Source organism: Nelumbo nucifera, chromosome 3 (assembly GCF_055504915.1).
Source record: "Nelumbo nucifera cultivar China Antique chromosome 3, China Antique-T2T, whole genome shotgun sequence".
NCBI classification, from domain to species: Eukaryota; Viridiplantae; Streptophyta; class Magnoliopsida; order Proteales; family Nelumbonaceae; genus Nelumbo; species Nelumbo nucifera.
In genome coordinates, this window is record NC_142651.1 from 91,331,724 (window position 1) to 91,403,812 (window position 72,089).

General features: G+C 36.8%; 1 protein-coding gene across 2 annotated transcripts; it reads left to right on the forward strand.

Annotated features, from left to right (window-relative positions):
• Positions 1–10,439: 10,439 nt before the first annotated feature.
• LOC104608980 (putative galacturonosyltransferase 15) lies at positions 10,440–14,938 on the forward strand. Of its 2 annotated transcripts, XM_010275111.3 has the most exons (7): positions 10,440–10,579; positions 10,665–11,143; positions 11,324–11,382; positions 11,860–12,051; positions 13,184–13,774; positions 13,866–14,186; positions 14,445–14,938. In XM_010275111.3, exons 2-7 carry the CDS (start codon positions 10,918–10,920, stop codon positions 14,727–14,729), a joined length of 1,674 nt encoding a protein of 557 aa, XP_010273413.1. In that variant the 5' UTR covers positions 10,440–10,579; positions 10,665–10,917; the 3' UTR covers positions 14,730–14,938. The 2 variants fall into 2 exon arrangements, with proteins under 2 accessions (XP_010273413.1, XP_010273414.1); XM_010275112.3 differs by lacking the exon at positions 10,440–10,579 and having other exon boundaries at positions 11,327–11,382.
• Positions 14,939–72,089: the final 57,151 nt, after the last annotated feature.

A 72,089-nucleotide genomic window follows, 5' to 3' on the forward strand; every position in this document is an offset into this window, starting at 1 on the left:
CCGACCTCGGCATTTGCCTAATGAAGTGTGACTGGAAGTTGAGTAGAGCCTCTCTTACTTTGGCTAAGTAGCCAATCATGGTTGGTTCGCGAGCTTCATAATCTCCTATGACTTGGTTGACTACGAGCTGGGAATCGCTGTAGATGACGATGTGCTTGGCTTTTACTTCTCTGGCTAAAGCTAGTCCAGCTATCAACGCTTTGTATTCCGCTTCATTGTTGGATGCCACGAACTGGAAGCGTAGTGCGTACTCCAATTTCATGCCACTCGGGTCATGCAAAACTATTCCGGCTCCGCTGCCCTGCTGGTTCGAAGAGCCATGTACATGAAGGATCCAGGGCTCCTCATCCCAGTTCGCGCTTGGCCTAACTGGGAGAGAAGCTACACTGGCCGCTACCTCATGGGGCTCGGACTCAACTGACCTGGGATCTCCGGGCTCGCCCGAACTAAGGGCCTTGTGCTCAACTGGCTTGGGGACTTCGGACCTGAAAGTGCACTCCGCAATGAAATCTGCTAAGGCTTGGGCCTTAATAGCAGTTCACGGCTTATATTGGAGGTCGTACTCGTTGAGCTCAATGGCCCACTTAGTTAGTCGACCAGAGACCTCGGGCTTAAGTAAGACTTGCCTCAGAGGTTTGTCGATGAGGACGATAACAGTATGAGCCTGGAAGTACGGACGGAGCTTCCAAGCTATGATGACCAGTGCGTAGGCTAGCTTCTCTATCTCTGGATATCTCGTCTCTGCTCCCTGCAATACTTTACTAACATAATAGATGGGTCGTTGCACCCGATCTACTTCCTTTATCAGTACTGAACTGACCACTTTGTCACTTGCAGAGAGGTACAACTCTAAAACATCGCCCTCTTCGGGTCGGGTTAAGATGGGTACACTAGCGAGATATTTCTTGAGCTCGTCAAAAGCGAGCTGGCATACTTGGGTCCACTCGAACCCTTAGCTTTTAATTGCCTTAAAAAAAGGCAGGCAGCGATCTGCCAACCTAGACATGAAGCGGCTCAGAGCGGCTATGCAGTCGTTCAACCTCTGAACCTCCTTCAATTTCCGGGGTGGTCTCATATCTAGGATGGCCTTAACTTTATCCGGATTGGCCTCAATGCCGCGCCGATTAATGATGTACCCCAGGAATTTACCCGAGGTAACACCGAAGACACATTTGTTTGGATTCAACTTCATGTTAAATTGTCACAGAATTTGAAAGACAGAATGCAAGTCTTGTATTAATTCGTGTGAAAATTGAGTTTTGACGATCATGTTGTCTACATAACATTCTATTTTCTTGCCAATTAATGGCTCAAATAATTTATTTACAAGCCTTTGAAAGGTCACCCCAGCATTTTTCAACCCGAAGGGCATAACCTTGTAACAATATAGACTGAACTCTGTGATGAAGGTAGTTTTTTCTTCGTCCACCGGGTCCATCCTGATTTGGTTATAGCCCAAATAGGCGTCTAAGAAACTCAGCAACTTGTGCTCTGAGGTCGCATCTACCAAGTGGTCGATTCTAGGGAGTGGGAAGCAGTCTTTTGGGCAGGCTCGGTTTAGGTTGGTGTAGTCGATGCACATGCGCCACTTGCTGTTAGCCTTCATTACCAGAACGGGGTTGGCTACCCAGCTCAGGTAATGGACTTCTCTTATGAAGTCGGCTGCGAGGAGCTTCGGGAACTCCTCGGCGACTGCTTTCCATCACTCCGGGGCTAGGTTGCGTTTCTTCTGTCTAACGGGCCTAACTACAGGATCAGTATTGAGCTTGTGAGTTATAAGACTAGGGTCTATGCCGGGCATCTCTGCCGCGGACCATGCAAAAACATCTAAGTTTTGAAGTAGGAAACTTACTAGTTCGGATAACAGGGGTTCCTGGACTAAAGCACCAATCTGAAGTGTTCGAGCTGGGTCTTCTGTTGAAGTCGGAATGGCAACTGTTTCTTCTGTGGGTGCAGCTCGTTCTTCGCCTTGCTCCGTAGGTCGCTCTAGTTCGAGGTTGTCAGCCACCTTGGTCTTTCCCTTGAGGGCGGCGACATAGCACTTGCGAGACTCAAGCTGGTCGCCCTGCGCTACTCCTACTCCGAAGTTTGTAGGGAACTTCATTGCCAAATGATAAGTGGAGACCACCGCCCGTAGGTCATGGGTGATCGGTTGACCTATTATGGCGTTGTACGAGGAGGGGGTCACGACCACCAAGAAGTCATGGTTGAGTCTGACTACGCTGGGCCATGTGCCTACTTCCACAGGTACTGTTATTTTCTTGAGGGGCCTGACTTCTTCTCCACTGAAGCCCACCAAGGGAGTATTAGCGGGCCTCAAGTCACTTCCATGCAACTGAAGCTGATCAAACGTGGCTTTGAAGAGGATATCCGCTGAGCTACCCGAGTCAACGAGGACGCACCTGACCTCGAAATCATTGATCCTTACTTTTATGACGAGTGCATCATCGTGGGGGTAGTGAACCCTGCGCGCATTGTCCTCCATAAAGAAGATCGGTTCCTCTGTCTTCGGCCGCTTAGGAGGATTCTTCTCTTCTCTGGCAGCCTCGCGAACTAATGTCCGAGCTGCCGCCAAGGTACAGCCCGCAACGATCGAGCCTCCAACTATCATGTGGATGGTGCCCCAAACTGGCCTCTCTTCCCGGGGCTTCCTCTGTGACTGCTCTGCCGACTTGTTGTTGGACTCGGGAACATCCTTACCGTGCTCCACTTACTGACCTGCTTTATTATTATTATTATTATTATTATTATTATTATTATTATTATTATTTTGTACAAAATTCCTTAGATATCCGCGACGAATGAGTTCCTCTATCTCATTGCAGAGATTCTTACAGTTCTCAATACTAGGACTGTGGTCTCTGTGAAAGCTACAATATAAATTTTTATTCCTTTCATTAGGATTCCCCCTCAGGCGGGGTGGCCACTTCACATACGGGGCATCCTTGATTGCCATTAGGATTTTGGCTCGCTTAGCATTCAGTGGGGTGTAGTCAGTTCGGTCCGCTATAGGGGTTCGGAATGGCTGGCTCAGCTTTGCCCCCCGAGCTAAGTCTTTCTTCTTTCGGCTGTCTCCTTGGCTGGAAGGTTCCCCTTCCCTCTTTCTCTTTTCGGGTGCACTTTCGCCCTTCTGGTTGATATCCTCTTCCATGGCTACGAACCTATCTGCAAGCTTAAGGAATTCAGTTATGGTCGCCGGTTGGTTTACAACCATGTGCCACTTGAATTCCTTGTGTGTCACACCCTTCTTGGCTGCTGCAAGGCGCACTGCGGGGTCTAGGCACGGTATCTGCATGCATGCATCATTGAATTGCTTGATGTAGCCCCGGATGGACTCTCCTTCTCTCTAGACTATGTTGAGAAGGCTTTCCTCAGTTCGCGGGCACCGCTTACTGGTGACGAAGTGGGACGTGAAGGCTTGCGCAAACTGCGCCCAACTTCTTATCGATCCGGGTGCGAGGTTTCGATACCATGTGCGGGCCACTCCTCTGAAAGTGGTGGAGAAAGCCATTTACATGCAAGACTCACAGGCCCTCGCCAGGTGCATCTGTGACTGAAAAGTGTCTACATGATCATTCGGGTCAAACGACCCGTCATATTTATCAAGAGGGGGGAGCTTGAAGTCCTTGGGCATTGGAACAGCCAGGAGCTTGGGAGATAGGGGGGATGGAACAGAAAGGAGGGGAGCTTTTACTTCACCCGAGCTTACCTCTTCCCTACCTTTGAGCTCGGGCAAGTTGTGGGTAGTAGTTCGGAGAGCTCGGCGGCAGTGTCTTTGCTTCTTGGCGGGCTTCGCATTGGTGCTGCTCACCTCCGTACTGTCAGGAATAGTATGTGCAAGAAGCAACTTGGGCTGCTGGTGATGGCTGCGGACAGAGGGGTTCTACTTAGAGTCTGTAGCAGGATCTCGAACCGGTTCTCTAGAAGTAGGGCTTCGAACTTTGATTGCTGGGGTGATGTAGACCTGGCGAGTTGGGGTTCTCTCGACCTGACTGCCCGCGGTGAGACCGGAGTGGCTGGTCTTTCCTTTCTGCCGCGGGAGGAGGCTTGGCTCTTAGGGGGGTTCTGGGGAGCCTCTTCTTGGCGAGAAGGGCGTTCATCCTGGCGGCGAGACCTAGCTTGTCACGAGGCTGGGTGCCGAGGAGGGAGCTGAGGCAGCTGAGGGAATTGCTGCTAATAGTGATACTAAGATCTTTGGTGCAACACTTGCTGCTGGTAGAGCTAGAACTACTGAAACTACTGCATCTGGGCTTGCATGGCCCGCATGGACTGCACCAGGTTGTCGAGTTGGCTCTAGCTTGTCGTCGGAGGGACAACAGTTGGTTCATCAAAGGTTGTCTCAACAGAGGGGGGAAGGGGAACACTCACAGGCGCCACTGCTCATGGCACGTTCAGGCTAGGGACTCCGTCCACCGAAAGGGGAATGGTGAACTGCCCAATGCAGACCACGGGGACTTGGAGTTGTTCCCTGTCGATGTCCATCTCTATGCTACGTTCGACATTGCTTGAAGAAGCCATGAGTGCTGAATTTTCAAAAAAGAAGGAACTGTAAAAGCTTAGAGGAAGGCTTTTAGAAGCGTTTCCCATAGACGGCGCCAAATGATACGGTACGATCCGAGCACTCCTAGCTGGCTGGGGACTGGCTCCTTGCTGGCAACGGACGGCACCTGAGAAGGTGGAAAAGAAGGATTCCCGGGGGTTTACCCAGTGGGAATACTCCGATGCTTAAGTCAGAACGTAGGGGAAAGAGAAAAGAATAGTGCAAAAGCTAAGAGTGTAGGTCGTGCTCTATCACTGTGCTCAAGAGGTTAGCTTGCGAGCAAAAGGTGTACTCAGAGTGTGAGAGTGCGAAAGTATTCAAAAGTCTGAAGATCCCTTCCCCTTCTGCCTCAAGGGCTTTTATGGGGTGTTCTTGTCAGATCGGGCGTAACCGCCATTGGGTCCCTACTGCAGCCGTTACTTGCCAGGGCTGCGCAGGTGGCCGTTGCGACTTACCCCTTGCTCGGATGGGTGACACGTCTCCAAAGGGGCAGGCACGCCTTCGCCTGCTAAGAGACGTGGGTGCAGACTATTGAAAGGACAGGGACTGCGCCATCAGGCAAGGGATGTGGCGCAGATCGGTACGGTCTGGCAGATAGAAACTTCTTGAGAAATGCTCGCGCTGTTCACTTGTGAGCTATTTTATAGCGAGCTTAGGAATACTTGAGGGTTGCCCTTCCAATGACTTATCTGCTTAGGGGCTTGAGCAAGCTGGTTTCCCTAGCTCACGAGCTAAGGTAGAATCGGGATATCCCCTTCGGGGTAGCTCGGGGAACCTGGAGCTCGTGTTGTAGTGAGCTCCTTCTTTGGCGAGCTGTGATATAGTGAGCTGCTTCATAGGCCTGTTACTTAGCCATTATCAGGCTATGATGCTGAATTACGGCTCATACTGAGTCAGGTCCACGTGTCATCGTTTTGTAGGTCGGGCCAAATCGTCCTCCATCAGGTTGGGCTGTGTTTATGGTCAATTCGGGCTTGACCCTAAATTTTGGACTTAAGGCCCAAGTTCGAATGGAGCCTGAATCAAGTCCAATTTTTCTAATCCAGGCCCAGCCCACACTATACTTTGATGCACTTGGATTGGGCTCGGGCCTACACCGAGCTGGGGTTACTCAATAAATTCACTCTAAAATTATATATATATATATATATATATATATATATATATATATTTTGTGATGTTCGTTTACTTTTTGAATGTGTTGAAGCAAAATTAGGTACCTGTCATTCTGTCAATGTTCAGAAAAGTTTCTTTACATTCCCCGCTCCATTCAAGAGATGTCATGTCAAATAGGAATTGGTTGGTGGTAACTCCTCTCATAGTTTCATTGCATGCATGCATATATGGGTTTCAATTGCAAACACTCCAGCTTGAGTTGGGAGGAGCATCGAGAAAGGACAAGAAGAAAATTAAGCTTAGTAGGCCCCCTTCTCTTGTATGGTAATAATTTGAGGTTAGCTGTCAGTTCCTTGAAGAACAAGTGCAATTTGAACGGCTGAAACACTAATTCCAGTAATGCTCACTTCTCGCATGTGGAGTGGCCTCTTGTCAAAGTGCATGAGCCTTTACACAAATGTCACAACTGTATGAAATCAGTGTAGCAAATTACAAGGTTTTAGCCTTTTAGAGACATGGAGAGTTCAAAAAAGCTATATATGGATAAATCAAAAGGTATATATTAGTATTGGGTTTTTGGTTGTCTAGGGTTTTAAAATACCTCCAATAGACAATGAAAGCCACTGAATTGATAAATCTAGCTAGGGGTTATAAAGAAGAAAAGTAAAGATAGTTTTCATGACTTATTGGCCAACATTCTTGAGTTGATTGTCTCCAAATTTAGGGTCCGTTTGGTTTGTAGGAATAAGGGTCTTGAATCAGAATCGGAATAGTCTATTTTGATTCCAACTGTTTGGTTGGACGGAATCGGAATTCCATTCCCATTCTTTCTGGAATGGCATTTCTTCATTTGAGGGAATGGCCACTCTCTGCCCCTTTATTGGAAATAAAATCTCATTCCTGATGATTTTAATTCTCATTCTCATTCCTGTCTAAATCAAACAGATTATGGGAATAGATCATTCCAATTCCGATTCCGATTCTGACTACAAACTAAACGGAACCTTAATCAATTGGGTAATTCCTTATCTTAATCAAATTCTTGGCCAAAAGGATTAATCAATAAGCCTCCTGGGTCATCAGCCTCCTCAATCCGAATGTTGAAATGTATTGAATTCGAATGCCATTATTGATGAGTTAATTAAACATGGCAATCAATGCATGTATGAAACAGAACAATTTTCTCTTAGGTTAACTATTGGAATTCATTCAGCTATGATGGCTAAGCAAATCCCATATCTGCTAAGTAATCAATCACTATTAAATCTAGGCAAGAGTTCAGAGGCTATATGTCCTCCTGGTGTAGCAGCCATGTATGAAAGGCAGCCAAAGAGAATGGAAGAAAACCCCCCATTTGGATTGTCCAAATTTGTGTCAAGATACAATAATCTTGGAAATAGTCCTGGAGAGAATGAAGAAATCTAAAAGGAAGAGCAGTCAACCACTGAAATTCTTCTGCTATCAGAATAGAACTTGAAAATATATTGAATTATTTTGCACTTGAAGACAAATGAAGCAGTCATCTGCAAGTTCAATATTTTTCATTGGAGTGCTTTAAATAATAGTCACCATAGAGTGCTCCACAAGAAGACTCCTGTTCTAAATCCTCTGCAGCATGAATTCACTACACTGATTGGTCTTGTTATGTAATGGAGGCAAATCATCTTCTCTGTTTTGATTTCTCTTCATGTCAGTGTACTGATTTCGACTCTCAATAATTGCAGAGATAAAAACAAAGGGAAATATATAAAATAGTGCACAGAGTCCACTTCAAACTTCAAAGGTGACAGCTCTCCCAGGCCCAGCCATGCCACTTTGATGGGTTAAGACTTAAAGATCTCCATGACTGCTACTTCTAAAATTTATTAATTTTCTTCCTTGACTCTCAAGTTTCAATTAGTGCAGCAGTTAGAGCAAAAAAGAAAATAAAATAACCCTAATGCAGTTATACCTATACAACCCTATTAATGCCTCTATTAAAAAGTTAACAATGATGTGATATGAGTATCAATAAGTGACTGTGAAAGATCTGTTCTTTCCTTTCTTATTCTTCTCTTTACTACATCATTCATGTTTTGTTTTGTTCTTATTCACATAAATTAAACCCATATCTTTTTCACTATGGATATGATGAAAATCATTGTTTAAAGTATAATAGGGGTGTCAATTGGACTGCTGGATTTGATGCAATCTGATCCACTCCAATGTGAGTCCATTACAAATGGACCAGGTCCAGTCCAATCCAATGACTATTTTGGATCATTTTGAACTGGTCCAATTCAATGTTTAGAGCATTCAATATATTCAAATTTGTTTTAATTAGATTAATTCTAACCCAAACTTAATCCATTGACACTTTTATTCTTATCTTCTATCAATGGACCAGATATTGGTTCAATCCAATCCAATCCAATAAAATTCATTATGGATGGATCAGGTTCAATCCAATCCAATAAATACTTTGGACCATTAAGTTTGAACTGGTCCAATTCAATATCTCTTCTTGGTCTGTCCAATTCGTCCAAATTGATTTTGGTTTGGATGGGGTCCAATCCAAAACCGGTCCATTGACTCTCCCCTACTTCCTAATATATCTATTTTTGAATTATCAAACTGGAAAAAAAAATAAAAAAGGTATTTCAATTGTTGAAAACTCTGAATTACATATTCACAGTATATATTGATACTTCGAAATATGAACTAAATATGGTATTGAAAACAAAATTTACACTAAAAATTGAAGTATAACATATGAAACAATACCCTTATACGGGTATTTGGGTCTAATAACCCAAAAAATAAAAAAATAAAAAAATAAAAACTCCTTTCTCTACCAGTATCATAGGACCTAGTTTGTTTGGTCTTGCTTTAAGGAACTAAATCCCATCCTCTTGTCGATGTTTGGCGAGAACACAAAGATAGACTTTATTTAGATGTTTGGTATCGTACTGTTGTATGTGTATTGTGATTCTGTTTGTTTGACACACAGAATTGCTATATTGATGTTTATGCTTTAATATAATCTTATTTGATGGGCTGATTAAGTACAAAAGATTTGCACTTTTTTTTTTATCTTAGGTCATGTGGAAATCACTTTTAAAGATTTTTTTTATCTCGATTTATGTGAAACTTAGGGCTCATTAGTTTTGTGGGAATAAGGGTTTGGAATCGGAGCCGGAATGATCAATTCCCAATTCAACTGTTTGGTTGGCGGAATTGAAATCCTATTCCAATTTCATTCCTTGATTTGAGGGAATGATCATTCTCTCCCCTCCTTTGAGAATAAAATCTCATTCCAACTTATTCTAAGTTAATTCAGATTTAATTTTTGTATGAATCAAACAAATTATGAGAATAGATCATTCCAATTTTAATTTCAAAGAATTTTGATTATAATTTCGACTCTAAACCAAATGGACCTTTACTTTTAGAGGAACCGTCATCTTGACATTTCCATATTGTTGTGTGTCTGTTTTTGTCTATGTGACACCTAGTGACACCTAATTACATTTATGTATAATAAAACACAATAAACAATTGCTGTAGTTCATGTCAAGGTCGTTTTCTCTCAATTTTCAATGCATAAATGCAACCAACATCGTCTAAGTAGGTGTTTGGGATTGATGCTCTTTCCTTAGAAAACAGTTTCACATCATAAATCTATCTTCTAAGAAAACGCTTGTTGTTTGATTAGCCATTTTTTTTAAAAATTGGGAAAGGTGTGGTCTCAAAAATGTATTTTTTTGTTGTTTTCCATTTTTTCTACTGTTGTTTAATAATGTGCTGATGTGGCATTGAAAAATATATATATATATCAATAATAGCAATGATACCAAATAGAAAACATGAGAAAATATTTTCTCAATAACAATTTCTAAACAACAGCTCCCAGAAAACGACATCAATCCCAAACACCGCCTAAATAACCTAGGCACTAATCATGAACCAGCAACCCGATGGACTTCCGGGGACCCAGCTTTTGATGATTGTTATCGGCTGAACAATTGAACCATTGATTAAATCTGTATAAACCCGTTTTATGTCCGGTCCGATTCTGATTTCTGACAGCCTTGTTTGTTGGTTGTTACCCAATACCCAGTCGATGCCTGAACAATTTGGTAGCTGAGTTAGATTTGGGCCTCGGGGAAATTCCAGAGTGGGCTTCATTGATTGAACGGTCCAAAAAAAGTACCATCCAATCATGATAATTTCCCCCTGATATTTATACATGTTGGCCACTTTGGAAGAATTTAATTAGATTGTACGGTCGTGATCATCCCAAACTGGCCCCACCCTATCTGTCCCTACATGAAAGTACGGGTCAAACGCGTTACTAAAATCCAAGGTGGGCCTCCAAGCCCTCAAAAGTCCATCTTCCACGTAAGCCCACTTACAACTCTCACAATTCGTCAATCCCCAAATTCCCATAAACAGCAAACGATTACAACCTACGTACCCCTTGTCGGGTAACGGTGTCATTTCTTTTGAACACGTGGGCCCAGAGAAAGGTGAGATCAGGGACACGGTATCACATGCATGTGGGCCACGTGTCAAGATCCAAAAATCATAGAAGTTGACATTAGAGTAACATGCTAGGGTCTAAAAGGCTAGAAAGCTCGTCTCCAGATGTCACCAAATGGGAACTGTCGGTGAGAAACTAGGTCAGAGTCGTAATTTCGGGGGACAACCAGGGGCAATTGTAGTCACCATGGTTTCTGCATCAAAGAATACATAATCATGGCCGTCTTCAATCTTTTTCTCCCCGCGGCTTTGAACGCGGCAATGGTTTCGGGTTCCACTTTTCTTTCGGGAAAAAGACTTTGCTTTGGATTCGCCAATCGGGATTTGATTTCTCCGCAAATTAAAAAGACTGCAATCTTTCTTGAATCGGACAATTCGAAGCAATGGCGGAAACAGCTTCAAGTAAGTAAATTCAAATCCTTCGTTCTTCTCTTTCTTTTGTTTAGGTTTGCAGTGTTGACTGAGAAGTAAGTGAATGGATTTGCAGAGTAGAAGATGTTGAGTGCGGAATCTGGAGGGACTAATGGAGAGAAGGTCTGAAGGATTGAGCTTTGGGAACTAGATTCCAACTGGAGATGAAATTCTTGTACAGGAAGAAGAAGCGGAAAACTGAGCCAGAGATCAGAAGGGAAAAGGAGGAAGAAGAAGGAGGAGGAGGAGATTGTTCGATTGGGTGAAATTAGAGAGATCTGCAGAGGTTTAGGTAGTGAAGAGTAAATAAGAGGAATAGAAGGGAGAAGATGCAATTTCATGCTTCGACGGGGACGAAGAGAGTGACGATATCGAATGGAGGCGGAGCAGGAGGGGGCTGCTTCTGGGAAGTGATGAAGGTGAAAGGATCAACGCGCCGATTTTCTTACCGTTCCGTTTTACCGACGGTGATACTTCTGGGGGTTATTTTACCCTTTCTCTACATCCGAACTGCATTCCTTGCTCTGGATTCCACCTCGTTCTGTTCTTCTCTCGGTAAATTAATTCTTTCCCTCTTTTCAATTTCATGATCAGTGCTACTAAACTACGAGCTCTGCAACTCTTGCATTTCTTCGCCCTACGGACATGGTGCAACCTCCGAGAGCTGCATAAGCTCGGCTGTTTACTAGAATTTGGTTTAATTTTTAACCTCGGCGTTGATGTCTGGTGGTGCAGCAGATTGTATAAGGTGGAGGTTGGGACCTACGCTATTCGGCGGGAGAGAATCTTCACCGGTAATTTCCTTCTCTAATGACTAAAATGCCATCAAATCCTTCCAAACACCTGAATTGGTGAGCTGGTTTAGCAAAGGTGTTTTAGTCTTTTAGAAATTTGAGACTGATTTCAAACTCTAAGCTCTTGGTTGGTTACTATGAAGAGGCCACGTGGCAAGTTGTGTTCTAATTTCTAAGCGGATTATAATAGTAACCACTAACCTCGTAGGACTTGACTGGTCATCGGCCGATCGGCGTATAGATAGAAGAAATATAAAACTAACTTTAATCTGCCGACGATTTGGCACTTTCGACGTAACGTAATAAATGCTAGTACAGCTTTTCTGAGTTCTGACACATTTTGGTCTCCAAAACTTCATTTTCTTTACGTCGACACGGATTGGATTGGAGAATAGACGTTACTGAAAAACTTGTCCTCTTTACAGGATAAGAGGAACCGTTGAAGTAACGTGGGGTTTTTTTTCATGTGATGTACAGGAGCTCAGGGAAGAGCTGTTGACAGCGTTGATTGAAGCAAGAGATGAGGGAGAAAGAGGAGGAGCAGGAGGAGGAGGAGGAGGAGGAGGAGCAGGGATGCAAGGTGGGTCTGTATCATTCAACGAGCTGGTGATGGAAATGACGTCAAAAAGACCAGACATCAAGGGCTTTGCCTTCAAAACCAAGCTCATGGTCAGTAGTACTGTGACACTTCTTTGCTCTTGTTTTGATTTGCTACCATGCTTTGTCTTGTTTGTATAATCCATAGACCATAGTTAGGGTTTTAGGTTTTTAGAATTGATCTAGATTCACAGAAATTGTCATCAGGCCAACTTGGCATCTGGAAAGAAAAGGAGCGCTAGTGGGTGGGCTTGTATTGTTGATGAAATAATTGGATTTGCATGAGAGAGGCATGTGCAAGAAGTGCCCGGCCCCATCTCTTTCTCTCTTATCCTGTCTTTTGTTTTTATTTACAGAGATAGTTGAGCCTGAGGTTGGGTCGCTGTCCGTTTCCCTACCCTTCCCTAGGTGCGTTAATTTTGGTCCCATTTTAGGCATCATCTTCTGCACAAATGATAGCTAACCATTTATTTTTTACTTTATCAGAAACAATAAATCCGTTTGTTGAATTACTAATCTACACTCATGTGGTCAATGATGGTATAGAGGGGAGAGAATTCTGTAGAGTCTATATGCCATTCGTTGCTCATTCCTTTAATTACTTGCTTGTCATTTGATGTGACAACCCAAAAGGCAGATTGATTTACTACATCGCTTCAATTGGTATGGCTTTTGGTTTGATTAATTAATTGAGGGTTGGTTCGGTCTAACTTGTAAGCATGATAGCTGGCTTACATCGTGACATCCAACATACAATTAAGGCCCTTTAAGCCAATCGGTGGGCCACCATGGTTGGAGAGATTGATTGCCATGTCGGGGTCAACAAAGTATCACTCGTTTTTGGATAGACCGAGGGGAGTTGATCATTAATGGTGCTTAGTGGGGGGGAGAGTGAATACTCTTTGGTCTTATTATAACTAAGGCCCGTGGCAATTGCTAGTACACCATATGAAGGTGAGCCTTCTTATAAATTACACAAGACAGACAGAAAGATTGATTCTCTAGGTGATCCCATCCATCTATCGGATGTTGTCTACCTTGTGATGCATATATTTGCTTCTTTTACATGTTTTATATTCCTTTAGTGCGGCACTGATGCTTTGACAGTGTCGCGTTGTGCAATATAGTAACTACTATCTTTAATTGCACGTTCCTTTCCTTTCTCATATTATCAAACACCAACCTTGTTAGTCCTGTACTGCAGCTGATGAAAATGGAGCGCAAGGTCCAACTAGCCAGACATGAGGAATTGATTTACTGGCATTTTGCTTCATATGGGATCCCCAGAAGCATTCATTGCCTGTGCCTAAAGCTTGCTGAAGAATACTCTATTAATGCTTTGGCCCGAGCTCCACTGCCACCACCAGAGTTGGTGTCTTGTCTTGCTGACTATTCATACTTACACATTGTTCTCCTAACTGACAACATTCTGGCTGCCTCTGTTGCCGTATCCTCGGCTATCAAAAACTCGGCCCATCCAGAAAAATTTGTGTTTCACTTGGTCACTGATAAGAAGACTTACGCACCAATGCATGCGTGGTTTGCACTCAATCCTGTAGCTCCAGCAGTGATTGAGGTCAAAGGGTTGCACCAGTTCGACTGGCCTCATGAAGTAAATGTTGGAGTAGAAGAGATGTTGGAGATACATCGCTCAACTTGGAGCCGTTACTATTATAACAGCCTAAGAGAAGGAAGACGCAAGGAGTTTGAGGAAGGAGAATTGACCAGAAGATTAGATGCCTCGAGACCCAGCAGCTTTTCCCTCTTGAATCATCTGAGGATTTATCTTCCCGAGGTGAACAATAATACTTATTCACTTTTTTTTCTTCGTTACTTGTGCATTTACAATTAGTGATTGATGGAACTTTGAATCCCATTGTCTTCAGCTGTTTCCAGAGCTTAAGAAGATAATATTCTTGGATGACGACGTTGTAGTACAACGTGATTTATCACCTTTGTGGGAACTGGACCTCAACGGGAGAGTTATTGGTGCAGTTGTTAACTCGTCAAGTGGAGAGGGAGAAAGTGAGAGAAACCACTGTTCTCCAGGAAGGAGATATGGGGATTTCTTGAATTTCTCAAATCCATTGATATATTCAGAGTTCGAATATGATCATTGCGCATGGTTGTATGGCATGAATGTGTTTGATCTCCAAGCATGGAGGGGGACCAGCATCACAGAAAAATACCACCACTGGCTTAAACTTGTAAGTAATGGATTGAGGAACTACTCATGGCTCGGTTTAATCATCAGTTTGTGAAATGAAACTGTCCATGTCCATGATTAGCATGCTTTAATTTGTTCCTTGTAGCAATAAGACTGATTTGCTTAATATCAATGACCAAACCTGCAAAACAATAACATCATTCATGTCTGTGGAGTCGTCTCAGAAGTTAATTTACTCTGCAACTCTAAAACATGTATGCATTACCTCTGTGTTAATTTGTTTTGTATCACTGGACAGAACCTCGATTCGGGCTTCACACTTTGGCGTCCAGGAGCGCTTCCACCTGCCTTAGTTGCTTTCCAAGGCCATGTGCACCCGATTGACCCTTCATGGCACATGGCTGGATTGGGTCAGCAACCATTTGAAGTCGGATTGAGAATGTTGGAGGATGCTTCTGTCATACACTTCAGTGGCCCTGCAAAACCGTGGCTGGATATAGGATCACCAGAGCTGCGGAATCTGTGGAATATATACCTTAATTTTTCTAGTGACTTCATAAGAGACTGTAAAATTATAGAGTGAAGAGAGCAAAGCTCTCCTCCTTTCTTACATGTGTATATTGAGCAAAGCCGGAGGTGCAATATGATCAGAGGGAAGAAGGTTTTGCATTCAGTCTCTGCTCAAATGTACCTTTGGTGATGAGAGTTTATTTTTGCTCATACTGTATGTATTATATGGTAGATACTATATTTACGTACCAAGGATTAATTATAGAAGTAAATTAGAATTTATACTCAGCTCATTTGCACCCCCATGCATTTACACTGGTGCAAATGAAAATTACACTGCAAACAAACAGAGCCTGAAGTTCTCTTTGGGACTTGTTAGTAAAGTTTTTGTATGATCTCAGTAAATCTTTTGGGAGGACAATTGGTGGGGAAGTCTTTATTCATAAAAGAAAAAAAAAAAAAAAGAACATTTGGAGGACCCATAGCTACCCTCCGAGAATTTGAATCAACAAGCCCGAATGGCGGACTAACTCGGGTGGGAAGGCCTCAAGGAGCCAAAAACAAACTACTCCTATTCAGTATCACAGTACTTGGCAAAAAAATCAGCCCCTCTATAAATATATATGCACAAAACGGATCTCCTCAAACCCGGTTTTTAGAAACATGATCACAAAAAGCTGCCACCAAGCCACACATGGCCAAAACAACAACCAGGGGCGGAGGCAGGATATATGGGTGGGTAGGTGGGGAGAGGGGGGATGAGGGGGAGGGGTTGCTCCGCCAAGGCCTCCCCCTAGCTCCGTCCCTAAGAACAACCAATTGCTGAAATGGTAACCTTTGATGGGACTGGGATTTCTGTTTTTGGGCTTCCCCCATCCCCTTAACCCCCAAACCTTGCAGCGAGATTTTATCCCAAGTATGGGTGCCAATTGGACTGGATTTGGTACAATCCGGTCCAGTTCAGTGTGACAAATGGACCAGGTCGAATCCAATCCAGTTAATATTTTGGTCCATTGTCACTTATATTCCGATCTCTTATCAATGGACCAGATATTGGCTCAATCCAACACAATCCGATATAAATTCATTATGAATGACCAGGTTCAATCCAATCCAATAAATACTTTAGACCATTGAGTTTAAATTGGTCCAATTCAATATGTCTTGTTGGTCTGTTCAATCTGTCTAAATTGATTTTAGTTTGGACGCAGTCCAATCCAAAGCGGGTCCATTGATGCTCCTAATCCTAGGTCTTTGGGAACAACACGTGAGAGATCCAATCATTTGAGCCACCATAAGTTGGTTTGAGAATTGAGAGTTAGAGTTGAAGAGACCTTTGAGAGATCTTGAAACAATGAATTGCTTCCCTTACTTAGAATTAAGGGTGATCATGGGCGGGCAAGGTTTAGCATCTGTCATAAGGGCTATAGCCTAGGGTGAGGCCTGATTATGGGCCTACCAATTTTATGTATAAAATATTGAATCATATAATATTTTGCATTATATGTCATATAATGTGTAAAAAAATTATTTCATACATTTTGTAATATAAAATATCATATATAATATGCATTATAAATGCCATTTTATAACATTTATATATATAATATAAAGTATAACATAAAACAACATATATGAATATGTATAAATAATTTAAACAAGCCTGTGTTGTGTGCCCAGGCCAGGCCTTGAAATTTGTAGCTCTAATGCGGGCTTGAGCCCTGGCTAGGTTGAAAATGGTCATCCTTATCATAATCCAAGATGTCAACTTGGTTCCTTTGGGGACCAATGAGAAGTAGGGTCAATTGTTAAAAGCAGCTTCACTTTTTTTTTTTTTTTGTTAAATGTTAAAAGCAGCTTCACTTGTGCATCTTTTCTTAAAACACCATTAAATGTGTGTGTGCTTTGATCTGATAATTTTAGATGATGATGATAGCAATAATATGTATCCAATTTTTTTTATAATTTTTATATTTTTATTTGTATAAAATTTATTTTTTATTAAACATTTTTGTATATATGTCCAATGTTTTCTACTTAGTTTTTACATTCTTTTCAATTTATGTTTCTTATTTTTTAAAGTTCATTATTTATGACACAAAGGATTGATACATTTGACCCATAAGGTTGAACTATTGACCCACCACCAAATACAATTTCATTTTATATCAGTTTTAAATTTTGCACTTCATTTTCATCATCAATAAAACTACTCTTGTTTATCACATTTATTTTTCTTTAATATGATTAATATAAAATGTTAAAGATGTGACAAATATTTTCTATAATTTTTTGTATTTATTTCAATTTTGAAGTTTAATTATTTAGCTAAGACATCATGAGTTGACCAATTTGACTGAAACGGAAAAACCATTTGGTAACTTTCAAAAATAAGGGATATTGGTAGATTTAGAAAACATGGGATTTTATTATTATAATTTTTGAATATAAATCTAATTATTATGATTTATTGGGGAGAACAAATATCTTAAATATAGGATTTAATATGAGAAAATGGGAGTTAATGCCTTAAATAAGACATTTTTTGAAAGTGCTAAAGCACAAAAACGTTCATCTCGTTGAAAAATCAGCAGTTAGAGCATTAACAATGAAGTCCGGGTACAGATACGAGAAGGAGTCATAGCAAATAGAGCCAAAGTGTGAGCCACTTGATTTGTCATTTGCTTAGCATGGTTGATTGAGATGAACGAAAGGCTTGTCAAAAGACTCCTACAATTTGCAATCACTGTATGAATGCGCCACGGTGGAGTTAAAGATTCCACCAACAAAAGATTTGTTACTTGTAAAGCCATTGCCTTCAATAATAACCGGATTAAAGTGAAATTCGACAGCAAATTTGATCCCAAGGAAGAAAGCCATTGCCTCCACTTCTAAAGATGTGCTATAAGGAAGAGGAATTGATGGAGAGTAAATATGGTGGTTACCGCAATAGCTTTTCCTCTCCACTGTCCAAAAGTTGCTTCCATTAGAAAGGTATTTAGCTGAGATTACCTTCACCCACAATGCCTCATGCTAGGTGCAAAAACGCCAACAAAGTTTTGTAACTAGGGCTTTGTTTCTTCAATTCTGCCCAGATTTACTAGACTTAGGCCCCCATTTTCTTTTGGCTTTAGAAAGGTGGCCCAAGCTTTTAGATGTGGTTTCTTTTTACTTTTTGTACTAGTAGAGGGGGCCTTGTGTTGTAGGGGCTCGCTCATTAACTATTAGGCTCGAGTTCGATTCGAATTAGAGACTTGAGCTCAAACTCGAGATCGGCTCGAGTCAAAAGCTTGGAAGTTCGAGCTTGGCTACCTTTGATTACAGGTCTCTCAAAAAGCCGAGGTTTCGAGCTGAGGTTTCGAGCCGAGGTCTCCCTTAGCTATTGAAGTGTCGAGTTGAGGTTTCCCTAGCAAGCGAGGTGTCGAACTAAGGTCTCCCTTAGTTGACAAGGTGCCAAGCTAAGGTCTCCCTCAATTGTCAATGTGCTGAGTCGAGATCTCCCTCAGTGACCGGGATGTCGAGCCGATGTCTCCCTTAGTTGTTGAGGTGTCGTCTAGTTCGAGCTCGATTCGAATTAGGGACTTGAGCTTGAGTTCAAAAGTTCGAGCTTGGTTTGGCTCGAACTCAACTACCTTTGATTGCAGGTCTCATAGTAGTTGAGATGTCAAGCTGAGGTTTCCCTCAGTTGGAGAGAGAGTGGCATTCTTGTAATTTATAAGGAGAGAGAGAGAGAGTTGGTAGGAGATAGAGTGGCATTCTTATAATTTGAAAGAAAAAAAAGCAAGAGAGAGAGAGAGGGTTGATAGGGGAGAGTGGCATTCTTGTAATTTGAAAGAAAAAAAAAACAAAAGAGAGAGAGTTGGTAGAGAGTGGCATTCTTGTAATTTCAAAGAAAAAATGCAAAATATACTATTAGATTCCATTTCCCTCATCCTCAAGCCTTCTTACGTACACATTTCATCTTAACATATTTATATGGATCACCCCACCAAAATTTATTGCACAGATTGTTGATTTCATCACGGATAGCCTTAGGTAATAATGGGGTAGTCTCAAGGGTAGTTTTTATCAATACTATACACCCCGCTTGTGATAGTGTATGTGACTTCTAGCCTTTATAGCTTGTTTTTCACTTTGTCCACCTCATATTTCCAATCTGCTGTTTTAAAGCAAAAGGAGAATAGTTGCCTGCCCAAATATTTATCATTAGGCTTCATGAGTTTTATGCCCATTTTTTGTGCAATCTACTCCTTGACCTGCCTTAAATAAGACTTAATGAGAGGGAATTAAATGATGAAAATAATACTTCAAATTACATTTTCTATCCTTACAATTACAGAGAAATCAAATTCAAGAATAGGGGTATTTTAGTCAAGAAAAAATTCACATGCTCATTCCTACATTTAATAGTAGTATAGATATAGATATAGGGTCCGTTTGGTTCGTAGTTGGAATCAGATTTCGAATTAGAATCAAAATCCCATTGGAATTGGAATCAGAATAGTCTATTCCCATAGTCATTTTGGTTTAGATAGGAATTAGACTAAGCTGGAATGGAATTTCATTCCCAAGGGAGAGGGAGGGAATGACCATTCCCTCAAATGGGGGAATGCCATTCCAGTAGGAATGGATTCCACCCAACCAAATAGTTGGAATTGGAACAACCTGTTCCAATTCCGATTCCAGACTACTATTCCCCATTTTCCTGCTAAAGAGTTGTGGTTCAAGTCAATCTCTTTCTCTCTCAATTTTTTATTTTGTTTTATTCCATGTCATTTTTAGAAACAACCAATAGATAAAGAAAGAATTGCTTTTGTCATGTCTAGCCACGTGATACCACTATCCCCTTTACTATAGTCCCACTCCATTTCCCCTCTTCTCTCCTCCACTTTTCTATATAAAAAAAAAAGGAATTGTTTTAAGAAACTTTATCTCCAACAAAGCACACCCATTAATAATAATTTTATATTTTATAAAATTAATGATGAAATTATGTAATAAAAATAAAAATTATAATTTTATGGATTATCCAATAATTATGCATAAATCTATTTTTAATAATTATATAAAATATGTGAAAAATACTACTACCTTCAGAAGATAGAGGATGAAGTAGTAGTGTGGGAGTTATAATCCCAAAGGAGAATTTTCAGTTAAATCAGCTTATGCTACTCTTAATGCAGAAGGAGAAACTAATGAAAATTCACAAACGAATTAGTAGAAAAATTAATCGTATCATATGCCTAGCTAAAATAAAAATATTTCTTTGGCTCCTATCTAAAGACCAAGCTCCTAGCAATGGATAACGGGTTTTAGATGTGATCCGGACTATCAGATCTGTGGTGAAAAAGAGGACATAAACCATTTATTCATTGCATGCCAAATGCCCACTCAAGTTTGGGCCATAATTGAGGATCGGCTTCCAATTCCTAGTCTGAAGCCAGAATGCTCGATTCTTAGATGGTGGGAGGAGCTAATAAACAAGAAAAGTGAGAATTTGCACCCCTAAAAAATCTTCAAAGATAAAAGATAAATTCTATAGACCCCCAAAAATCAATAAAAAAAAAAAAAAGCCTTGGAAAGTGGGAGAGAATACAAATAAGCCAAGGATTGTTATCAACAGAGAGGAGGGATAAAGTATTATGAGTCAAGTGGAACCCTTCTATGCCTGAAGAAAGGATAATAAGGACTGTGCATGCCTAAAAATTCTAGCAGGCCCAATTAGAAGAACGTCGATCATAGTAATTGAAATGAGAGCCTGTTTGGAAGCCCATAAAATGGCCAAAGATCGACTTTGGTTACAATCAGGTTCTGATCGAGGGGGACTCCATGGTTACGATAAAAGATTGACAGGCTATGTTTGGAAGGAGTATAAATACAAAATTATAGAGTACAAAATCTTGTATTTTATATTATATTTTATGTATTGCACAGTATATATTTGTATTTATATTCCTTACAAACTGAGTCTCAGGTTCAATGAGGGCTTCAAGAGGTGTCACATCACATATGAGGAATGCATCAGAATCAAGAGAGAGTTCAACTGTTTGAAAAGCTACTGCCACGTGCATAGAGAAGGTAACCAAGCAGCAGATTGGATGGTGAATGAGGGTCATCATCTACTCATAGACAATTCCATCTCCATAATGGAATCTATCTATCGGGTCTTTATCTAATGGCCAAAGTTCAGGGGTTCTTTGTCACTGATCCCATAATACAGGGGTCCTTATAATTTATCCATCTATATATCTAGAAATCTATCTATCTATATATTTTTTCCATTTTTTGCATCTTTATTTTCTTTTATTTTAAAAATATAAAACAGTAATCATTGCTTATCTTGATTAGATTAATAAAGTTGTGCACTATTAGAGAGAGAACTTTGGGTTTTCAAGACCTCTTATTTTAATGCATGTTATTATTACATTTAAAAAAGACATTTAAGAGAGAGAGAGAGAGAGAGAGAGAGAGAGAGAAGGTTGATGTTAAACAATCAAAAAAATTATTAATTTAAAAATCTACTAAATTTTTACTAAAAATAAATATTAACAAAACTTAGTAAATATTATAAATGTGTTTTGATTCCACTTAAAAATCAAACTTAATAAACGCTAATAAAAATAAGAAATCTAAATATAAAAATATTAATTTATAGTTTTAAAATTTTAATAATATTATTAGATAACTTATGAGTTGAGACCTTTATTGTGCATAATGAACTCATTAAAAATGATAAAAATTAATGAAAATTTAAAATGCAGAACCCATTTTCTTAACAATATTTTATTGCAAAAATTACTGAATAATAATGAAAACATACCAACAATTAATTAACAATAAGAAATTTAAATATAAAATATTAATTGATAGTTTTATACTAAAAATAAAAATATAAATATAAATATAAAAATACTTAAAATTATTGAAAAATACTCATATGCAAAAATTACTAAATAATAATGAAAAAATACCAAAAATTAAGTAAAAATCCAAAAATTCTAAAAAACCTATAGCTTAATTAAAATACTAAAAGTAATTAAAAAATAAATTAATTATATTTTATTACTAAAATACTCAATAATAATGAAAAAAATAATGCATTTTAATTGAGTATCAATTAAAAAAATAAAAAATACTGAGTAATATAATTAACAATAATTATTTTTAAACTATAATTAATAATAATTATAATTTAAGCTATAAGTAGTAGAAAATTACATTTAATTACCAAAAAGTTATATTTAATTACCAGAAAATTACATTTAATTAGTTTTAACCAAGAAATTAGCAATATTTCTAAAAATATGATAGCTTCCATAAATTATTGTGTTTTAAATATATATAGTAATTTAATCATTACAATATTTTAATAGCTAACAATATTTTAATAATTAAAAAAATAACAAAGTATTTATAACTTAAGCAACTATTAGATCTATAAATTTTCAACCTCAAGCAACTATTTTCTTTTGAGCTAGGTCTAGCTAAGATATGCACTATGCTTACACATTATCACAGATAATCAGATGTGAAGTCTAATTGAGTATCAAACTTTTGGAGTCCAATGATGGCTTTAGCGGATAAGGTCCAAGCTAAATAATCCCTAATAAGTTCAACTTGGAAATTATATGCATATATGGTAAATATTATTATATAATATTTAGATAACAAATTTAATAATAATATATATAAAAATGTCATATATTTTTTATATTAGACTAGAATTAAATAAAATTTTTAATTTATAAAAAGTCATAGTTTTATAATTAACATGGGCCTCTTTATCAACAGAAAATGTGCAAGCTCGAGCTTGAGCCCGACCCGACCATCGGAACTAGATCTTGAGCCCAAGCCCAACACTTATATAAAACCCGAAGCTCGAGCTCGAGTTTGAAGCCCAATCTGTACACAAAATGTCTTATTTTTAGTATACTTTTATAATCTTGAGCCCGACCACATGCGGGTCGTGTCATGCCGTCTTAGCATGACCCGATTTACACCTCTACTTGAACCTGCCCAATACTGGGGACGAAGCGGGGAAATTCGAGGATTCCCCATCCTTGGTGAGGAGTGGGGTGCCTTACCCCTAAACTTGCCTAACATTGGGGAGTGGTTGCCTTGCCCTGAACCCACCTGACATTGGGGACGAGGCAGGGTTGGAGTAGAGTGTCTTGACTATGGGACAGGGATAGGGATGGGCTACCTCGCCCTAAACCCATGCCATTGTCATTCCTATATGATTGTTAATTATTAGTAAAATTAATAAAAAAATTAGCTTTTGTAATTATTTTTATTTATTTAAAGTTAATCAAAGTTTTATTTAAAAATAATAACAATGATTAAAATTACTACAAATTATTAATTAAATTAAATTTATTAAAAATATTTACTCATATTAAATTAACAATAATTATTTTTTGTAAATCAACATTAAATGAAAAATACAATTTTTAAAATTTTAAATATTAACAATAACTTTAAACACTTTTAATTAATTAAAAACAAACTTTGATTATTAATTTAATATTAATTAATAGTAAATAAAATTATTAAACCTTTCAGATTTCTTGTGCATTGCACGGTTCCCCGCTAGTATGTATGTATCAATGTATATATATATCCTAAAGTAGAGCTTGCCATGTTAGCAATCCTCTCCTTGCTTCATTACCCAAAGGGAGCAATTCTAGATGGGGTGCAAGGTTCCCTCTAGAAGCACTAGGAGTTGCCACCTAACATGGCTTATCTCCTTTTTTCCTCTCTGTTTTATTAGGAAACTAACTATCCCCCACTTTCTCCTAAATTATCTCTATCTCTCCTTTTTTTTTGGAGGGGCAGCTGTGCAACCACCTTAAATTTTATTAACTATTATCAAAAGGAAGGTAAAAAAGAATAGGGGAGGGCATAGCCCACCTTGCCCATAACCCAACTAGATACAAACACTCCCTCACAACCTCAATCCCCCTTACGAGAGGAATAAAACAAATAATAAAAGGGAATTTAAGCTTCATTACAAAAACAAATTCTTGGAATAGTTAGACCTTGATTATCTTGAACAATCAAAGTTCTCACGTGGTCTGTTAAGTCAGAAAGATAATTGTAGATAGTCATAGAACCTTTATCCACTCCCTTATTAGCAAGTCACTTGGCAATTCAGTTAGCTTCGCTAAAAGCATGATGAAACTCAATATTGAGACTAGCTAGGATTTCTTTTATTTTGTTGTGTGTGTAATAGACATACCAAGGAGCAGCAATATCACCTTGCATGATGTTCACCAAGAGAGTTGATTATCACATTCCACCTCTATATTGAAAAGAGACTTATGCACACAAAGTTGTATACCATTACACTACAGGAAAATCATTATTTAGAGGCATTTTCTATAGTAGCATCTATTTAAGTGCCACTAAATGTTAGTTTTAGTGGCGATTTTAAGAATTGCCATTATATATGTAGAAAAATCGCCAGTAAATATATATTTTTAGCGGCTGATTTTAAATTGCCATCAAATGCATGTATAAAATGCCACTATATCTTTGTTTTAAGTGGCTTTTATGAACGTGCCATTAAAAACACTTTTAAGCGCCACTAATGTGATTTTAGACTTTTAAGATATATCATTTTATTTGAACCATTGATTTGAATTAAAATCAATGGTTGAGAATGCAAATGAAAAATGTAATAATCAAAGGAAAGAAAAAAGGCAGGGATGCAAGTTTCTTCATCCCGCATACCTTTTCTCCCTACCCGCTCATTTTTGGTTTGGAACAAGGAAGAACTCAACTGCACATTCTCGTTCTTAAAGCCGCACCTTAGCTTCTCTCTGCCGATTCAACTCTCTCAGAGTCGAAGTCTCCCATCACACTAGTGAACAATCTCTATCGAAGAAGCTTCTCATTGCTGATTCAACTATTAATCTCCTCTCAAAATCGAATCCGTCACATTTAGGCATTTTTAGTTTAGGTATTTTTTGTTTCTCTATTTTTTTTATTTTCTTTCTCTGTTAGGTACCATTTTGCTTCTTTGGGTTCTAGATAAGAACCTATTTTTGTCATTGCCAAATCGAATCTGTCTCACATTTGGGCATTCTTGTGGTAACAGTTCTTGAAGAACTTGTTATCTACATCGCCACTAGAACTGTTCTTTCCAACCTATTGTTGATTGGAGGAGCTAGAGCTGCCCACTTGCTTGATAAGTTTTTTGTTTTTCTTTTTTTTTAGTATAAATATTATTTGTATTGCACAAAATAATTTTATTTTGCACTTGCTCCTAAAAAGAAATTTCAGTATAAATATTATTTGCATGAGCTCTCGTTGCATAAGCCCCCAAACACAAGCTTCTATTTTTCTTTTTGTTTTTTGTTTTTCTTTTTTTTTTCAGGAGCCGCCCACTTGCTCTTGATAAGAAATTTCAATATAAATATTATTAGTACTACTAAGTAGTGCAAAATGATGATCTAATAAAACAACTAAAGAAACCCTAGGGCTTATGATGTCCAGAAAAAATAAAAGTATTTCTTTGGTTTTTGATTTTAGATACCTGCAAAATTGAACTTAGTTAACAGGGGTGTTCAAATTAATCTATCCCAATTGCCCATTCTGTGTGTAGATATGGTTTTAAGTCCCCCTCAAAATAATGGGGATTTTATTTCCTGGTGGAAAAAGATGTTGGAAGACAAGGCTAGACCACTTGATGTGGGGAAAAGTTAGCTGCATACGAATGCTTCAATTCTATATTTAGATGTGATGGTAATATTATTAGAAATTGCAAATATGAAACTTTCTAATTTCTCATAAATTTTCCTATTTTTTGGATATTTAATTATTTATTTATTTTATCTCATTTTTAATTATCTATTAATTAAAAATTCCTTGCCTGGGAGGCTTAGATCTCATGCCTTAGGATGGTAGGACATCTTGCATTTTGCCTCCATGTTTTAAAATAATTGATCTCAAGGATTTGTTTGAGTTTGCATCCAGTTACTGGGAAAGATTGTACTAGGTTTTACCTGAATTACTTGTATGCATGCAAAGCCTATTCAATATGACCAAGAACCTCTTTCAGCCTAAGCCAGAGTCTATCTGATTTTGCAATTCTCAAGAATTCTATTCCCTTGTTTGTTGTGTTCCAGTAAAAAATTGATGATCTTTTCTTTATTTTTTCCCAGTCTTTCTTAGTAGTCTAATGTCTTAAAAGTGAAACTTGTGAAACATGTGTTTGCATATATGTTGGCCTACTGATGTTACCTCTTTCTTTGCATCAGTTTATTTTGTTACCTCCATTTAAGGTTTGATCATTTCTGCCAGGTCAGCATTGCCCAATCCAGCCCAGAAGGTTAATATAAATAGTATAATACATATTATATAATATTTATAATATATGTATTGTATAAATATATTTATAGTATATACTAATATATTAAAATAGGTAAAATAAATTATATATTTTTGTATTTTCAAATACATACTTATATTTAAATTTTAATTTTTTTAAATATAATTTTATTAATTTATATGGATTTACTGCTTTGTAATAACCCAGCCCAGCCTAGCACATGATCATCCCTACCTGCATTGCAGGTGGAGATAGGCATACTTTAGGAAATGTATGTTTGAAGTATTGTACATATATGCATCCATATAAGAAGCCTATATAAATACATAATCCATTTTTCCTATGAATAATCATTCTTCTATCTAATAGTAATGGAAAATGCATTTTGATCTTCTATTTCTAATGACTTAAATTTTGCATCATATTTCATCAAATCTTTTAAATGCTTACAACTGAACAATTTTCCCAATTACTGGTTCTTTGAGATTCTCTGACGCAACATACCTAGAATCAGAACTATGTGAGATATGCAACACGTCAAAAACGTGCAGATGCAAAGAAAGCTCTGGAGGATATTCTTTTCAAGAGTGGATGCTCTAGATTTTCATTTCAGGTTTACCCTTCTTGACCTCTTCTGATATGTGACATTATTCAAGAACATTATCCCCACAAATAATCTTAGAATATATTTATTATTATAGACAACTAAAAAAGGTTATGAAAGAATTGTTTTTTCTTTTTTTATTTATGCAAATTGTTCTTTGAACTTTCATGGTCTTGTTTTATTCTAATTAATAAGTATCTAGTAATTTCTAAATCCAGTACACACTATTCCCAAATGCAAGTCCTTCAACTGCATTCTCACAATAAGAATGGTAATTGCTATTAAGTAGGTATTTGTATTTCACATTTGACAGACTTGAAGATTAGGAAATAAGAATACTAACTAATATATGTGATCAGAAAGAACAGATCACTGACAAGATTTGGTGTAGTGTATATTGTATAAAGAGCTATCAGAACATCTTCAAAACAAATCCAAATTAAACAAGAGGAATGGCAATTTCTGTTTAGCGGGCACTATATATATGACAGTTCTTCCTTATCAATTTGAACTACAGATATCATCCTAAAAAAATGAGCTACACAGGATAACTGGATGTATCGATCAAATTGAGAAGTCATCTGGGATGGGCGTACCATTGAAAATTGTAGTTCTTTGTATTTGGTCTGTTTCGTTCCTATGTGCAAGTTTCCTTTTGCTTGTCAATGAATTATCTTCTTAGAGAGAAAAAATGCTGAGTTACAGAGGCATTGGTTCTCCACCCTCTACATGCATGTGCTATGGCTCTAAATCAAGGTTTTTAAAACTGACCTGGAAACAGAATCACTCTGGCCACCGGTTTCCAGGTCAGCGGTTTGATTGTTTAGGTTGAGCAGGTCAAAACAGTTAGGGTATTGTCTGCATACTGTAGGTGAGAGGTGAGAGTCCATCTCTACCTACCTTAAAACCCTCTATCAGACCCTCTTGACCACTCCTTTCTGTAACTCTTTTCAATCCTCTTCAAACCTAAAATAAAAAAATATATATATAAAATAAAATAAAATAAAGCAAAAAAGTGAACCATAGAACTTCACCACAAATGAATAAGCACATGTTACCCCATCTTGAATGAAGTTCAAGAATCAAGAACTATATTCTTCAGGAGTAAGGTTTCCTACTTTGACATCTGATTTAATATAATTAGTGGAGGTGAATATTGGAGACTCTGTATCATGTGTCAAAAGAAGAAAGGAAAATTTCTTAAAGTACGTATCTTGAAGTTTTAGGAAATTGACTAATCAACATCTACTGATTTCCAAGTTCACGTATCACTGCATATCTGTAGATAAAACACTATTCTCTTCGAAGTAGTGTAGGTAACCCTATATTTGATGATATTGCTTTCAAAATTAAAATAGGAGAAGGGTCTTGCTGAATGTATGTTGTTAAATAATAGCAAAGGTTTTCTTCAATTAAGGTCATGTCCAATGGAAGCTCTGGATTGCAAAACACTAGAGATGCAAGCTTGTTTACTGTTGAGGCAGCAAAGCTCATATCGAATATGCAAATCTTGATTCAAGGTCATTGTTTATCAATAATTATGCATATGAACAGTATTCGGAATTGGTACCTTGAAGATGGAAGCATTTATTCCTAGATGCGAAGGCAATTGCTAGAACTCATGGTCGGATGTCTTTTGTTTATCCATACAGAAAATTGAATATATTGGCTCATATTGTAGCTCAATGGTACAATCGAATCATTTTGAAGACCAGATAGGGAGGTCTCCCTCTTATATCAGTCAATCTTCTAATTAATTAAATTTATTTCAGTAGTAAAATAAAAAAATAAAACATTCTTCTGACCATTGAAACCCAATTTAAAATATCGGGAATAATAAGATTTTAAACTATTGAACATTATACTGTTATATATTCCATTTAGTATTTCTTTGTTTTTGAATGATTCTGATAATCGACAGCACTTGGGAATAATGCTTCCATGCTGAGCCTGATTCATTGCTACTAATTTGCTATATACTGTTATGTATTCCATTTAGTATTCAAGTGCTAACTTGCTAAGCCTGATTCATTGCTGCTAACTGATAATTCTAATCTTTGGTTTTTATATTCAAATACGAGTCAAGACCTTTCACCAAAGTAGGTAAACAAGAAAAATCAACGGCCATGTACATGCAGAAGCACCAACATTCAAATTGATGCAAGTATCTCAGAGAAAAGATGACACCATGCAACAATGCAAGTGCCATGACTCAAGACCCAAATAATGGTAAACACACATTAGGCACAGATACTATTAACTCATGCAAATCATCCATGATCATCTATAACATACCATTAACTTATGCAAATGGATGCAGGCCATATAGCAGTCCCCCGAGTACTCTTCTCATGCATGATCCATACAGGAAGAGGACGAGTCATGGACACCCATATCTAATTTCAGTCTTTCAACAAGATCTTTCATTGGGTTTAGGGTGGGACAAAACCCAAGAGAATTTGTTAAAATTAACCAACCTAAATCTTATCATTAGACCATTTCCTCCTCCACTTTATTGTTAAACTTCTAATTATTATATTAGAAACTAGTGATTTTATGTCTAAGTTTCTATTCCTGGTGGTGCTGTTTTAATGAGAACTGAATCAACTGATAAGAGAAATTATTCCCAAGTGGCAGAGAATCCTGCTAGACGTGAAAAGATCCCTTGCTAAACCCACCCATTTCTATGTATCTTATCTTCAAAATTTTCTTCTGCTTCTTTATCTAACAGCTAAATTAGATAGTGATCTTTTGTAACAGCTACAACAGATAGTGAGCTGTTGTAACCCAAGCCTTTGCCGAGCCTATAGATCTTGTTTCCTTTCTTTTTGTGTTGGTTGTGGACATGTTCTTTGTAGCTATTGTAATGGCGCAAGATAGTGATTTGGGTGATGGCTACTAGAGCTAGATATGCATTGCTTGTTTCCGGTACTATCATATGTTCTTCCCTCAAATTTTAATAAATTATTGAAATTTATTTGCGAGTATGCTAGGAAATTTATACACTTGAATTAATCCTTTTAATTTTAGAAGCTCTTTTACTACTTGATCCCCTCTTTTACTTGGCCTTTTCAGGTATCAGTTCAGCCCTTTATTTTACGTTCACAATTGTATAGTAGTGTAAAAGACAGGACACAAGTAGATAGGGAATTAGAGGTTCTGTTAGTTTAATAAAAAATGAACTTATTGATGGTGAGCAAACAAAAGGAGAGAGAACTCATTGAGGAGCCTTTAATGAGGCCTTATGGATGTTATCGAACAATTGAGGATGCTGTTGGTCCAAGTGTTGCTTGGCTAACTTCATTGGTAAGTTTCTTTCATTGAAGTTTAGTTTTCTTACTTTTTTAGAACCTTTGATTTACTGATTTTTATTTTCTTTTTGTAGGTTTTAGACATGTGATCTTTGGACAAATATGCACATGGAAAAGTTTTTGGTTCAACAACAAAGTTTGTATTACAATTGGTGAAGATGTTTTATTTCATTCCCAATTGGTGTGTTCATTCCTTGCATAAGCATTGATTTAGGTGGGATTGGGATTCCCTATGAAAAGAAAAATAGCAGAAATGGTGGATTGGGATTCATTCATTTATTTCATATGATTATACACTTGAAAATCAGTGTTAGAGAAACACATGATCTCTTCTTTTCTTGTTACTTTCTAGTAGTTCTTCGCTACTAGAAAAAAACCAGTACCTATTCTCTGGATTTTCCACTAGATTCAGAATATACCTTGTTGGATTTGAAGTAAGGCTATCCACTTGAAGTTCTTAAGCAAAGAGTTTTGGCAATGTGGGGAATTGATATAAAAATCAAATTATATTTTAATCAATTTGAAGTTCTTAAGCAATCAATGCTAAAACTAAGAAAGAAAAGAGTTTAGGCAATGTGGGGAATTGATTTAAAATTTGAAAACAGAAGAGAGGACAGATAGATGGGTCCCAAGATAGATTGTAAGTAGTATGGTGCTGACATGGATAAACCATTGGTGCTACCAACCTTAAGGAACCCCAACTAGATGGATGTTTTGGATTTGACTAAATCAACCTTCCACTTGGCATAATTATAGTTTTACATTAATGAGTAAAGAAATATTTAATTAATTAGTGCCCAAACTAAACATCCTTTGCCTCTTGTTTCAACTGTAAAATATCGAAGGTTGGGGTTCTATTGTCATATATTTAGATGATGACCACCTCTGTTTATCCACGTGGAGGGATGGTACTGTCCACCATTGAAGTTTGAACTCTTTAATTAGATAGCCAATCCCATTATTGGAGCCTTTCGGCCTCATGTTTGTTAATGAAAAAGGAAACCCAAGAAGAAGGGTTTTCTCCCATTGAAGGGCTGATAATTAGCAACACGTGGAGTCCTTTTGGGCTGCCATTCAGTTCCAATGTAGAATTACAGTCAAAATTTTCTATTTCAGATCACTGGTAAAATAAAAAATGCTTCTCTAACTAGGACTAGGAGTCCTAGTTATTGAAGTAACTAGAGAGAAGTCGGTCTGTATAATTTATTTTTTATGGACATGTTCTGTAAGAATTTCAAAAGTATGGAGCTTTTCTTTACTGAAAATGTTCAAAGTAGGTACCAAATAAAGCCAGTAGCAGGAAATAGATAAAATTGCCTAGATAACAAGCTTAGTTGCACTAGCTGGTAAAATTTCTGACCTGAAAACTTCTGATGAAAAGTATAATTGAATAAAAGGTTTGCCATTTCTTAATGCTTTAAACTTCATTAAATATTTAATTATAGAAATTAAGATAGTACTGAATACATTATGTTTCTTATTGCATACTGATTTAATTTGCTAAATGTTGGCATGCTTAAGATTGTCTGAATTTTTATTTTTGTCTAGCTACTTTAGTGATTGGGGTTTAAAATGATCAAAGTAGGTACGAAGTTCAGACATGACTACAACTCTACAAGTTTAATTACAGACCAACCATGCATCTAATAAAGGGTTCCACCCATCACACATCTGCCCTAGGCAAAGGAATAGATTAAAAAGAAAAAGAAAATCAGCCCCAACACTTGTCAGAACTAGAGAGTCTCACTGATGGATGATTCGGAGAGCTGATTAATAGTATCGTCTGATCATGCTGTGTTGGGATTCTTGAGAATTGATTGCACTTCTACATGCCTTGCAATGACCTAAAAAGAAGAAGAAGAAGAGGACATTATCTTGCCCAGAAAGATTATAGATCCTGAACTGCCAGACTTCTTTTTCTAGTTTCATCTTATTAGTTAAGGACATCCACCATGGTAAATCAATGCATTGGGATTTTACAATAGTCAGAATCATTATCAATTGCCACTGGCTCTGTTGTAGGACCATTCAATTGTTCAAATATTGATTGATGGTGTGTTAATTCCCACATTTTCAAAATATATCCAACGTTGCTAATGCTCCCTGCTCACACCTAGTCATAGAAGTCATTTTTTTTTCTTGTTTCTTTTCCAACTTCTGTTATCTTTTTTCATGGTGTTCATGATCTTAGACCTTCTTCCTCATATGTTTGAGTTAAACAACCAATTCTCTTTTAATTGTTAAATGAAAACCAAAAAAAAAAAGGAAAAAGTCTTTTGGATATTCATTTTACAACTGAGTTAATTAATTCATTACCTAGGATGAATGACTTTACCTAGTTTAATATATAAGAAAATACTGCAACCAATTGGGTGGGTAGGGGATTGATGAATTTAAATTCTTTCTGTTTTTGTTTTTGTTTTGGGTCCAAGGATGAATTTGAATTCTGAACCCTTAAGCTGATATGACATTCATGGCTGAACTTAGTATTCAAATCACATAAAGCATATGAAGAAGCTACCTTTCTTCTTTGATATCTGTTCATTTCAATAATGTTTTGTTAAATAATGAAAATGACATAGTACTACAAGGCCTTTTCAAGCAAGAGCTACCAAAGCTAAAGGGAGGCCAAACACTATTTAAGGAGCTAGGAGATTCTGTCTTTTCCAAATAGTTCCACATTACAAGCAAAAAAAAGCAAACAAAGTGTAGGTTCTAATAATATTCCTACTCCAATGCATGTTAAGCATATGCATAATTGGGCTCTTAAGTACCCATATGAGCTGTAAGGCAATCCAAAAGCACACTTATAATGCTCCATGACTAGGCTTTCTGTCCATGCTTTTAGCATCTATATGCCCTTCAATGATTGAAGGATTTTACAATAGGATATGTTTGATCTTGGAAAACCATGAGATCAAGTTCTGTCCCCTTCACCACCTCTTTCTTGCCATGGCAATATTGAAGGATTTTACAATAGCATATGTTTGATCTTGGAAAACCTATATTCTTAACTAGGTTCAAGTGTGATTTTTTATCAAGATGCATCCAAAATTAAGGTCTACATGGTAACTACCATTTATTATCTTTTAATTATCAACATTAAAATGATATTTCCTCTAAATGATATTTCACGCATTGTCTGATATTGGCACCCATCAGTACTTTGCAATGCAGCCATCTATGGACTGCCTACATGGGTCTGCAGCTAGGCCGGCCTTAGGATGGGCCTGAGGTTGGGTAACTGATAGGCCCAACATTTAAGCTTCTGTAAGCCCACTTTTAGCTAGCCCAGCCAATAGGATTAATGTTGCTCAAGTTGTTATGTGCTTCATGAGGATCATAAAGATTTTAATATCTTTGCAAATTTGTTTGGATTTAAATATATTTTTGCAGGATCTTTACCAAATCTAGGATGTCATGTTAGTCCTAGTTTGAAAGGTTTTTAGTTTTTACTGTGATTGATGATGTCTTAGGCTGTGTTCGGTTTTTAGTTTTTAATATCTGTTATTGTAAGATCTCTCTCTATTTATCTATCTATCTCTAAGTCATCTATTATTAGATCCAAAGATATAATATTATATCTAGTTTTTATTAACAATATGTATTTGTTTTTTCAGGAAATTGTTAACATGGAGGGTATTGAAGATGTATACTTTGGATTTTGATGAAGACTTTTAGACGTCATAGAGGGAAATGATTTTTTTTTATATTTTTTGTTGGTTTTTGTACTATTCATTATGGATCTATGACTTGAAAGTGACAGTTGTATATATAAACATTTTATAATAAATTTGTTTTATATGAAATGGTTTATGGATCTATACATATAAATATTTATGACATTTAAAAATGCCGCTATATATTGTTAGTGCTAGCTTTTATGGTAACCTTATAGTGGCACTTATAATTGCCACTATAGCGGTTGCTATTTAGTGGCATTACAAATTGCCACTAAATGTGCCAATAAATTCCATTATTAAATTTAAAAATGGCATTTGAAACTACCACTAAAGGATGAATAAAACACCACTAAAAATACTTTTTATGGGTGTTTATATAAGTGCCACTAAAATTTGGATAAATGCCATTGAAAGTAAGTTTTATTGGCATTTATTTAAGTGCCACTAAAAATAGGATATACGCCACTAAAAATTTTACCGACTCAGATATCGGTAACATAATTTGAAAATGTCGCAATAGCCTTTAGTGGCATTTTTACCTATCTGTAGTAGCATTTGAAAATGCCGCTAAAAAATCACGTTTCTTGTAGTGTTAAGAACTGCTAAGAATTCAGCTTGAAGAGAGTTGCTCACCCCGTAGTAGTTTGAGAAGGTGCCTATTTCTGCCTTGGATAGGCCGAGGACAACAAGGTAACCATGCTTTCGAGACAAGGGTTGTATAATAAGTCCGAAGTACGCTGTGGCCGAGGGCCTGTAGGTCAATCCTGTAGAGGAAGAGAACATGTTAGAGGCCCTAGGTGCTAGCCCAAGGCAAAGACTCTGACAGTCAAGTTAGCTTGAGTGTCATGGGAGGTCGGTGAGGCCTATGTTACGATAGCTCAAGCAAGGTCACAATGGAAGTAATTGAACTCCAAGTAGTAGAGTGTCTAGATCCCTCACCTTACGGGGGTCACCCCTATATATACTTGAGACTTCCTGGAGGTAGGTGTGTGTGGATGGTCAAGATGTAGTCTAGCCTTGTGTGCACAACCATCCGAGGTCGTCATGTGCAGTTGTGCCATTGGGCTTACGTCACACGCCAACTTCTGCTCCGCGTGACATCCTTATTGGGTCCATGTTGTACGCCACCCTTTGCAGCGTGCAGGCGTTCTACTGTTCACCCATGAGTGCCTACATCATTTGCCCCCACTCTCAAGGCCACACCAAGGGTTTGTGAAGTGACCTCAGCCTCGGACGAAGAGAGTATGTTGTCTTTGCCGGGAGGCACTAAGTGGCTCATATTGGCAAGGGTACTTAGTCGAGCCTGGGGGTGTATCTTGTCTTCGAGCATAGAAGCATCGGCTTCTGTTTTGACTCCGCCTCTTGGGAGTGTTGTGGAGGACTAGTCATGCAAAGGCCTCGACTTCTACTTCTGGGGGCTCGATACCATGTTGAATACGTGTGTGAGGCATATGTGCCCCCCAGTCATGCGCATTACTAGTGTCATTGCGAGTCTGTGCAAGTCACCAGCCTTGAAAGGAGGCTATTGTATGTAGTACGAGTGATGTTGTGCCCATGTGTGGGATGGGTGTTGTTGCTAATAGGATAAGGATCGTATGAGAGATGGGTCTCGATGTGGGGTGTAGATTGTGTGTGGTATGGGTCCCCGCGTTAATGGGTCAGGACTGTGCCCGAGACGGGCTTTGGGTTGTAACCGTACCTGGGACAGATCGTCGCACCGTATCTGTATGCTAAACGAGTGTCAGATTGGCTGGGTTGCACTATTTCTGATTTAGGATCATTGAGTGAGCCGCCTGAATCAATGAGTGGATCGGTCAACTCGCTTAGCATCATTTCATCTTCCCGAGATGAGTGACGCGTGTCAGTCGCTGGATTGGGCCTTTAAGGTAGTCGCTCTGTGGCCGCTAGATTGGAGGCGATATGGGCTGTCCATTTTCCTTTAAATAGGGTACTTAGTCGAGCCTGACTTCACCATTTGCTTCCAAGAGCTTTAGACTTCAAAGACCTCGGCCTTCTTCTTTTTCTTCCCTTAGCTCTTACAAACTTCCTTTGTTAGGTAAAGAACTTCAACCTGTGGTGATGTCTTACTCAGATTCCAGCCTTGAGTGCTATGACCTCCTTGACCCCTCAGGAGCGAGCTCCTTCCACACCCCGATGTCGGCTAGTAGTAACGAAGGCCATTCTAGTGAGCCTGAGGTCCTTGCTTCAAGTCCTGAGGTCGAAGTGCTGAGGGAGAGGACTGTTCCTGTAGGTGTCGAGTACAACCAAAGGGGCAATGGTTCTCCCTGTGAAAGCACTGGGTCCACGGGACCAAGAGAAGCCAAGGGGTCCCTGGGGTCACTTGAGGTAGTCGAGGGCGAGGAGGTTCCCGAGCCCAGTCCGAGGACAGTGGCTGAGTACGTAGCCCAAGGGCTGATAGTGGGGCATCTTCCCCACTCAGAGTAGGATAGAATCGTCGGGATTGAGCAAGTGAAGATCCTTGCCAATAAGTACTATATCCCTAGGGACTATAGGATTAGGGTCCCAGGCACAAGTGATCGGCCATGGGTGCCAGAGGAGGGTGAAATCTACGTCTTCCAACATTACTTAGAGTTCGGCCTTAGGTTCCCTCTACCTCCCCTCATCCCTGAGTTGCTAAGGTGGTACAGCATCACAATAAGCCTGCTAAACCCTGACGCACTCAGGACCACAATAACAGTCCTGGTGATGGCTCGGCTTTGAGATGTTGAGTTGACTGAGAATATCTTCCGACGCATGTTCATGTCGAGGCCATACGCTCAAGAGTCAAGCATATATTATTTCTAGGCACACCACAGCCAAGTGGTCGACAACCATATGTCTGTGCATAACTAAAAGAGGAAATTCTTCTTCGTTTCTTTCCCTGAGGGCTGGTCGTTTAAGTCAGATTGGGGGGAGCTGAACCTTACCGTCGAGAAGGCATCCCCTTATCTTCAGGACGATGAAGCCGAGGTTATCACCAGCATCCGAGTGTCGGGGACAATCCGGGCCAAGCTCCTAGTGGAGGAGGAGTTACCCTTGGTGTTGGCTGGTAGGGGAACTCTTGTTGTCGGCTTTAACACGCCGACTTTCCTTTTCTTGTTTATGAGTATTGATGCGCTTACTTTGTTTCTTTGTAGAGATGCCTCTCAATGCCAAACAGATGCTGGTGGAGAAGGCCAAGTCCTTAAAGAGGATGTCGGGTGACAGCCCGTCACAGTGACAAGCACCAAGGGAGCTGGTGCCAGTTGAGAGGACTCCTCGGCTGCTAGTGCTTGTTGGTGTTGGGGCAGATCGAGGGAAGAGGTCGGTCGAGGGAGATCGACGCCGAGAATTTGGTCAGAAGAGGCCATCTGATCCACCTCAACCCTCAATGGGGAAGAGGTTGGTGCACAAGGACTGCCCAGCCAAGCACGGCAACAAAGGAGGAAATAAAGGCGTCCACATGCCGAGGGGGCCCCAAGCTGAGGGGGCCTCAGGAGGGTCTCGTTCTTTAAACCTTCAATCCTCACCTGAGCTACAGGGTGAGGGGCAGCTGGTGATGCGACACATGTTCCACCCCCAGTGGAAAGTCAAAGAGGGAGACTCCCTCAATAAAAGGGGCATCGAGAGGGTCTTGGTTACTGGGATGATCCCTCCAGGGGATCGTCTTGCTATGACAAACCAAGGGCTGCAGGACCTCCGCGATGTTGCTCTGAATCACTTGGCCAAGGTATGCTACATTCTCGTTTCGTCCTTTTAGTGAAACTTTGTGTTTTCTCACTCTAAGTTACTGACAAAGGTGTTCTTATTGCAGTCGACCCGGTACTTTGTTGGCCTTTGTGATAAAATTGAGGTTCTTCTGCAACAGTTGAAGAACTCTGAGAAGAAGAGGGAGCAGCTCGAGGTGCGAATTGCCGAGGCGGAGAGCGGCCGAGAATTAATTGTCTTGGCCATGAACAAGGAGAAGAAGATGAAGAAGGTTCTGGAGGAGGACCTTAAGGCAGAGGAGGGTCTTACTACAGAGCTAAAGGAGGCCTTGAAGAAGGCTGATTACATGCTCAAGTAGTTTGAGCTGAAGCATGTTCAGTTGGACGAGGCTCTAGCGGCTACACGGGTGTAGGTGGTGGAGCCTAAGGAGAAGGCCAAGGACGCCGTTGAGGTTTGCAAGACGAAAATCAAGTACAAGATGGTGCATACCAACTATGGGGCTGAGTCTTACTTGGAAGGCATCAAGGACACCAAGCTCCATGTGTTGCAGTTGATGCTCGACTTCCCTAGCGAAGCCCCTTCTGTTGAAGTGTTGGTTGTCGAGATCCCAGCCACTGACGTCCCTCCTTCCACCAAGGTTCTTGCTCCTACCGAGGACATCGCATGAGTTGTTCCTTTTTTCTTTTTGTTTGGAATATTTTGTAAGGGGCTCAGCCTCCCCCAACCAAGGCCAAAATTTGCAAAGCTAAATGAACATAATCAATGAAATACTTTTTTGCATAACTTGTGCTTTTATTGTCCGCAACTCTTCTTCTTCTTGTTCTTTTTTTTCTTTTTGCACTTGGGGGTCGATGCCCCCTTTCAAGAGGTCACATGTAGCAAAGAAGTTATCCGAAGTGGCTCATTACTTAGACGTTCACTTAGGAAGCTAAGGGAATTCAGTCGAGGCTGAGTTATGCTGCCGAGGAGTGTGTGTTGTCTTTGTCAGGAGGCGCTAAGAGGTTCATATTGATTACAACCCGAAGCCCATCTCGGGCACAGTCCTGACCCGTTAACGCAAGGACCTGTACCACACACGGTCTACACCCGACACCGAAACCCATCTCTCGTACGATCCTCAACTTGTCAGCAACAACACTTGTCCCATGCACAGACACAGTGTGTCACTTGTACTACATACAGCAGCCTCCTACTGAAGCTGATGACTTGCGCAGACTCGCAATGACACCAGTAAAGCGCATGACCGGGGGGCACATACACCTCACACCCATATTCAGCAAGGTACCGAGCCCACAAAAGCCAAAGCCGAGGCCTCCATATGACCACTCCTCCACAACACTCCCATGAAGGAAGGGGAAATCCATCATATGGATGGCTGAATCATGCTAGATGGCTGGGCAAAATTTCAAAAATTTTCTTTCACCCTTTTGGGAATCGTATTCCCAGTTTTAGAAAAAACTGCATTTCTGTGGATCGTTCTTACACCAAAACCAAACTAGATTTGAAACCAACAGAAAGGGAGAAGTATACATGATATGGATTCCATAAATTTAGCTGCCAAAGTGGTAGTTCATGCCCAAAGAGAGTTTCAAAACCAGCTTCCACTGAATATGGCACAGCTTGAATTGAAGTCAGTTCAGCAACCCAGTTTTTAGCAAAACTGTGATCCAACACCATGGATCAAACAAGGGAGGTGAGCATGAATTGGTTCTGATATTTTCTTGCAAAAATCAGAAGTCATAACTGATCAAGATCAGTCCAAAAACTAGAGCTCGAATTAGGGTTTATGGGACGACAAGAACAGAGAAAGAGAACTTAGAGCAGAGTTATCTGGAGCAAATTTCGATATCCTCTTTTCTTAGCCTTAAGGATCATCACTCCTAATCGAATTAGGAGGTTCCTAATCCAAATCTTTATTTGGATTTGGACTCTCAAAGTGGACAAGATTTATCCTTTTATCCTAATGGTTGATCCAGACCCTTATCCAAACCCATATTCGTCCATGTCACATGACTGCTTAAGCTATCATGTGACCACTTGATTAATCCAATTAATCTTGGGCTTTAGGCCCATTAAGCAAGTGGCTCACGTCCCTAAGTAGTTTTTGGCCCATTTGGTTCACTTTGTATGGCATGGGACCCCAACAATGACCCTACATAAGCCCATATGGTTCGGCCCAACCTCTATGAAAAGGCCTGGCTGAATTCACTGTCAAGCACAGTGAACCCCTAAGTCTATCAGTATGAGCTCTTAATGGGCCCAACATTTACATTAAATGATCATTGAGTTCAACCATCCTATGAAGGCCCAAGGATAATGGATTTAAGTAAGATATAGCCCATCAGGTAAAAAGCCCTAAATGGTCTCTTACACTTAACCTCTCAGCATTTAATGATCAAACACTGGCCGACAAGGAAGAACCTCTCCCCTGGCTATAAGGTGTAGTGTTTCACTCTCTGCTTAGATGGGTCCAAAGAATTAAAACCTTTTTGCAAACCCTTTTCCTAAAATAATATATATATACTACAAGGTGTAGTGTTTCACTCTCTACTCGGATGGGTCCAAAGAATTAAAACCTTTTTTGCAAACCCTTTTCGTAAAATAATATATATATATATATATATATATATATATATATATATGTATGTATGCATGTATGTATGTATGTATGTATTATCATATAAATATATTTTTCAAAACAAATCTCAAAGACGGTTGAAATTGACTATTGGCAGTTTTGGTTTCCATCAGAGAGAATGCAGTCCTGATCATTCACTTTGTCTGACAAAGGGGTCGATCTTGTCACTATGATCACCCACTCGAATGAATTTTCAGATTGCCCCAACATACCCAGGTTTTGACCCCCAAAGGATCTCATTGATTAGTATATGAAAGATAGACAAAACCGACACCCAGTGTAGTACCATAATTGAGTCTAAGGGTTATATATAACTTTCCAGTTTTGCCCACAAGTCTCCAAGGTCCATGGCATAACTAGAAGATGGTCTGGGTTCAGTGTTTCAAACAAACACACACTACATGTGCTTTGAGTCCAACCCTAGCAGTTGAGATAGGCTGCCCCAACCTTCTTGGTAGCACATTAGTGTCAGCCTTGGCAAGATAAACTCCCCAAGTCTATCTAATGGTTGAGAACATTCTAAAGTAACACGAGTCTCATACGTGTCCAGTTTAAGGGGTAATTACACAGAAACACACCAATTATAACATGAAACAATTATGTACTTTTACTCATTTACAATAAATGTATTAGTACATCAATTTGATTAGAGCTAAGGGCATACACTGTCTAACATCTCAAGAAGCGGAATCGAAACCTAAGCCAATGTTGTCATGCTCGAAGACAAGATACCTCCCTAGCATAGCCAAGGTCGAAGCTAAGGCCCTCGCCAATATGAGTCACTTAGTGCCTCCTAGCAAAGACAAAACACTCTCTTCGACCGAGGCTAACATCATTTCACAAACCCTTGTCATGGCCTCGATAGTGGTGGGCAAATGGTGTAGGCGCTCATGGCTGACTAGTAGAATGCTTGCATGCAGAAAAAGGTGGCGTACAATGCGAACCCAAGGACATCGTACAGAGCAGAAGCCGGTGTGCGACGCGGGCCCAATGGCATGGCCACATGCGGCGACCTCTGATGGTTGCGCACACAAGGCTAGATTGCATCCTAGCTGTCCACACGCACCTACCATCAGATAGTCTCAAGTATAAATAGGGAGTGACCCCCCTAAGGTGATGGATCTAGACACTTCGCTACTTGGAGTTCAATTACTTCCATTGTGACTTCATCTGAGCTATCCTAACTCAGGCCTCATCCACCTCCCATCACACTCAAGCTAACTTGATCGTCGGAGTCTCTGCCTTGGGCTAGCACCCGGTGTCTCTAACGTGTTCTTTTCCTCTACAAGATTGACCTACAGGCCCTCGACCACAACAAACCTCGGACTTATCAACCAGCCCTCATCTTGGAAGCATAATTACCTTTTTTCCCTCAGCCCATCCAAGGCAACAATAGTGCCAAAGACACAGGCCTCATCCACCTCCCATCACACTCAAGCTAACTTGATCGTCGGAGTCTCTGCCTTGGGCTAGCACCCGACGTCTCTAACGTGTTCTCTTCCTCTATAGGACTGACCTACAGGCCCTCGACCACAACAAACCTCGGACTTATCAACCAGCCCTCGTCTTGGAAGCATAATTACCTTTTTTCCCTCGGCCCATCCAAGGCAACAATAGTACCAAAGACAAATCCGGTGCTATTTCTTATAATTCCTCCTCCACTAGCAGGCCCGGGGTTACCCTTTGAAGTTTCACCAATGCTATCTCTATCTCTCCCTAATTCCTATTTATCCTCTCCCCCACTTTTCATCTATATCTATCTAAAGAAAGTTTCAATTAAAAATTTTAATAATTATTTAAATATTATAATGAAATTATTTTAATAACTTTAAAATACTTATTAAAAACACAAAAAATAATTATAATAGGTTTAATGATACATATTATAATTAAATTTATATTTTTATGAAATTCATAATGAAATTATGTAATAACAATATAAATTATAATTTTATGGATTATTCAATTTAATAATAAATAATAATTTAAAAACATAAATAAAAAATTATTTAAATAACAAAATATTAAAATATCTAAATAAATATGTAACAAAATATTTAAAATTACATAACAAAATTAAAGAAATAAAATTTACATAAAAAATATTAAATACTTTACATATTATTTAAATGTTTAAGTAATAGAATTTTTAACATAACTAAATTTAAAATAATTAAAATAAGGAAAATATGTAATAAATTTTAAATTTTTTTCTTAAGATTAGAATAATAATTCTAATATATTTCATAACTTTTTAACTAATAACAAAATTATGCAATAATAGTATAAATTATAATTTCATGGATTATTAAATTTAATAAAAAACATGTTTTAAAATTTTAAATAATGGTATTATTTAAATAACGAAATAATATCAATAAGTAATTCACATCTTATATTTTATTTCAAAAACAAAAAAAAGATTAAATTACAAAATTATGTTATAACTTTAAAAGAATTATCAAAAACACAAAAGTAATTATAACTAGCAGGGCACGGGATGTGGCACCCCTCTCTATCCCTCGCCTCCTTAGTCAAGACACTCTACCCCATCCTTAGTGGTGAGGCGGGTTGGAGGCGAGGCACCCATTCTTCGTCAGGGATGGGGAATCCCCAAATTTTCCCTACCGTGAGGTAACCACCTAAAAATAATCTAAATTGTAGATATTATACAAATAGAATTATGAGAATTGGGGGTATTTTAGGAATTGGATTATGACAATATGGGGGTATTTTATAAATAAAATTGTGGAATCATAGGATTATAAGAATATGAAGAAAACTTAGAGATATTTTAAAAGTCAATATTAAATCAATTGTTATTTTACTAATATACCATCGGGCTTGGAGAATTACATGCAAATCCTGTCCCTTCCCCATCCCTGATTTGGATGACCCTTCCCTATCCCTATTTAAGATTTGAGAAAACATGCCCTATTCGAGGTGGGGCAAGGTATGGGCAAGGTATTATTTATGTTTTATATACTATTTTTAATTAAATTTTAAATACTTTTACTATAAAAGAATTGAATACTAAATCATATTTTAAACATTATTTAAAAAACAAAAAATAGATTAAATAAGAAAATTTTGTAGTAACTTTAATAAGAATATAAAATATAAATAAATGAAAAAAATAAATATTATTGAACTAATGGAAGTAGATTAAATAACTTAGAGGTGTTAAAGCTTTTTAATAAGGCTACAACTTGGGATGGGTTGGCCCCAAACCAACACGTGGGTTGATGCTCAATTTAGGGTTAGGGTTAAAATTTATGAAGTCGACTTTACTTTGAATTGGGTTAGGAATGACCCCTCGGGCAACCTGACCCCGATTCTATAGTACATATCAAAAAATGTTTTATGCTTTTGAATATTTTATTCTTTGTTTGCCACTCGTAACTTGCTGCCCATAAAAGATCTATTAATATATGTAAGGGTTTAAACGGTATTCGAAAATACGATTTTGAAATTGATATTTGACATAATCGAATCAAATCAAATTCGTATAATGTGAATATCTAATCAGTCGAATTCAGATATCCTATTCATACCGAATAGTTAATCGGATTCAAATTCGGATATGACCTGATTCGATTCGATAAATATCTAAATTCAACCGATTATTTAATTCTTATATATAATATGTAAAATATTATATATAATAATTAAGTTATATAAGTAATTTATATAGTTATGTGCTTTATATCAATAAAATATTTATTAATTATCTAAAATAATTAATTAATCAAATTTGAATCGAATATTCGAATATTTAATCGGATTTGAATTCAAATTAATTTTCAATATCCGTCGGATATCGGATTTTCTAATCGGATTCAAATTTAGATATTGCCTTGTCCAATTTGAATTCAATCTATTTACACCCTTAAATATATGTAGTGAAAGTTGAGTTAAGATATGAAATTAAGAGGTTCTATGAGATTTTAAGGGATGGGAAGAAGGTTGGGTTGGGCCCAATCCGAGCCCACCTAAAACTTCGGGTTGGGTTGAAGGAATTTAGTTAGGGTTAGGGTTGGGTAAGTTGGGTTGAAGGTTGGGTTGGGTTAGGGTTAGGATTTGGGGTTTAGAACTTAGGGTTGGGCTAGGGTTGACCTCAACTCGACCTAACCTAGCCTGACTTGCAAACCTACTTTTTATTAGTTATTTATTGTATTTTTGTTATAAATGTATTTTCAGAAATTGTGTATTTTCACTATAAAGTATCAATAATTATTGGAGATTAAACTATTGTTATTTGTTAAAGATTAGACTATTAATTTATTTGAAATTAGGAGTACTAACTAGACAATTCAGTTCGGTTGGAGATTGTTTGGCTAGCTAAATTGATTTGATTGGGCTATGGAGTTTGTCACTCAAAATCGACCGACCAACCATTAGTAAAATCTAACCATTGGTTAATTAATAAATGTTCACATTTTTAATGTTTAGTGTAATTTACATTAATCGTTGTAATTTAATAAATTTCATTAAATTTTACAATAATTATTTATTCATAAAAATATTACTAATTGGCATAATATTCTAAAAATCAATAATTATAGGTAAGAATTATCAAATAATTCAGGGAAACTATTTAACTAATAATCCATACTTTTTTTAAATAAATAATAATTAAAAAATTAGGAAATTAATCTTGGAAAAATATTATCCAAAACTATTTAAATAATACTCCATTATTAATATTCAACTAAATAATTATTAAAATCGATTTCATATTATTCAACTAAATATTCGCCAAAATTAAATTAGGAAATTAATCTATTAAGAATTCTTTAATATTTATTTAAGTAACAACCCATTATTATTATTATTATTATTATTATTATTATTATTATTATTATTATTATTATTACTATAAATAATTATGAAATAATTTAGGAAAATTGTTAAATCTATCCACACCAATCTAGACCACTTGGTTGACTTCAACCACTCTTGCCTTTACATTAATTACATTAATTTACAATAACTACATCACATTGATTAATAGTAAATAATTTAAGCTTGAAAAGTAAATAATTTACATTAATTTATTGTTATTGTAAATAACTAATTTACTATACATTTTTGCTAATCAACAACAATTTCAATAATTTTAAAATTTATCATAAAATATTTTAATTTATTATTATTTAATTTACTAATAGTTAATTAATTATAGAAAATTATTAGAATTGTAGGGATGGAAATTTTCCCTATAAAACTAGGGTGCTACCTTGCTCCACCCCGAATGGGGCAAGTTTTTTCGAATTTTAAATAGGGATGGTGAAGAGATAGAGTGGGGGCGGGGAAAATATTTTTGCTCCAAATCAGGGATGGGGAAAATATTTTTGATCCAAATTAGGGATGGGGTTTTCATATAATACCCTAAGCCCAATGGTAAATTAGTAAAATATTAATAGATTTAATATTGATTTTTAAAATATCTCTAAGTTCTCATCATATTCTTATAATCCTAGGATCCCATAATTCCATTTATAAAATACCCCCAAATTGTCATAATCCAATTCTTAAAATACCTCAAAATTCCCATAATCCTATTTGTAAAATATCCACAAATTAGATTGTCTTTAGGTGGTTGCCTTGGGTGGGGAAAATTTGGGGATTCCCCATCCCCGATAGGGAATGGGTGCCTCGCCTTGAATGCACCCCACACCGAGGACAGGGCGGGGTGAGGTAAAGTGTCTTGACTATGAGGGCAAGGGACAGGGAGGAGTGCCCCATCCCGTGCATCGCACGAGGCCCCGCAAGTATATATTAAAACAAGGAAGTTTAGAAATTCTCCTTTTTTTTGAATTTTTTTAATCCATGTCATTTTTGGAACTACCAATTAGGGGTGCAACTTAGGCGGGCCCAGCCCGAGCCCAAACCGGCCCAACTCGGAATTTTACACGGATTAGGCTTGGATTTACAGTTCTTAGGCTAGGCTCAAGCCCAAGAAGTTGGGCTTTTTTATTTCTCGGGCCGAGCTTGGGCCTAGCCCTTAGGTAGCCTGAACCTGCCCGAGCCCGGCCAAATTATATACATTTATAGATATTTGTGTATGTATCTAAATGTTGCATACATTTTTACATATATACATACATATTTGTATATATAACTTTTGTATAGATATTTTGCATACATATTTACATACATACATAAAAATAGGTATATATATTTGCATAAATACATTTAAGGTTCATTGACCAAGTTGAGCCTGGCCTAGGCTAAGCCCAACCCGAGTGCATCAAATTACAAGGCGGGTTGGGAAAATAGGGCTTGACCTCATGCTCAAGCACCCTTAAGCCCAAATTTTAGGGTTGGGCCTGGGTTGACCATAAACCCAACCCAACCCGCCTGACTTTCACCCCTACTACCAATTAGAAACTCTACTTTCCCAAAAAAAAAAAATCTTCCTAGAATCTCTCTCTCTCTCCCCCACAGGTTACAATAACCTAAATAATATAATATCTTAAAATTTCTCCTAAACAACCTCTCCCACTATCCCCAACTTTCTCTTAAGTTATCTCTAATTTAGTAACGAGTTTCTCTCCTAAATTATCTCTAATTCTTATTTATCTTGTCCCCCACCTTTTATCTACATCTATCTAAAGAAAGTTAGAATTAAAAAATTTAAGAATTATTTAAATATTCTAACAAAATAATATAATAACTTTAATATATTTATTAAAAAGATAAAAAAAGTAATTATAATCGATTTAATAATATTCATATTATTAATAATTACATATTTTTACAAAATTCATCACGAAATTATGTACAAACAATATAAATTATGTTTTTCTTGATTATTCAATCTAAATGTTATTCAAATAATAAAAATCTAAAATTAAAAATGAAATATTATTTAAAAATCTCAATAACTAAACATCTTAAATAAAAAATATTAAAATTAATATTTTAAATCAATTAATAATATATTTTAAATAGTTATTGATGAATCATTTTCAATTATAATAAATAGATTAAGATTTATAATATTTAGTTAAATACTAAATATTTAACATAACTAGATTTTCAATAGTTAAAATAACAAAATTATGTATTAATAGTACTATAATTTTATGGATTGTTAGATTCAATAAGTAATTAATAGTTTAAAATTTAAATAATGATATTATTTCAATAAATAAATAATATTATAAATAACTAATTTCATTTATACCAATTAATAATTTTAGAAAATAAATTTCAAAAAATTATTGTTTATTTATAATAATTTTAAAAACTTAATCTTTATTTATTATATATTTATCTATACTAAAATTAATATTTATTGTATTTTAGTAATTATTTATTATTTTCTTGTGATAAATATATTTTCAATAATTATTGGAGTTTAAACTACTATTATTTAGCTTTTTAAATTTAATTTATTGTGTATTTTTGCTTTAAATATTTAATATATATTGGAAATTAAACTATTATTCTCGAGTTGGTTTAGTTCAGTTGTACGTTGTTTGGCCAACCAAATTGAACTGGTCAGGTTGGGGGTTTGTCACTCAGGTTATATCGGTTTGGTCAGTCGATTCAAATTTAAACTTAAAAAATTATATTTAAACAAAAATTACAATGGCATTATTTAAAAAATAAATTTAAAAATTAAGTTTATGATATAAACTATTTTAGCCTAAGAAATATTGTAATTTTCCCACTTTCTTGTATTAAAAAATATATTTAAAATATAAAATATTAATATATATGTATTCAACTTAGTCGGGTTGGCAAATTGTTGAACCAAGCCAACTAGAAATAATAGAAATAAGGATGGTCAGTTTCATTAGTTTGATTAGGAATGGCAACAGGGCGGGAAGGGGATGAGGAGCCTCTCCCCATCCCCTTTCCCACGAAAATCCCCATTCACATCCCCATCCCCATCCCCGCTAACAAGGACAAAGTTATCCCCATCCCCGTCTCCACAGGCTTCCCCATCCTCACGGGGATCCCCACTCATCGTGATTCTTTATAATGTCAACCATTATGTTTATGTTTTTTGTTTTAATAAAAAATAAAATAAAATAACTAAAATTTACAGTCTTAGAAAAGATTCAAACATATTCAACCATATTTTTAAAAATATTAACATATAGACATATGTGTACATATATACATATATAAACATATGTGTATTTCTCCCCATTCCCACACCATCCCCACCAATGGGGATGAAAATTTCCCCATCTCTGTCCCCATGGGGGAATCCAGAAAATTATCATCTCTAAATTTAATAAACAATCCTATCTAAAATTAATTATTGCTACTTTTATATTGTAAAAAAATTATTAAAGGTAGTAAATAAAATATAGATGATTATTAATTATTATATAAAATAATTGTATACTCTTATATATATCTATTATTTATTTTTAATTTTACGGGTCCCACTATTTAAAATAAAAAAAGAAAAAAGAAAAAGAGTAGCGTAGCTTGCAATTTGTGAGTAGGAGTTAGTATAGGCCGAGTGTATTAGTCTACTCTCGAGTAGCCCACATTGCTCGCCTGGTCCATGACATCTTGGTAACATGACTTAGATCTCTCTCTCTATATATATACTTGTTAGAATGATAACACCCAATTTGGTAGTGAAAGGTCTAAAGGAACAAGGATAAGGTTAGTTTGGTTCCTTAATCCCTTGAACAACTTCATGAGAGGGACAAAAAAGATTACTTACCAACATAAAACTCCACACTTTTTCTGCCATCATCACTCTGATAATGATTTATGTTCATTTATTTTCTTCTTCTTCTCTTCTTATTCCACAAATTCTTTTTTAGATGATTTCAAAATTTCAATACCATACCAACTCGCATTGTCTGAAGTCTATCAACAGCCCAGCTACCTCTCAGGCTTACAGATAGCAGATTTTGGGCTGGGTCGAACAGGCAGCGTAAAGGTATGATGAACTCAGATTGGATATGTTCAAGCTTGGAATTTCACACAACTCAAGGCCCGTATACAGAACTATAGCTCAACAATACGCCAAGTAATAACATAAACATTGGATCATTGGACCATTGGATCATTGGATCGTTGGATGGATAGATAACAAATTAATTATGGTATATTTGTTCCCAAATCTGGGGGAGTTAGAATAAATTGGGAATTGATTGACAAATGTGTCCCTTTCATTCCAACACCAGCCATCTAATTTCTGGATAAGATTGGTCATACCTAATGTCTTAAGTTGAATCCTATCTCAATTCCCAAGTGTATATTGCAATTGGAGATCGATTAGTCACCCAAGACTCCCCAAGGAAAAATTAAATGAATTTGGTTGGATGTAAATGCCTTTATAGTTCTTGTTTGTTTGGATGAATATTTCAACTTCTATGCACAGATGAAAGCTACTGATGAATGGATCAAGGATGTGCATTTCTTCATCCTTATCCTACTTACTTTTGTTATTTTTTCTTCTTTTTATGTTTATGCTATAAAGTAAAACAACTCTAGTTAACAACTTTCATGCATGTAAATACTCTTTGATTAAATTTTAGGCTGAAGTCTACATTAGGGGGCAAGTCGGGCTGGGTGTTAGGTTGGGTTGTGGTCAACCCTAATCCAACCTGAGCTGTTGAACCCCCCACCTTAACCCTAACCCAGCCTGATGTTTTTGGGTTGGATTCTATTGAGTTAGGGTTGGTCCGATTTGCTATTTCTTTTTGCCAAGTGTTCTTATTTTCTAGAAACCTAGATAAGGATTGAGGTTAACGATTTTTTAACATTATTATATAAAAAATGGCATATATACATATTTAATTATATAATATTTATACATATAAATATGAAGTTAAGTCAGAGCCAGATTGAGTTGGATTGACCAAGGCCTCAACCCTTACCGGACTCGAAGTTTCATTATTTCCATGCTTTTTGACCCTAACCTTAACCTCATTTAACCCAACTAGACCCAACCCAACTTTTTGGGTGGATTCAGGCTAACCTGCCCCAAGTTGCAGCCCTAATCTGAATAGGGGGTGGTTACATGATCAAAGGTTACCGTCCTAGTTAGATCAAGCCTGCCCCAATGTTTAGGGACCACATACATTGGCCAAAATTCAACAAGGAATGGATATCAATATATAACTAATTGATTGGTTCAAAGCAAAGATGTACATCAAGAGTGTTTATCTAAACGAAGCACTGCAATCAATATTTATGGAATGCTTTATCATTCGGATTTATGGCAACCATGCTATATGGTACAGTGCTGGGAAATGGACAATAAGGTCAGACAGATGAAAAAGTGGAAATTAATGAATGCATTTGGGAGTATATGTGAGTAAGGCCAGTACTTGAGCTGACTAGGTGAAAGGAGGACAGCTTATGCATAATTGAGAATGGCTGCCCTAATGCAAAGCTGAACAAAGGACATAAGATATGGACTTGTTCCTGTACTTTGAATAGATATTCTAATTTATTGATGCCCAGGCTGGTTCTTGCCCCAACTTTAATCTATTAGATACATTTCTAAGAAACCCTAGAAAAATTAGGGTATCCCAACTGTTTTATGGATACTGTAGCCCCAAATCCAAAATATTTTCTAAAAAATAAGAAAAATGCCATGTGAGATTTGCCTGTGAAATAAAAATAAACTGAGATGGCTGCTCTAATGCAAAGCTGAACATAGGATATAAGATACGGACTTGTTCCTGTACTTTGAATAGGTATTCTTAGAGCTGTAAAACGGGCTGTGCTGGGTCGGTATGGCATGGCCCGCACAAAGTGCAGGTTGTGCTGTGCCAGCCAGCAGGCCATCTCATGCTGTGCCTCCTTCTTCTGGGATATTTTGGGGGGTTGGCCCTCGCGTAGGCCCGTGCCGTGTCATGCCATGCCGTGGGTTTGGGCCAGGCAGGTTGCAAGTCGTGCCATGGGCTTGGGCTGAACCGAGCTAGAAAGGCCCAAACTATTTTTTTTTGTTGTTTTTTTTCTTTTGACATTTTAATTTTTTTCAACTTTTTTATTAAGTAAAACTAAAATACTTAATTTTCCTTTGGAAACAAGTTGAAAAAAAAAATCTAACAAAGAAATGAAAAAAAAATACTTACCAAAATACAAAATGGACAACAAAATGAAAAAAAATAGAAATTTTATTTCATTTAAAATATAAAAAAATTAAAAATTGAAAATAAAAAACTACATTGTTGAAAAAATAACAAATAATTTAAATAAAATTGAAAAAAACTACTCCATCTCCTTGACTTCAATCATCTGCTTCATCAGGTGTAGTAGTGTCATGCCCTTCTTTGTCTTGTAATTTATCCTTAGGATCTAGCAAATCCTTAAAATAGATGTCTTTTTCTTATTTCTCAAGGAAAAGAAAATGTCTGCCCAAGTGGCCAATACCACCCTTGATACTAAAGCTAAAATCAATCCTACATTTTTGGCAAATGAATCTTTTTCCCTTTCACTCAACCTCCATTTTAAATACTTTCCGAATCGGGCTAGTGAACTTACTATTGGAGAATTGGTTTGGGGAGGAGGAGCTGGCCATTTTTTTAATTCTAAAAAAATAATTTAATTGAACTTACACGGATGGCTGAATTACTAGTTCAAATCTCAACTTGATTTCAACGATTGAAGCCTCAAAGGACAAAGTCTCTTAAATTGCTAAGTGTATAACACTATGGCAGTATGAGATGAGAGACTAAGAGAGCATGGGATAATGAGAATAAAGAATTAAGAAGAGAATTCAGAATTGTTGAATTGGTATTGATGAGAATGGTGGAGGATAGGGCTATTTATAGAAATTGAAAATAATTCAATTGCCCAAAATACTCTAAAAACTAGCCATTTTTTAATTATTGGGAGCGTTATTTTGGTCATTGTAAAGTCATTTGTCACTTTATCCAAATGCCCCCAAAGTCCAAAACTAGCTGTTATATTATAGGATATAGATGTTAGAGGGGCATTATTGTCTTTTTTCCCCTAGAGCCAAAATACATAAGTACCCCCCCTATATAGCTATTTATAGGCTTATAGTTGCTGCACTCGGCCCATTGCGGGCCCATGGTCCGGGCTGTTCCATGCCAGTGCATGGGCCACGGGCAGGAACAGCATGGCGTACTGGCCTGTGGACCTGAAACCCCCAACCCAACACAGCCCACACAATCGTGTCATACCTAGCATGACCCACATGTTGTCATGTCGGGCCGTGCTGGGCTGGTGCAAAATCTTACAGCTCTAGGTTGATACCCACTGCCCAGGCTGGTTCTTTGCCTAACCTTAATCTATTAGATGCATTTCTAGAAAACCCTAGCAAAATTAGGGTACCCAAACTGTTTTATTGATCTTGTAGCCCCAAATCCAAAATATTTCCCAAAAGATAGGAAAAATGCCATGTGAGATTTGCCTGTGAAATTAGTTTTCGTGGCAACTCCCTGTATTTGCTAGGGCACAACCCTAAAGTGAGAAAGGGATGCTTGTGGAAACCAAAATTGACATTTGAGAATGAGAGATGATTTCCCTGGAATTACTCAGTGAGAAATTGGAGAAATCTTTATTCACACACTCCAAATGGAAAACGAAATTATTGAGGCATAAGATACTTTTTCAACCTTTCACACAGGCGGCAATATAGGAGCTCTCACTTTTCAGCCAAATGGAGGTCCTTTGTCCACATATGCCTGTATCCGTTTACTCCAATTTCTGATCCCATATGTGATTTCCACTGTGGCAACTTTGCTATTTGACCATCACTCTTAATTTCCTCTTTTTCCTGAACAAACAATGGTGAACAGGCTGACTCCTTTTCCCATGTGGCATATGGGTTTTGGCTTGAAACTTCTAACATGGCAACAAGGCAAAAGGAAAGAAACAAGTGAACCCATCTCGGGATTTCATCTGTGCTTCCATCTGCAAAAGTAAAAATGAAAAAAACAGGATTTGGAATCTCCCGTTCAAACAAGAAACTCACCCAAGACCATACCCAATTGTTCTCTGTTGAGTTACTTGTAACAGCCCATAGTTATCTTTGAACCTGTGGAGCTGGCCTACTACCAGTACCTTGTTCAATGCATCAGCAGATCCAATGTTTTACACTTACCCAATTCCAAATAAAGGCCACACCAGAGGTCAGGCTGCCCTTTTGTCCCTTCTTCAATATGGGCCCTAATGCCTACTTGTGGGTAGGTACCATCCATGAATGAGGAGCATTGGATGTGAGACTGATCAGATGGGTAGCACAAATGTCCCTTCAATTGTGGATCGAGTTGTTCAGTTCTATTCAATTTGATTGTTTAGAGCATTCCTAATTGTGAATGAAATCGCTTTTCAGAAGCAATACTAACAATAAAAATTTATAAAGAACGTGAGGTCCATCATTTTCCATCCTAAGATGGACCCATGTTGTAAAGCAAATGTAGCCCATCGTACGAGAAAGTGAAATTGGGGTTGTTGGGTTATTCTTAGTGGGCCATCTTTTACAGAGTAGCCCAGGAAATCTGAAAAGAAATGAATAAGAAAGTGTAGACATTGATTTCAACAGGAGTCTGCTACCGGTTGCCAGACAAAGAAGCTTTGTGTCCACAAATCTGCACGTGATTATGAACACAATTCGTATTAATTTTAATTTTTTTATAAACCCTGTTTGTTTTCCTCTCTTCTTCTTCTTCTTCTTATTTTTCTTCTTCCTTCTTTCCATCTATCAGTCTGGTGTTTTGCTGCCTAAAGTTTTTGGGATATGAAACCCTATCCCATGTCTAGGGCTGCAACTTGGATAGGATTAATCCGAATCCAGTTCAAAAAAATAGGGTTAAATTGAAGTTTAGATTCGGATTAGGGTTGATAAGTATGAACCCAATTTAATTTTAGGTTGAGTTAGGCCAAATTGAGACACGGACTAATCTAATTTAATTTTTTTCATATTTATATGTACAAATATCATATAAATATGTATTTATGCATGCCAGCATATATATATAATTAACATGAACCCTTAAAGTTTAAGAAGTAAGCAAAATTGGCAAAAAGAAATAGAAGAATTGGACCAATCCAAGACTAACTCAAACCCAATTTGAGCCCAACCTAAACCTAACCTGACCAACCAACCCAAAATTTTAAGGTTGGGGATTCAACAAGTTGAGTTGGGTTAGGGTTGACCTCAACACGACCTAACCCGGCTCACCCCTTTATGTCTATCTACTTCCTTTTATGTTAGGGTCTGAAAACCTGAATACATTTCTTTTGTTTGTTTGCACAGAGCTCATGTGTATTCATCATTTATTTTTTTTATAATAATTAGACTGCACTAATGACATGAATATAGAACTAGATGATTCTTAATTTTTAATTATCATCTCATCAAACAAAAATGCTAGAATATACAAGTTTTGCCTTAGATTTCACATAGTTGTTTTCTAGTCATTTGATGCTTATACATTTTCATAGAAAAGCAATTATATACCCAAAGCTTGGTGAAAATTAGGTTTTTCTTTGATGTTTTATAGAAAAATGTTTCTCTTTCTACAAAATCTCTCTCTCTCTCTGATGAATTTGGTAATTCAACAACTACCCAAAACCTATCACTGTCTTCTGCTTGATCTCCTGGGCCCACTCCACAAAGTGCATATTGATTGAAAGATCCTGACCATCTAATCAATCACTTAAGATCACACCCAAGCATAAGAGCAGAGGACTAGTGTAAATTTGTATACTTTTATTTGCCTAAGTGGGCATCAGAATTTCTCAGAGAATAATAACAAGAACCCTCCTCAGGCCCAATTCATGGAATCAAAACACCAAAATAGGTTTTAGTCCAAGGGAGTGGACACTACTCAATGTAGAACGCATCAAAACCTTTTCCAACAACAGACCAAGCACATGATTTGTTCAAAAAGCTTGAAGAAACATAATGGAGATAAGGATCAAAAGGTCATAAGATTCTCTCTCCTTCCATTTTATAATCTGATTACAATCTTGGTCAGGGGGTCCATTTCAAGATAAGTGACCCCACCACTTAGAAAGGATTGAACAAGGTCCTGGTTGGCCTCCACGTGTCCACTATGACTTGTAAGGGAGGGATATTCTCAAGCTTAGTTTGATCATGGTTCCACTTCAGGAGCCCAGTTTTCTGGGATTCTCTTGGTAATGGCGATTTATAATTACAACCTGAAATCCATTAATATTAACTTAAGCATCCAAATCTTTACCCAGTTTTTATTTAAACATAAAAATTCAGAAAACCCCAAATGTGCGCACCCTGCGCACTGTAGTCTGTCATCGGTTCTTAGCTCTTGCTTTGTTCGCTTCACCACTAGACTTGGCTTCTGAGAAACCAAATTGACCAAGTAGACAGATAGAACTCAGAATTCAAAGGCAAGAAAGAAATTATTCCAAAAATCTTTATTGAGCGTTCCTTAGTATTTATTCTTGTTTCTCTGTCAAAAAAAAAATAATAAAATAAAACTACAACGAATGAGGAATAAAGAGCGAAGAGAATGAAATTTGGGTGTCATGATTCCAGGAATCCGGTCAATCGGAGAATGGAATTCCTGACTTTGCTCAAATCACGACCCTTGAGGGTCCTGCCGTTGCCGGTGCAAACAGAGAAGGCCATCTTTCCGTCTATCCTCCGAGAGACCAACAAGTGGGGCGGCACCATCTCTCCGTCCTCGTAGTAGTCATCATCCCCCTCGTCGGAATCTTGGAAATGCAACCAAGAACGGCCGGCCATGGCGTCGGGTATGGTAACCGGAACAGAGCTGCTGGTTTTCTTGACTTTCTTGATAAGCAGTAGTCGCCTCGAATTAACAAACCCATGTTTGTCGTCGTCGTCATGGTCGACGGTGCTGCTGCTGCTGGTGATGCGAGAATCGTAATTGTCTCGGTGGCGGTGGTGGTCGGGCCAGAAAACTTCGGACTCCTGGAATTCTTCGTCGGCCATTTCTGGGTTGAGATGGGAGAAGGATTGGAAAATTGGGAGGTGGGAGAGGGGGAATATATAGTAGTGGAGGGAAGTGCATGTGTTTGGTTGATGGGAATAGGGGAGAGGTGTCGTGTTCGTGTATCGTGGAATCTGAAATTGAATGTATCGTAGTCTGTACACTTTGGTTGTTCTTCGTTTGGATGACGTCACCATAAAAGCGTTGAGTGCGGTCCCCGTCTCTCTCTCTCCTCTCTCTCTCTTCTTACTCAGTAATTCGTAATTAATTAACGAATAACGACAATGACTCAACTCGGCGCCAAATCCAAACGGCTTGCTTCCATTCATTAGTTGGGCTTGGGCTCGGGCTCAATTGTTCGGCTCCGCTTTGGTCCAAATGGTCAGCCCATGACGTTTTTTAAAAATAAAAAAAAAATCTAAAATTTGTTTCAGGGTTGAATTTAATGGTTCAATCATCTGGGTCAATGGTTTATTGATTAATTTAAGGGTTTTTATGAAAATTTGGGTTTGGTAAAAATAAAATCGGATAAGTGATTGATTTTTAGGTCAAATGGTTTGACCGTTCAGGTCATTGACAGTTTTAAAACCATAAACTTACAATGCATTAGATTTGTATTCAGTGTCCCTTTGCCCGAATTTAAACTTAAAGGATGATCCGAATTTGATCCGTCTATAATTGAATAGATTATGGATCAAATGTGGATGTATTCCATTTGATCCGATTCATTTACAGCCCCTATAATAATAATTATATTAACTAAGTTGGTTCAAATATCTTATTTTCATTAAGGCTATGTTTGATTGCAATGCAAATAAATTTGTATTGATGTAAAATCATGATAGTACAAATGCTTTGAGTGTAAATTCTAACCTATTTTTATTTTAAATTTTAACTTATTTTGTTTGATTGCAATACGAATGAAGTAAATTAAGACATGAAGCAGAATAAAGTAAAATCCAAAACAAAATTAAACAAGAATTTGCATTTTTTATATTTGCGCTCCCATGCATATGTACTAGTACAAATAAAATTGCATTGCGACCAAACACAGTCTAAAAGATTATAAGTAGATATCCCCAATTCTATTATTCGGCTTGTGCTTGTTTAAGTGTACAATCTACCATCCTTTTCTCTCTATTTTTTTGGTTGAACAGTATGAATGAAAAGGTGAAGGTCCATTTACTATGTCCATGGCCCCATGTAGACATTTTCTTTCAATAATTCGTTAGGATAAAGTAGGGTTTGATTCTACACTTCCATTTTTGGAGGGAGATCGAATAACCATCTCAACCACTTAGTTTGTTGGTTTAATTGTTGGTCTCTCCTTTCCAAAGACTTATAATATAATAAATATAAAGCTAGAAACACCCAATTTAAACCCTAAAAATAAATATTTCAATTGCTACACAGTTGGTTATAGTATGAATTGTTTTGATTGGGGTTATCAGCTCTTTTGTTTCTAGCAGATCAGGAGGTGTTTTATTTTATTTTTTCTCAAAAACAATGGAGTAGCTATTTCGGGTGGTGGTGTTATTCTCTAATCTGTTGTAGTGGTGTTGTTACCTTTGTGGCCCTATGTAGCTTTTCTTTTACATGAGTGATGAGTAAGGACTACTAAAATATATGCATGGATACACTCATAGTTTTTTTTTATATATTTAAAAAGATTTATGGGGTATTCTAGTGTGATAAGAAATTGGGTGGTGTGTTCTTGTTGACCATACCTATAGTATGGATGTATCCACACAACGCCATAGCATGATAATTGATCTGCACTATGGACAAAAATAAAATGAGTGGATTGAACCACACCACACCCCTATGGGTGGATGTTTTAAGTAATATACACTATAAAAAACAATATAATTTAACCATGACAATACAAAATAAATATTATATAAAATTTATTAAAATTAAGAAAAATTATTAAAATATACACATTTTAATAAAAACTAGTAGGGACCCGTATGATGCACGAGATTTGTTAAATTAAAGATAAACAATAGAAACGTGTAAGAGTATACAATTGTTTTATAGAATAATTAATAATCATTTATATTTTATATACTAATTTTAATATTTTTTTTTACAATGCAAAAATAACAATAATTAATTTTAGATAGGGATGGGGATGATTTTCCCCTCGTAGGGACGGATATGGGGAAATTTTCATCCCCATTGGTGGGGATGGGGAGAGCACCCCCTACCCCACGGGGACCCTAATCCCCCTCTATATGTTAATATTTTTAAAAATATGGTTGAATATGTTTGAATCTTTTCTAATAGGATTATAAATTTTAATTATTTTATTTTTATTTTTTAAATAAAAAAAATAAAAACATAATGGTTGACATTATAAAGAATCACGGGGAATGGGGATCCCCACAGGGATGGGGATAACTTTGTCCCCATTAGTGGGGATGGGGAGAGGCTCCTTATTCCTACCCCACCCCCATTGCCATTCTTAATCAAACTAATGAAACTGACCAACCCGATTTCTAGTATATCCAATCGGCTTTGGTTCAACAATTTTCCAACCCCACTAGGTTGGATCAATTTCGCTTTGGCCATTTGTAAATTGACTAAAATCGAACAACCTGACCATATATATATATATATATATATCATAGGCTAAAATATTTTATATCATAAATTTAATTTTTAAATTTAATTTTAAATCTTTTGAACCGACTAACCAAACTGAAAATTGACCCAAACTGATATAACCTGAGTGACCAACTCCCCAAACAGACCAGGTCGATTTGGTTGGCTAAACAATCTACAACTGAACCGAACCAACCCATGAACAATAGTTTAATCTCCAATAATTATTAAAAGTTTATAGCAAAAATGCACAATAAATTAAATTTAGAAAGGTAAATAACCATAGTTTAAACTCTAATAGTTATTGAAAATTTTCTATTAAATAACAAAAGAAAATAGACTTATACATAATTATTAAAAATATATTTATCACAAAAAATAATAAATAATTACTAAAATACAATAAATATTAATTTTAGTATATATAGAATAAGTTTTTAAAATTATTATTAATAAACAATAACTTTTTTGAAAGTTATTTCCTAGAATTATTAATTGGTACAAATGAAATTACTTATTTATAATATTATGTATTTATTAAAATAATATCATTATTTAAATTTTAAAATATTAATTACTTGTTGAATTTAATAATCTATAAAATTATAGTACCATTAATACATAATTTTGTTATTTTAACTATTTAAAAGCTAGTTATGTTAAATATTTAGTTATTTAACTAAATATTTAATATTTTAATCTATTTATTATAAATTAAAGTTATTTAGTAACTATCTAAAATATATTATTAGTTGATTTAAAATATTAATTTTAATATTTTGTTATTTAAGATATTTAGTTATTGAAATATTTAAATAATATTTCATTTTTAATGTTAGATTTTTATTTTTTGAATAACATTTAGATTGAATAATCTAGAAAATAATAATTTATATTGCTTATACATAACTACGTGATGAATTTTGTAAAAATATATAATTATTAATAATATGAATATTATTAAATAGATTATAATTATTTTTTGTCTTTTTAGTAAATATTTTAAAAGTTATTACATAATTTTGTTAGAATATTTAAATAATTCTTCAAATTTTTTTAATTCAAACTTTTTTTAGATAGATGTAGAGAAAAAATGGGAGAGAAGATAAATAAGAATTAGAGATAATTTAGGAGAGAAACTCTCCAATAAATTAGAGATAACTTAGGAGAAAGTTGGGATAGTGGGGGAGGTTGTTTAGGGGAAATTTAGGATATTAGATTATTTAGTGGCTGTTTGGTATTGTTGTCGTTTCTGGGAGCAATGGTGCCACATCAACGCCACATAGGAAAAAACGGTGCTCCAGGAAACAACCATCTATTTGGAACTGTTTTTCCATAGAAAACGGTGCTCCAAGCCACCCTTTGGAAATCGGGAAGGCATGGTTTGGAGCAATACCAAATTTGGCGTTTCTTGGAGCTGCAGCTTGTTGCTGCCAACAGGGCAATGATCTAGCACTGGATAATGGGTAGAAGTGCAGAAAACGTTTCTTGGAGCATTGGTACCAAATAGAAAAAGTTGTGTATAATAATAACTACTATATCAAATTAACGCAAATCACTATTTTCTACTATTAATCAAATATTAACAATTGATAATCATTAAAGGTTTTCTTAAGATGATGGAATTTATTCTTGCATAGATTTTGAGTGTCTCACTTGTTGTGTCTCATGTTGAATTTCTCCATGATATTATTTCCAACCTTGAGTATTAAAAGTTGATGCTGACTTGCTATGTGTTTTCACTTGCTGAATCCTCAACTCTATAAATTTCTCCATATATTCAACACACTATTCACTTTTCCATTTTAACTTACACAATTTTAATTATGTTGTTGTGGGAGAAAATAGAAGGGATTAATAGATAACATATCGCTCAAGAGACCCTAGAATGCTTTTGTTTACGTAGCTCACCAAGATAAGCCTACAAGTAGAAAGAATAAACATATTTATCCAATGGTCACTTTGACCAAAGCAATAAAAAAAACCTAGAAGATCCTATGAGTTTCACATAAGAACAATTTAGTAAGGCAAGGAAGAAGAAGAAGAAGAAGAAGAAGAACTTCCATTTCAGAAGTGTAAGAGTAGAAAGTTAATCAAAATTATCAATTCAAACTAGAGTAGGAAGCTATAACTTCCATTAGTTATTTCAACCAAACAAAATTTACGTACATGTTAACAAGCTCTTAAGGCAAGGAGGAAGAAGAAGAAGAAGAAGAAGAAAAACTTCCATTTCAAAAGTGTAAGAGTAGAAAGTTAATCAAAATTATCAATTCAAACTAGAGTAGGAAGTTATAGCTTCCATTAGTTATTTCAACCAAACAAAATTTACATACATGTTAACAAGCTCCTAAGATCTTGTTAGAAAAAAAATAATCAGTTTTTTTGATATTTAACCAAACAAAATGTACATACATGTCCAAGGATTTCGACATTCTAGATAAAGAGCAGTCAAGGAATAAGAGTGGTCAAGTAGCAGAAATGTTGTTCCTTTTATGATATTTAACTCACATCGATATCATTCTAAAAATCTTATTGGTATACCACTGCATAATAATAAAAAATCCATATTTTATGGTGTATGTTAAATATCTTAGTAGGTTTATGGCATAGAGTTATTACACATCTATCATAATATAACTTGGGTTACACACAACATTGCGTAATAATGGTTTACCTAAAATAATTGTTGGATAAATAATGATAAATAAGGCAGAATAGAACTTATCAGTAAGTGCTTTCCAAGCCTGAAGAGCACTATTGTTGCAGATGTAGAAATGTGAGAATGAGAATTGGAGAGAAAATGAGGGCTGAGTCGTGCCACTTGGTCACTCTCCTTTAAACCGAATTTGCCCCCTCTAGTGCAATTGGGTGAATGCAAATTGATTGCCAAGATAAAACAAACCATAGGCTATTAGTAGACGTGCACTCGCTTACCAGACCTTCATGAACCACTCAATGGTGATGCTCAGATATGAACGATTGATAGAGAAGGAAGACTGTGTTATGTGCATTGGTATGTCTCATTGGGTCAACCTACACTCTATTTATAGAGTGCTTTTAGTTAGGGGTGAGCAAAAAAAAAATGAAAAACCAGACCGATCAAATAACCGGTTAACCGAACCGGTTGGTTCGGTGTTTTTAAAATACTAAAGGTACCGGTTTGGTTTCGGTTAACCAATATAGAAAATCGACAGTTAACCAAACCGACCGGTATACATATATTTCTATATATTTTATATATATCTATGTATATTATATATATTTTTATATATTATAAATTAATAAATATGCATTATATATAAATATATATATTTATAATATATGATATATTATTTATTATTTAAAATATAATATTTTATATATTTATAATATTTTATTATATATTTTTATAACATATATTGTAAAAATTAAAAAATTGAAAAACCGATGGTTAAACGGTTAACCGATAGGTTTCGATTCGATTACTGGTTTTCCAAAAACCAATACTACTAGTTTGGTTACAAAAAATGCCCCACGGTTCATGAGCACCCCTACTTTCAGTCACCTAAATGGACACATCTATGTCCGTTCAAAGAGAAGTGCTATGCACAAGGCATACATTCAAAGAGACATAGAGACACAAAATGAGCATGCACCATCTCGGCCTGACTCGGCTTGGCTTGGCTCGGTGTGTGTGTGGTTCACGGAATCATGAGTGTTTTAGAGAGCCAGCCCTTAGATCTCTCATAGAAGCGGCCACACTTCACACTCAGACCTTGCTAATTCTAATGCAATGAACTTGGCTGAGACCTAAGTGGTATATCTGTCAGTAAGTATTACAAGACTACTTTACTGATTTCCAAGAAACTGCTCCACCTCCTAGGGTAAAGACATACCCACTAGTGTAAGTACTATCATTTGAATTTAAAATCCAATTTGCACCAATAAAGCCTTCTAAAACAGGAGGAAAACCTAAATAATGCAAACCAAATTTTATAATTCCCTTCAAATATTTTAATAATCTTAATAGAGCTTCCTAGTGTTCATTTCTAGGATTATGAGTTTGCTGACTTAGTTTTCCAACCGCTATTGCTATATTCGATCTTGTGCATTTCATTAAATATGACACAGATCCAATTATGCTTGCATACTCCTTTTGTGAAATAGGTTTTCCTACATGTTTTCTTAAGTGGATGGTATAGTCAAAAGGATATAGTTTTCTTAAGTATATTTTCCACATAATGTGATTGAGAGAGGATATAGTTTCCTTGTTATTTATGGATTTTAATCCCCAAGATTATATCAGTCTTATCCATATCTTTAGTGTCAAATTTAGACATTAAGAACTATTTTGTTTCTTTTGCTACATTTAGATTATTTGTACCCATTATTAGCAAATTATCAACATATAGGCAAATTATGACTTCTTTATCATCTATAAACTTGCTATAGACGTGCACCTATCATAATCATTTTTGCTATATCCATTTGTGGTTAACACTACCGAATTTTTCATGCCATTGCTTGGGAGCTTGTTTTAAACCATACAAAGACTTAATTAGTTTACATACTTTGTTTTCTTATCTTGGTACTATGCAGCCTTAAGGTTTCTTAATATATATTTCCTCCTCTAATTCCCCATTTGAGAAAGTTGTTTTTACATCCATTTGATTTACTAGTAGCTTGTAAATGGATGTTATAGCAAACAACATGCTAGTTGTAGTTAATCTTACAACCAGGGAATATGCATTAAAGAAATCTACATTTTTCTTTTGTCTGAAGCCTTTAGCAACTAATTTGTCTTTAAATTTATCTATTTTACCATTTGGTTTTAATTTCTTCTTAAATATCCACTTACAGTATAGTGCCTTAATTCCAAGTGAGAGATCTACTAGTTCTCAAGTATGATTAGTAACCAATGAGTCTATTTCACTTTTTATGGCTTCTTTCCAAAATACTACATCAAGGGAGGTTACGACTTCATAATAGGTTACTAGGTCTTTGTCCACCAGAAATGTGAACATTCCATCACCCAAGTTTGTTTATTTTCTTTGTCTTTTAATTCAACTTAAGTTTGGTTCTTGATTCATAGAATTGATGTTTTTTTTTTTATTAAGTGAAGTACTGATTCCTTAAGCATTTAACTCTTATTCTTGGTTTCTGTTATAGACTTGGGGAGGTTTTCTATTTATCGTTTCTTTTCTAAATGGAAAAATATGCTCAAAGAATCTTGCATCTCGGGACAAAATTAGTGTTGTACTCTACAACATTATTAATAGTTTTAATTACAAGGAACTGATAAGCTACACTATTTTGTGCATATCCAATGAATACATAGTTACAGGTTTTCGGTCTCAATTTCTTTCTTTTAGGTTCAATATTCTAACCTTTGTTAAGCAGCCCCAAACTTTTAAGTAGTTTAAACTGGGTTTTCTGTTATACTAAAGTTCAAATGATATTTGTCATTTCTTTTTGGGAGATATTATATTATACATGTGACCAGCTGTTAGGATTGCTTCCCCCCACAAGTTCAAAGGTGCATTAAAACTAATTAACATAGTATTCATCATTTCCTTTAATGTTCTATTGAGTCTTTCTGCAATTCCATTAGATTCAGATTGGTAAGAGGTTGTGGTTTTATGTATAATTCCATTTTCTTCAAAGAATTTCTTGATGGTTTCTTTATCATACTAAATCCATCTATTTGTTTTAAGTCTTTATATTTTTTTTCAATTGCTTTTCTACTTTAGTCTTGTATGTTATAAAAGCTTGTTTAGCCCCACTTTTTGATCTATGTAAAATAACCTTTGCATATCTAGAGAAATCCTCTATGAAGGTTATATAATATATTTTTCCTCCTCTAGTTTCATGAAACTTAAGATCCCCTAAATCACTGTGTACAAGTTGCAGTAATTTGGATTCTCTTTCTACACCTATATGAGGTTTTTTAGTAAACTTTGCTTCTACACATACTTGGCATTTTTCACTTATAAAATTTACAGGAACATTCAATACTCCTAACGTGAATAATCAGTTTAAATAAGGAGCACTACGATATCCTAATCTAGCATGCCAAATATCAAATGATTCAACAATATAAGCAGAAGAAGAATAAGCATTCTTATTCATAATAATATCATAAATGTCCAGTACAAATAATTCACTAGCATTATATCATTTTCTAATAAATACATTAGTTTTAATTAACACGGCTTTGTTTGCTTTAAATGTGAGTTTCAGTCCTACTTTGTTGAGAAGTGCACCCGATACCAAGTTTTTCCTGATTTCTGGCACATGCAGCACATCATTCAACATTAGGATCTTTCCCAAAGTTAGTTTTAGGAGCACCTTTCCTTTCCCAATGAATTTCAAAGTTTGTAAGCTTCTCATGAGGACTTGCTCTCCTTCAGTCTGAGTTGTGTACTCATAGAAAGAATCATGGTCTCCACATATGTATTTGGTAGCACCAGTATCCAATACTCACTCCTTTAGTTTATTAACCAAGTTTGCATTGGTAACCATTGCTGCAATGACATCTTCAGTTAAGTTGACATTTGTTTTCCAAAGTCTTTCTTCTTTTGATAATGGCAATGCTTCTTGTAATGCCCGGGTTTGCCACATACATAGCATTTTCCTTTCTTTTGTTGATTCTTGAATTTTTTATCATTTTTTACATTCAAGTTCTTAAATTTTGTAGTCATTTCCTCCACCAAATTGGTTTTGGAAATATGATTTTTCTCATCTTCATCTTTCTTTCTATTCTTTTCTTCTATTTTAATTTAGACCACTACTTGGTCCAAAGTAGTGTCCTTTCTCTTGTGTTTCATTATTGTTTTGAAACCATTCCATGCATGTGGCAATTTCTCTATGAGAGAACCAATAATAAATTCATCTAGCAGTATCATGCCTTCATTTGCTAGTTCCCCCACAAGCACCTGAAACTCATCTATTTGGGCAAACACATTCATGTCTTCTTTCAAGGTAAAATATAGGAAATTGGCAATGACATACTTCTTATTTCCCGCATTTTCTAAAGCATATTTGTTGTCTAAAGCATTCCAAATTTCGTAAGCAAAATTGTAGGAACAGTAGACATTGTACAATTCATTTGATAAGCAATTCAAGATATGGTTCTTACAAAGGAGGTCAGCCATGAGCTAGTGTTTTACAATAACGGAACGGGCTGGTTCCTCCATATTTAATGTGTTTGGTTCAGTCAAAGTGGAGGCTACCCCCAATTGTTCTAAGGCAAACAGAAGGCATTGTCTCCAACACTTGTAGTTAGTTCCATTGAAAGGTTCAATCTTAGAGAAATTGGGAACTGTTGATAGTATCTAGTTCCTTATGATGGGGTTAATAGAGATTGGTTCCACAAATGCAATGTGAGACTGAGAATTGCAGAGAAAATGAGGGATGAGTCGTGTCACTTGGTCACTCTCCTTTAAACCACATTTTCCCCCTACGGTGCAGCCGGGTGAATGCAAATCGGTCATAAAACAACCCATAGGCTATTGGTAGATGTGCACTCGCTTACTAGACCTCCACGAACCACCCAAAGATGATGCTCAGATATGGACGATTGAAAGAGAAGGAATATTGTAATATGTGCACTGGTATGTATCACTGGATCAACCAACACTCTATTTATAGAGTGCTTTTAGTCATCCGAATGGACACATTTGTGTCCGTTCAAAGAGAAGTGTCTCTCTAGAACTATGGACAAGGCACCCATTCGAAGAGACACAGAGACACAAAACCTACAAGTAGAAGAAGAAAGAAAACAATCTAAATAAACTGAAATTCAAAAGTCAAAACAGGTTAAACCGATCAAAGACAAAAACATTTCGGTGTAGCGTGTATATACCTGCACGTGTGAAAAGAATCCCCAACCCCCTCACATGCATGTAGAGATATATATTGTCCATAGAGAGAACAATCCTAGTAATATACTACAAGCCAATTCTTTTCCCAAGTAATGTGGGACAAGAGTCTCCTATATGCAAAAAGAGGGAAAGAGAGAAAAGACAAAACTAAAACAAAAAAGGAGAGAGAGAGAGAGAGGAGATTTTTAAAATTTTGAATCTCTCTCCAACACTTTTCATGAAGAATTTTGAACCTAATGGTTAAGTAAAATCAAATAATACAGGTCCTCATTCCCATCTAAAGTCAAGTTTGGCCTTTCTATCCGAAGTCAAGTTTCAAATAATTGATGAATAGGGGTTCAATATATTCAATACATATGAGAACATGGGTTCAATACTTTAATGTCTTCAATACATAAGAAAGATGGAGTAACAATAAAAACGGGATGAAATCTTACAACCGGTGACGAAGATCGTTACAACAGTGACCTAACTAGCTCCAGCGAGCTATGGCAGCGAGTTTTCTAACAGAAGGTTCAAGGGATTTCACATCATGGGAGATAAGATAGAACAAATAGAAAATATAGACAGTCTTGCATACAATGGATGAAGAAAAATTTATAATAACAGTCTTGTAGTAACCAATGGTGGTCGTAGTAGCAGCGGCGGGTGGTGGCAACTTGCTTTCCAATGGCAGTCTTATAATGGTGATGTAGAAGAGATGGGAGATAGTGATGAGTTACAATGGTAAAATATATAGGGTAAAACAAAGGATGTACATACACTCATTTGTTCTATATAAGATAGTGTGGTTCGATCTACACCATGATTCAATCAAATATGCATTTCAAAGTGCATTATATCGTGAATAATCCATTGTTCTAAAGGCTCTTGCTATGTCGTACAATTTGTAGAGTAGACTAAACAAATGAATGGATTCAAGAGGAAAGCTAGGAAAATTAGGGAATTTATGTATGCATTGTCTCTAAATCATCAACACAATACAATGCTACAATGATGTGAGCCCATCATTTGGGAGGGTTTTATACGTTGACTAAGTCACCTCGAAGAAGTTATCTGACATAATTTCATCGCAAAGTTGATTTTTAGGCTGATGTAAGCCTATTTTGGCTTTCCAATTTTTATCAAATATGGCTTAGTGGCTTTTAGGGTTTCTCAGCTCATGTAAATGTTAAAAGCCACTTTGTGAAAGCCCTACCAAATAGGTATTGCATATCCATCAATGCAATGCTCCATGGATAGGGGTGTTCATTATACGGTCTAGACCACCAAACCACACCCAATTAAATCAAAATTGGCGGTTTGGTCTAGTTTGCCCTTAAAACTGTTTGATTTGGTCTGAGAATTTCTTAGATCGTCATTTTTTTTGTTAAAGTTGATTTTCTAAATTTTAGAAATCAGAGCAAACTGTTAACCAAATTATTAATAATATATTTATGAATGTATGTAACATACATAATAAATATGTATATATTCATTTAACATTTCATACATTGTTATTGTCTGTTTTAATTCTTAACTTATAATTTGATGCTTAAGAAGTTGTTATGTTTGGGAAAGTGTAAATGTAATCTATATAATAGTAGTAGATGACACATGTTAACATTACAAATTAATATTTAAACTAACAGAGGGAGCCCTGCGTTGTAGGGGCTCGCTCATAAACTCTTAGGCTCGAGCTCGATTTGAATTAGAGACTTGAGCTCGAGCTCGAGCTCGACTCTAGTCAAAAGCTTGGAAGTTTAAGCTCAACTACCTTTGATTGTAGGTCTCTCAAGTAGCCGAGGTGCCAAACCGAGGTTCTAAGATGAGGTCTTCCTCAATTGCCGAGGTGTCAAACCGAGGTCTCCCTCAGCTGCTGAAGTGTCGAGTTGAGGTTTCCCTAGCAAGCGAGGTGTCGAGTTGAGGTCTCCCTCTGTTGTCGAGGTGCTAAGCTAAGATCTCCCTCAATGATTGAGGTGCTGAGCTAAGGTCTCCCTCAATGGTCGAGGTGTCGTCTAGCTCGAGCTCGATTCGAATTAGAGACTTGAGCTTGAGCTCAAAAGAGATGAGGTCTCCCTCCGTTGGAGAGAGAGTGACATTCTTGTAATTTATGAGGAGAAAGAGAGAGATGGCATTATTGTAATTTATAAGAGAGAGAGAGAGCTGGTAGGAGAGAGTGTGGAATTCTTGTAATTTGAAAGAAAAAAAAAACAAGAGAGAAAGAGAGAAAGAGTTGGTAGGAGAGAGTGGCATTCTTGTAATTTGAAAGAAAAAAAAAGCATAAGAGAGAGAGTTGGTAGAGAGTGGCATTCTTGTAATTTTTATGAAAAAAGGCAAAAAATACTTTTAGATTCCATTTCCCTCATCCCCAAGCATTCTTACGTACACATTTCAGCTTAATTCGATTTAGAGACTTAAGCTCGAGCTCGAGCTTGGCTCGAGTTAAAAGCTCGAAAGTTTGAGCTTGGCTACCTTTGATTGTAGGTCTCTCAAGCAGCCGAGGTGCCAAATTGAGGTTCCGAGCCGAGGTCTCCCTCAATTTCCGAGGTGCCAAATTGTGGTCTTTCTCAACTGCCAAAGTGTCAAGCTAAGGTTTCCTTAGCAGGCGAGGTGTCGAGCTAAGGTCTCCCTTAGTTGACAAGGTGTCGAGTTGAGGTCTCCCTCAGTTGTCGAGGTGCTAAGCCGAGATCTCCCTCAGTGACTAAGGTGTCGAGATCAATGGTCGAGGTGTCGTCTAGCTCAAACTCAATTTGGATTAGAGGCTTGAGCTTGAGCTCAGAAGTTCAAGATCGGCTCGGCTCGAACTCGATTACCTTTGATTGTAGGTCCCCTAGCATTCGAGATGCCGTGTTGAGGTCTCCCTCAGTTAGAGAGAGGGTGTCATTTAAGGAGAGAGAAAGAGATGGCAGGAGAGAGAGAGAGAAGGCATTCTTGTTATTTGTAAGAAATAAAGAGAGAGAGTTGGTAGGAGAGAGAGTGACATTCTTGTAATTTGAAAGAAAAAAAAGCAAGAGAGAGAGAGTTGGTAGAGAGTGGCATTCTTGTAATTTTTATGAAAAAAAGGCAAAAATACTATTAGATTCCATTTCCCTCATCCTCAGGCCTTCTTACATACACATTTCAGCTTAATATATTTACTAGTAGAGGGGGCCTTGCGTTGTAGGGGCTCGCTCATAAACTATCAGGCTCGAGCTCGATTCGAATTAGAAACTTGAGCTCAAGCTCAAGCTCGGCTCGAGTCAAAAGTTTGAGCTCGACTACGTTTGATTGTAGGTCTCTCAAGTAGCCAAGTTGTCGAATCGAGGTCTCCCTCAATTGCCGAGGTGCCAAACTGAGGTCTCCCTCAATTGTTGAAGTGTCGAGATGAGGTTTCCCTAGCAGGCGAGGTGTCGAGCTAAGGCCTCCCTTAGTTGACAAGGTGCCAAGCTGAGCTCTCCCTCAGTTGTCGAGGTGCTGAGCCGAGATCTCCCTTAATGACCAAGGTGCTAATCTGAGGTCTCCCTCAGTGGTTGAGGTGTCGTCTAGCCCGAGCTCGATTCGAATTAGTCCCCTAGTAGCCAAGATGTCAAGTTGAGATCTCCCTCAATTGGAGAAAAAGAGTGGCATTCTTGTAATTTATAAGGAGAGAGATGGCATTCTTTTAATTTGTAAGAAAGAGAGAGAAAGAGAGAGAGTTGGTAGGAGAGTGGCATTCTTGTAAATTGAAAGAAAAAAAGCAAGAGAGAGAATTGGTAGGAGAGAGTGGCATTCTTGTAATTTGAAAGAAAAAAAAAAGCACAAAAGACAGAATTGGTAGAGAGTGACATTCTCGTAATTTCTATGAAAAAAGGCAAAAATACTGTTAGATTCCATTTCTCTCATCCTCACGCCTTCTTAGGTACACATTTCAGCTTAATATATTTATATAGATATAGATATAAATTATATTTGTTATTTATGTTTGTATGCATGTCATTTGGCTTTTTAATTGGGTTAAGCCGCATAGAATGGCCCAAATTGTATTAGAAATCAGAGCAAACCATAATAAAACGTTTTAGTCTCATTTGGTTTTTATAATAAAATGATTTGATTTGATCTAAAAATTTCTCAAAATATATATAATTCATTGATTTGGTCTAAGATCTTCTCCAAACTGAACCAAACCGGACTGTGAATACCCCAACTCATGAATTGAGCTAGGGTTGACTTCGACAGAACCTAATCTGACCAAACTTGTGCCTTAGCCTTCAGAATCTTTTTGGTTAATTTGAAATTTTCTTCAATTAGAATTCTCAAAAAATTGTAACTCATCGTCATTGTCGTCATCATCATCATCTAGCCTTGTCTCAACTATATGCATGGGCCAGCTACATTAATCCTAATCCTATTTAGCCATTCTGCTCTATTCAATGTCATATCTATTATTAAATTATGAGAATCAAATGTGACTCGAACTCAAATTTAGACAAATGGAAACTGTTTGCAGTTTTAAGCAGTATAGAATTTTGTGAAACCAAAACCATTATTTGCATATGTTTGAGTAACACCATTAAAATTCCAACGTTAAGATGCCAAGATAAAGCTTCCAGAAATTTTCTGTGTGAATATTGCATATTAATTGCAATGCATTAATTTTCCACCAATTTTTTTTTAAAAAACTAAAAGCAGCAATCCACTAGATGTTGTGTTCAATTGCATCTTTTAGCATCTCCTAGTGACTTAGTCTCCACCTTTTTCAATTAAAATACTGTTAAAGCATTATTCTAGACATTTTTAATTATATATTGTACGTTTCTATTTAGTACAAGTTTTCATCACCTAGCATTCAAACTATCATCTAATATTCCTAGTTTGAGATACAATTTTGACCTTTTTCTCATGTCTTTTGCTATTAGTTTTGTACTCATCTATCATTGTAATTAGTTTTGTTTAGTCCCATTTCTTAATTATTATATAAAAATAATTTTCTTTTTTCCCTTGAAGATTTCAAGTATTTTCTACCAGGTTAAAACAAGATTTTGTCAAAGTACAGATCCATATCCAGTCTATTTATGCATTTGGTTGAAGTACAGATCAAATATTAAAAGAGTTTGAATTTTGGATGGGATTCACGCTCGGTCAACATTATTAATGGTTATGATGATTGTTACAACAGAGAATTGTATGGTTGAACCAGTGAACTGATGACATAGAGCTATATTAGGGCCATTTTGGTATTGGAGTTGTTTCTTCAAGTTGTTTATGCCATGTTTCTTCACGTTTTTTGCAATAGAAATAGCATTTTCACCGTTTTTACTATATGATACTCAGCTGGCACCAACTAACATTATAAAATATGCATAGTGATCTTGTTCAATTCGAAGTGTTCCAAATCGAAGATGCAATCAGATAGTACTATTAATTGGATGAAGCCGAGGTGGAAGGACGAAACTGCACATCAAGATCTGCAATCATAAGAAAGGTCAAAAGTCTGAGGAGTTGTTCCCCGAGTAGGTACTCCAACGCTTAAGTCAATAGAATCGAGAAGGATGTGACAGGGTCGAGCAGGTTGAAATAACGCTAGTCCGGGTCGAAGAGATAGTGCAAAGAGGTATTCAAAGAGTCCCATTCCAAAAGGTCCCTTACCTCGAGCAAGGAATACCTATTTATAGTTGAGCGTCTGTGTCCTAGATGAATAAGGCTTCCGGGGTTGTCGAGATGAGGGTGTCCGTCAAGATCTTCGAGAGGTTTTCTTTTCCCCGGTGGAGTTTGCTTCCTTGTCTATGTGGGACACTCCTTAGTTGTGCTCTTCCGTTACACATGTTGTTGACATGGCCTAAGAGGGGAGTAGCCGTGGAGATAGCCAC

Excerpts from the sequence above, each read along its gene's own strand:
- LOC104608980 (XM_010275111.3), top strand. The coding sequence starts at position 10,918 with ATGCAATTTCATGCTTCGACGGGGACGAAGAGAGTGACGATATCGAAT. Across the intron at positions 11,144-11,323 it reads CTCGTTCTGTTCTTCTCTCG|CAGATTGTATAAGGTGGAGG; the intron begins GTAAATTAATTC and ends CTGGTGGTGCAG. Across the intron at positions 14,187-14,444 it reads ACCACCACTGGCTTAAACTT|AACCTCGATTCGGGCTTCAC; the intron begins GTAAGTAATGGA and ends ATCACTGGACAG.